This window comes from Oryctolagus cuniculus, chromosome 7, assembly GCF_964237555.1.
Source record: "Oryctolagus cuniculus chromosome 7, mOryCun1.1, whole genome shotgun sequence".
In the NCBI taxonomy this organism is placed as follows: Eukaryota; Metazoa; Chordata; class Mammalia; order Lagomorpha; family Leporidae; genus Oryctolagus; species Oryctolagus cuniculus.
This window is the reverse complement of record NC_091438.1, coordinates 27,202,052-27,273,724: the sequence shown is the minus strand read 5'-3', so window position 1 is coordinate 27,273,724 and position 71,673 is coordinate 27,202,052. Positions and strand designations below refer to the sequence as shown.

The following is a 71,673-nucleotide window of genomic DNA, read 5'->3' as shown; positions in this document are numbered from 1 at the left end:
GAAGGAGAGACAGAGAGAAAGGTCTTCCATCTGCTGGTTCACTCCTGAAATTGCCACATGGCCAGTTCTGGGCCAGGCCGAAGCCAGGAGACAGAAGCTTCTTATTCCAGGTCTCCCACATGGGTACAGGGGCCCATGCACTTGGGTCATCCTCCTCAGCTTTCCCATGTGCATTAGCAGGGAGCTGGATAGGAAGTGGAGCATCCAGGATTAGCACTGGCACCCATATGGGATGTTGGTGTCACAGGCAGCAGCTTTCCCCACTAGGCCACAATGCCAGCCCCCAAAATGTTTAATCCTTTAACTTCATAGCTTACATTTCTATCTATACCATTCTTCCTTCAAGTTAATTTTCAATGTTAAAATTATTTCTTATGACACCCATGTGATAGCCTTTGATACCTTATCATTTAATTTACTGTTTAGTTATTTCTTACAGAAATAGAACTAAGACCTGTTATGGTTTTTCCTATATATCCCTCAGAAAATCTGAATAAAGAGTTGTATTTGCCAATACATGTTTTTCTGTAAGGAAAAGGAGGTGGGCTGGGGAGGAGAATCTGTATAGAAAGTGAAAAAGGAATATTGGTGCATACTTTGGTAATTTGATTTAAAATTGAACATTTTTTCCAGTTATCTGGGTAAGACTGCATTACCTTGCTAACTCTTGAGAATTTAGAACTGCTTCATAATTTTGCTAGCAGGCCTTGGGGCCAGTGGTCAGAGTGAATACTCAGTCCTATTGTTTGGAATTCATTCTTCCATTCCTCCCTCCCTCTCTTCCTCTCTTATTCTCTTTCTCCTTTCCTCCCATTCAACCTTCTCTTCCTTCTTCCTTCATTTCTTTTCTTTATGTCTCTTAAATAAACTAAAACCTTTTATAACATAAACAGTAAACGTGCATGATGGAAATTGAAGAACTTAAGATCACATTTTCATTATCCCAAAATTATGACTGCTAGTACCAGAGAGAATGTTTTCTATATGTATTTTACATATATTTATAATTTTAAAGTATAAATTGAGGGGCTGCTGTTGTGGCATAGCATATTGGGCTGCTGCCTGCAGTGCTGGTTCGAGACCCAGCTGTTCCACTATCCAGCTCCCCACCAATGTGCCTGGGAAAGCAGTAAAAGATAGATGGCCCAAGCTCCTGGTTCCTGGCTTCGGCCTGGCCCAGCCTTGGCCGTTGTGGCCACCTGGGGGGTAAACCAGTAGATGGAAGATCTCTGTGTCTCCCTCTCTCTGTGACTCTGCCTTTCAAATATATATATATATATATGTATATAAATTAAGATCATATTGTATGTACTGTACTGCAATCTGATTATTTTCATTAATGTTCTGAATCTAATATACAACCCATTTGCATTTTTATCCCTCACTAACCTATAAATGACTTTATTTAAGCTAGTATCTAATTCAGGAACATAAAGCATTCTGACGTTTCTTAAATCTATGCTATTCTAATGAAGTTATTTGTTTATATATGAAGAAATCCTTATATTTATGTGTATAAGTACACACACATATATATGAATACCAGATTATGGGTGTATTCAATTATTTTTATGTAATTTTAATTAAGAAAGCTTAATTTGTATGACTTTGTAGATTGTGAACTGTTCCTTTGATATTTTCGTGCTTTAGGGCTATTTTTCCATTTAAAGGAAGAACTATTGTATGAACTGAGGAACAAGAGATCTATAATTTCCCTACTGGGAAGAATAAGGCAGCATATCTGCATCCTAGTTTTCTTTTTCATTTTTTTCATTCTTTATTTTTGAGATAACATGCTCTTAATTTACATTATAGTAAAAGGCTTAATGCTCCACTCAATACATGCTAGCATTCTTAACCTGGGTAACTAAAGTTTTAGAATATAGCTAGTTGCAAAGGATTTGTTATTTGGAATGTATAGTTGTTTAAAAAAGCACATTTCCAAAAAAAGACAGGACCCACAGTACATGTAAAATCCTGCATTTATTACGAAAATGTCAATTGAATTGGCAATTTCACCATACAGTAAGCTTAATTTCAAGCATTTGATCCTAGATACAACTATACTTTCTTGTAAAAGCCTGAGATTTCTCACCTGGAAATACTGTCACAATATAAATTATCAAAATACTAACTGAGAAATATGACAGTATTTCTATGTGAGAAATATCAATTTCCTTTAATTGTCTATAGACAGCTAAACATATAAGTAGCATAAAAAGTATATTCAGGTTGATACTGCATCTGATTATTCTTCTTCCTGCAGATGGCTAAGAAGGAAACGGATAGAAAAAATAGCAGAGCAACAAGCAGTCAAAGAAAGAACTAGACAGCTCCGCCTAGAAGCAAAGCGTTCTAGACAATTACAGAACCACCTGTATAGTATGTCAGAAGCCAAATCTTTTCGTTTTACTGATCATTACAACTGAAGGTATCTATCTATGAAACAGTTCATGTGGCAGCTGCTATCATCAGGATTTTGTATATCATTTCTTATGGCCTAAGTGCTTTGGTCATACTCTAAATTATGGAAATGATATTTATCTTTTGGTGTTGACAGTGAATTTATGGCTTTTAAGAAACTCTAGAACAAAAAAATAAACATGTCATTTTACAGTGTTGGAATGTGTTGTGCCATCTCTTAGTCTGTGCAACCAACTGGACAACAAATGATCTCTCTGTTCTACTTCTGAATTATTGTATTAAGATTTCTACCTAGAAAGAACATAAGAAAGGGACAGATTTCCATTGATAGTTCCTATTATCACAGCAGTTGCAGCAGAACATTTCATAAGGCAAGAGGAATGACTTCTTAAACAAGCCTGGTTCAAAGCCTTATACAAAGTCCTGTTTGTATCAACTTTGAATTCAAATAGATGTGGCAAGCTAACCAATAGAATACGCATAATTCTACCTGTTAGTATGAAAGAGAGGAGAGAAATATGAACAGGTATACAAGTTACTATTTTAGGTATGTTACAAAATTAGCCAAGTTTTATTGAGAGTTTATAATGTGCCTGGTATGATTGTAAATAGTTTGCATAAATAATATAATCATAAGACTACACTATTAATCTTGGTTTGTACTTGAGGAAACTAGTATATGATTAAAGGTGCAAGCAGTTCATTTACATAGACTCTGATCTGTATGGTTGCAGGATCCATTGTTTTAGTTATATTATAAAGCTTAACTACCTTGGTAGAAATATATGAAGGTAGTTAAGGAATCCAGTGTGTGTAAATACTCCCTTTGTTATGCCTAGCAGCATGCAGTGGGTAGAGATCAAAGATAAACAGACAGTGTGATGGAGGGTAGAGTCACTGTGAGAGTTCCGTTAAAGATTCAGAAGAGAAGGTTCTTATCAACTGAGTATTTTTGCTTTAATCACTTGACAATAAATTAGAAGGGCAGAGAAGTACTTATGCTATCTCAATTTCTTATAGCACTTTGAGCATGCACAAGGCAATTAACATCTTCTTATAAATGATCTTATGTTGTTTTAAATTATCCTTATGGAAAAGAGCCAATTTGTTAAAATACATATCACAGAACACTGAATGTAGTACTGAACATTTATCTGTAGCTATTACAATGTCAGAAAGCACTGAAAGCTGCAGAACTGAGAATAGAGGGACTACAAAATTCCAATATTTGACTAATGAGTAAGAATATATATAAAACAGTTTAAAGTCCCCATCTGTCCTTATCTGAAGTGAATTTTGTTTTACTGAATTTTCTGAGGAAATATTTTGGACTTAGAAACCAGTGGCAAGGGACCAGTGTTGTGGCCTAGTGGGTAAAGCCACCACCTGCAACACCAGCATCCCATAAGGGTGCCAGTAGCTGTTCGAGCTGTTTCACTTCTGATCCATCTTCCTTCATAGGTCTGGAAAAGCAGAAGAATATGGCCCAATATTCTGTCACCCATGTGGGAGACCTAAAAAGAGCTCCTGACTCTTGGCTCTTGGCTTTGAACTGGCCCAGCGCCCTCAGTTGTGACCATCTGTGGAGTGAACCAGCAGATGGGAGGTCTCTCTCTCTCTTTCTGTTTATTTCTCTCTATGTAAATATTACTTTCAAAATGCATAAATAACTCTCTTTTTTTAAAGGAAGAGGTAGGAAAAACCCAGTCTTAGGAAAACTTAGGAAGCCTTTTGAATCCACAAACTCTGTCAGTATTTAGACAAGCCATAAGCAAAGTGGAAGTTCTTTCCTCCCTCCAGAGAATAGTACATCCTTCTTTGATGGCCCCTTCTTTCCACTGTTCTCACCCACTGAGATCCTTCATGTAGGACAGTTTTTGCCTCAGTGTCTTGGCTTTCCATGCGTGAAATGCTTTTGTGGGCTTTTCAGCCAGACCAGAATGCCTTGAGGGCTGATTCTGAGGTCAGAGTGCTATTTAAAGTGATTGTATTTCTATGAGAGAGGGAGAGGGAGAGGTGTCTTTCATCCACTGGTTTACTCCCTAGTTGGCCGGCCACAATGGCCACAATGGCCAGAGCTGCGCTGATCGAAGCCAGGACCAGGAGCTTCCTCTGGGTCTTCCATGCAGGTGGAAGGGCCCAAGGACTTGGGCCATCTTCCACTGCTTTCCCTGGCTATTGCAGAGAGCTGGATCAGAAGTGGAGCAGCCAGGACTCGAAGCAGCACCTATGTGGGATGCCAGCACTGCAGGCGACAACTTTACCCACTACATCATAGCACCAGCCCCTCTCATTGTGATTTTGATTTGCATTTCCCTCATGGCTAGTGATCCAGAACATTTTTTTCATGTGTCTGTTGGCCATTTGGATTTCCTCTTTTGACAAATGTCTGTTTAAGTCCTTTGCCCATCTCCTAACTGGGTTGATTGTTGTTGTGGAGTTTCTTGATCTATTTATATATTCTGGTTATTGATCTTTTATATGCTGCATAATTTTCAAATAATTTCTCCTATTCTGTCAGTTGCGTTTTCACTTTCCTGTTTCTTTAGCAGTACAGAAGCTTCTCAATTTCGTGTAATCTCATTTGTGACTTTTGGTTTTGATGCCTGTGCCTCTGGGGTCTTTTCCAAGAAATCTTTACCTATGCCAATATCTTGCAGGGTTTCCCCAACGTTCTCTAATAATTTGATGGTGTTGGGTCATAAATTTAGATCTTTAACCAATTTTGAGTGGATTTTTGTGTAAAGTGTAAGGTAGGAGTCTTGCTTCATACTTCTGAATGTAGAAATCCAGTTTTCCCAGCACCATTTGTTTAAGAGACTGTCCTTGCTCCAGGGATTGATTTTAGGTCCTATGTCAAATATAAATTGAATGCACATGCTTGGATTGATTTCTGGCATTTCTATTCTGTTCCATTGGCCTATCCATCTGTTTTTGTAAAAGTACTAGGCTGTTTTGATTATAACTGCCTTGTAATATGTTTTGAAATCTGGTACTGTGATGTCTCCACCTTTGTTTTTGTTGTATAAGATTGCTTTAGCTATTCGAGGTCTCCTGTGCCTCCATATGAATTTCAGCATCATTTTTATATATCCGAGAAGATCGTCCTTGGTATTTGATTGGTTTTGTGTTGAATCTATAAATTGCTTTTGGAAATATGGACATTTTGATGACATTGATTCTTCCAATCCATGAACATGGAAGATTTTTCAAATTTTTCTATCTTCTTCTACTTCTTTTTTTAATGTTTTGTAATTCACATCATAGAGATCTTTGACATCCTTAGTTAAATTTTTTCCAAGGTATTTGATTTTTTTTGTAGCTATTATGAATGGGCTTGATCTCAGAAGTTCTTTCTTAGCTGTTACATTGTCTGTGTTTACAAAGGCTGTTGATTTTTGTGCATTGATTTTATATCCTGCTACTTTGCCAAACTCTTCTATGAGTTTCAGTAGTTTCTTAGTGGAGTATTTTGGATCCTGTACATATAGAATCATGTCATCTGCAAATAGGGATAGTTTGACTTCCTCCTTCCTAATTTGTATCCCTTTAATTTCTTTTTCTTGCCTGATGGCTCTGGATAAAACTTTCAGGACTATATTGAATAGCAATGGTGAGAGTGGGCATCTGAGTCTGGTACTGGATCTCAGTGGGGATGTTTCCAAGTTTTCCCCATTCAATATGACACTGGCCATCAGTTTGTCATAAATTGTCTTGTGTTGAGGAGTGTTCCTTCTATAATCAATTTTCTTAGGTTTTCATCATGAAAGGATGTTGTATTTTAGCAATTGCTTTCTCCGCATCTATTGAGATAATCATATGGTTTTTGTTCTTCTGTTTGTTAATGTTATGTATCACATTGATTGATTTGCAAATGTTGAATTATCCCTGAATACCAGGGATAAATCCCAATTGGTCTGGGTGAATTTTCTTTCTGATGCATTGTTGGATTCAATTGGCTAGAATTTTGTTGACAATTTTTGCATCTATGTTCATCAGGGAAAATGGTCTGTAGTTCTCTTTCTCACTGCATCTTTTTCGGATTTAGGAAGTAAGGTGATGCTGGCTTCACAGAAAGAACTTGGGAGGATTTCTTCTGTTTTAATTGTTTTGAATAACTTGAGAAGAATTGGAGTTAGTTCTTATTTAAATGTCTGGTAGAATTCAGCCATGAAGCCATCCAGTCCTGGGCTTTTCTTTATTGGGAGGGCCTTTATTACTGATTCAATTTCTATCATGGTTGTTGGTCTGTTTAGGTTTTCTATGTCTTCATGGCTCAGTTTTGGTAGTTTTTATGTGTCCAGGAATCTATCCATTTCTTCTAGGTTTCCCAGTTTGTTGGCATTCAGCTCTTTGTAGTAATTTCTGATGATTCTTTTATTTCTGTGGTGTCTTATGTTACACTTCATTTTTCATCTCTGATTTTGGTAATTTATGTCTTCTCTTCTTTTTTTGGTTAGTTGGGCCAATGGTGTATCAACTTTGCTTATTTTTTCAAAAAAAACAGCTCTTCATTTTGCTGATTTTTTGTATTTTTTTGTTTCAAATTTGTTGATTTCTTCTCTAATTTTAAGTATTTCTTTTCTCCTACCAGTTTTGGGTTTGATTTGCCATTGTTTTTCTAGATCCTTGAGATGCATTGATAGGTCGTTTATTTGATGCTTTCCTATTTCTTGATATAGGCACCAATTGTTATAAACTTTCCTCTTAACCCCACTTTTGCTATATCCCCTAAGTTTTGATATGTTGTAGTATCATCTTCATTTGTTTCCACAGATTTTTAAATTTCTTTTATGACCCACTGTTCATTCAGGAGCATGTTGTTCAGTCTCTATGTGTTTACATATGTTCTAGAGATTCCTGAGTTGCTGATTTCAAGTTTCATTCCATTGTGGTATGAGAAGATGCATGATATGATGTTCTCTACTTGATCCCTGATGACTACTCTATGACCCATTTAAATGCAATCATACAATAATTGTCCTTTTTGTGTGTATTTTGTTTATCGTAATGTTATAAAGCGTCATCTGTGATGTAACTTGCTTTAACATTTCATTCATTTTAAAGGCTGAACAATACTCCTTTGCAGGTATATACCATATTTTGCTTATCCATTCTTCCATCAGTGGACACTTGGATTATATCCACCTTTTGGCTAGTATATGTATTGTTGCTAAGAACACTGGTATAGAAATATCTATTCATTTTTGCTTCCAGTTCTTTTGGATACCTACCTATGAGTGGTATTGCTATACCATACAGTAATTGTATGTTTTATTTTTTTGAGGAACTGGCATGCTGTCTTCAGTAACTCCTTCTTCATTTTACATTCCTATTGAAAAACACACGGGGGTCCAAATGTCTCCATATCATTGCCAATACTTGTTTTCTTTTTTGATAATGGATGACTATGAAGTGGTATTGATTTGCATTTCCCTAATGATTGATGATACTGAGCAACTTCTGAAGTGCTTATTGGCAGTTGACATATCTTTTCCCAAGTTCTTTGCCCACTTTTTAGTGGGTTGTTTAGTTCTTTGGTTGTTGAGTTGTAGGAGTTCATTGTACATTCTGGACACTAGACCCTTATCAGATATATATGAGTTGCAAATATTTTATCCCATTCTACTGGTTATCTTTTTACAGTGTTCTTTGTTACAGAAAAGTTTTAAATTTTGATGAAGCTCATTGTATGTACTTCTGGTTCAAGACATCATTGCTAAATCCAGTATCATGAAGCTTTTTTCTTATAGTTTTGTCTAAGAGATTTTTTACTAAGTAAACTTAAAAGAAAAGACTGAAGAGTTAATTGCAAATAGTCTAAGCAAGATGAAAACTGGAATTAAAATAGATCATTCTGTGGGTAAAAGGGTATTATTCACTGAGGGTGAGCATTGTAGTGCAATTGTTAAGCTACTGCTTGGGATGCCCACATCCCATATTTGAGTACTGGTTTGAGTCCCAGCTATTTCACTTGTATTTCAGCTTCATGCTGATGTGCCTGGGAAGCAGCAGAAGATGGCTCAAGTTCTTGGGACACTGCTGTCCGCATTGGATAGAGTTCCTAGCTCCTGGCATTGGCTTTGCTCAGCAGTGGTTCTGAGTGAACCAGTGTCTAGCTAGTGAACCAGCAGATGCAATATCTGTTTCCCTCCCCATCTCTATTTCATTTTGACTTTCAAAATAAATAAATATATATTTTAAATAAAAGGGATATTTCCAATGGAGAAGGTAAAGAAATTTCCTGCCACTTGAAACTGTAACGCAGATGAGTAAGACAAAAAAAGAAATCCTTAAAATATACTATTTGACAAAATTTTATCTTTTGAATATTTTTCTGCTGAATATTATTTGTATAATTGGGATAAGTGGTTTTGAAGATTTATGTATTTATTTGAGAGGTGGAGTTACAGACAGAGAGAGGAAGAGAGAGACAGAGATTCTTCCATCCACTGGTTTACTCCCCAAATGACCGAACTGACCTGAGCTGAGCCGATTTGAAGCCAGGAGTTTCTTTTAGGTTTCCCATGTGGGCTCAGGGGTCCAAGGACTTGAGCCATCCTCCACTGCTTTCCAAGGCCATAAGCAGAGAGCTTGATCAGAAGAGGAGCAGCTGAGACAAGAACTGGCACCCATACGGGATGCAAGCACCACAAGCAGAGGCTTAATCTACTAAGCCTCAGCACTGGTGCCAGTGATAAATATTTTTAAAAATATGTTAAATGTCAATATAAAAGGCATTAATTATGGTTATCGTAAATGTACAATAATATGTATTTGATGCATTGCATTTTTTCTTAAAGTTTATTGTTCTAGAATGTTCCATCTTCACCATATTTTATAAATATCAAGTTTGATATTCCTTCTTATTGTATTTCCTAAAATAAATCAAAAGTTGACAGAATATGGAATTCCTTCAGATAAAACCTACATGAGAACATGTTTTGTTGAAGTACTTGTTAATTTGGCTCCAAAATATTTTTTATTTTTCCAATATAATAGCACTTAATTGTAAAAAATTATCCCTTTCACCTATAGTATTTCCCCCCAAATTATCATAAAATAAATTTCCTCCATTTCTCTCAGCACTATTACTGCTCTATAGGAGGAGTCAGTAAACTTTTTCTATAAAGGATCTGATAGTAAATATTTTAGTCTTTGCAGGCCACACAGGCTCTCCTACATCTGCTCAACTCAAAATGTAGTGCAAAAGTGCCATAGACAATAGTAAATGAATGGATGTGGCTGCATTTGACCCATGATTGTGGTTTTCCTATCCTTGCTTTAGTGCACCAAAATGAACTGTTCTCATGTAAGATGTCCAGAAGATAAATAATAATTTAAGGCCTTGGGAGAAAGCATTTGACCTAGTGGTTAATATATTAATGTTCCACATCAGAGTATATATTTCTGTATTTATATTTCTAGATTCTTTGTCTCCCTTATGTGGCTACATAATACCTTTGATTGGATATTCTCATGCTACATGGTGGCTATAGATAAGAGGTTGCACATGTGCACATAGTTGCTGATAATATTTACTAGTTTCCTTCAATACACCTAATATTTCCTCCCCACACATACAGAGCTGTATATATATATATATATATATATATATATATATATATAAATATTCCATGTGGCTATAAACCAATCCTTTAATAATAAGAATGCCAGCCATCATCGTGAAAATAATAAAGTGCTTCCAGTGAAAACTGAAAAAATAAAATCAGAAAACTAAAACTATATATGACAGAGAACATTTGGTGTGTCTTTTTATTCAATATTTCTGGATTAATTTCTAGTATTTTAACTTGAAAGTATTTGAGCCAAGGAAGTAATATAGGGTATGTAAAAAAACTGCTCTTTGCATTGTTATTGAAAAGAGCAAAACATTAAAACAAATGTCTAGTAACAGGTATTGGCATACAATGTACCCATTGCAGAACAACTACTATTAACAATGAAATTTAAATGGAATATTCTGTGATGTGGGAAGATTTTAATAACTGAAGAAGTGGGTTCTAAGACAAAATGAAAATATTCCAATAAATATGTAATTTTAAAAATATATTTATTTGAAAGCCAGAGTTACAGAGAGGGAGGGAGAGAGAGAGAGACCTTTCAATAGCTGATTCACTTCTAAAATGGTTGCAATGGTCAGAGCTGGACCAGGTCAAAGCCAGGAACCAGGAACTCCTTCTGGGTCTCCTATGTGGATGGCAGGGGCCCAAGCACTTGGGAGATCCTCAGCTGCCTGTCTAGGCACACTACTATGGAGGTGGATAGTGGAGCAACTGGGACTTGAACCAGCACTCATATGGGATACTGGAATCGCAGTTGGTAACTTAACCCACTGTGCCCAATGGCAGCCCTAATAAGTACTATTTTTGTAATTGATATTATTTATTTTAAAATATATTAAAGTAGAATTGGGGGCAAGATTTTGGCTGAATAAGATGCTCCAGTGGTTATCACAAAGAGACACAGACTTGAACAGCCTTCCCTGTACCAATTACATTTACAAGAGCTAAGGAGAGGTCAGTGTTGTGGCATAGTGGGTAAATCTGCCGTCTGCAGTGCTGGTATTCCACATGGACACTGGCTTCAAGTCCCAGCTGTGCCACTTCAGCTCTCTGCTATGGCCTGGGAAAGCAGTGGAGGATGGCCCAAGTCCTTGGGCCCCTGCACTCGTATGGGAGACCCAGAAGAAGCACCTGGCTCCTGGCTCCGGATCAGCTCAGCTCTGGCTATTGTGGTCATTTGGGGAGTGAAACAGCAGATGGAAGACCTCTCTCTCGCTCTCGCTCTACCTCTCTCTGTAATTCTGTCTTTCAAATAAAGAAAAATAAATCTTTTAAAAAAAGTGTAGATTCAACTTAAAAAAAAAAAAAGAGCTAAGGAAGCAGGTGAGAGACTACAGTGACTAGTTTTAGTGTAATAAGGAAAGACATATTGAAGGCAGGAAGGAGGAAGTTGTCTTCCCCAACTCCAAGTAGCACAACATAGAGATCCTCTAGGGGAGGGAGATGGAATTAAATCCAGATCTTAGCCTTGAAATCCAAGACCAGGCCTGCTACAGTGACATCAGTGTTGGACAGTGTCTCACATCCCCTGCCCCCAAGCACATACCTGAAAACTGAGTTGCTGGACCCTTCTTAGGTAGACGACCAAGGCTCTGCCTCCATTCCACCTCCCTAACCTTGGTCAGACAGGAATACGTCTTGGAACTCAGTGCTGGTCTGGTAGAACACTAGGCGGACCTTACCAGTCCCTGTTTCTGGTGAGTGCCTATGGATGGGGCCTCTGCACCCACCCCAATGTCAGGTGGATCTGTAGCCCCAACTAATCAGACTTAGGTCTTAGCCAGCAACACCTGTAGCCAGGTGCAGGGGGTCTTGGGCTGAGAGTACCACCCCTCTCCAGCATGGACCATGCTCTTACTCCCACATTGTAATTATCTTGCCACCCTGGGCTGTCTTAGTGTGATCAAGTATTGGTGGCCTCAGGGCTGCCCACCCCATTCCTAACTCAACCAAGGCAACACACACGGACAGGGTTGTTTCCTTAGGAGTCCAAAACATAGCTGGATGCCGACTGAATGCGTGGGGGACTGGGACTGGGCCCCTCCATGGCGAGGTCCAGAGCTGGGCAGAACCTTGCATTGCCTGATCACGAGGTAGTGACAGTGGATAACACATCTGGGCTTACTCCAGTCCTGTGTAGAAGCTTGAGAAAGGACACTGCCCTCTTCAATTCACACAAGCTATGAAGAGCAGATTTGGGACAAATACGGCTTTAGGGTGCCATCTAGTGCTGGAGCAATGGAAATGCCCACAGGTTCAGAGAAAATAAGCAGACTGCTTTGAATAAAAATGGAAGGGCAGACAAAAACAAATCCAGATTACAAAGACTGGAATAAATATCCAATCCTTCAATGCACAGAAAATGTATGAAAACAAGCATCAGGATCTTTCAGGGAAAAATAACCTCAACTAGTGAAAAACTAAGGCACCGGAAACTGACCATATAGCAACTGAAATCAACAAACTGTCAAAGAATTCAATGTAGCTGTTTTACGGTAACTCAGTAAACTTCAAAAAAACACAGAGAAATAACTCCTTACACTACCACAGAAATAGTTTTCTTTAAAGCTCTTGTATTACAAATAGAATCACTCAGGGTCAAATAGTAAATTACACAGGAAATTAGAATCAAACAATATAACAAAATACTAAAACTTATGGAAGGAAACTAACAGTAGATAGAGGGAACTTTATAGTTTATTTTATTTTATGTTATTTTTTTTTTGACAGGCAGATTGGACAGTGAGAGAGAGAGAGACAGAGAGAAAGGTCTTCCTTTTTCCCTTGGTTCACCGTTCCCCCCCCCCCCCCCATGGCCGCTGCGGCCAGCACGCTGCGGCCGGCGCACTGCGCTGATCCAAAGCCAGGAGCCAGGTACTTATCCTGGTCTCCCATGCAGGTGCAGGGCCCAAGGACTTGGGCCATCCTCCACTGCACTCCCGGGCCACAGCAGAGAGCTGGCCTGGAAGAGGGGCAACCGGGACAGAATCCGGCGCCCCGACCGGGACTAGAACCCGGTGTGCCGGCGCTGCTAGGTGGAGGATTAGCCTAGTGAGTTGCGGCACCAGCGGGAACTTTATAGTTTTAATGGGTTATTTTGGAAAAGAAAAAAGACCTCATCAGCATCATTTTTGAAAAGTTGCTCCTTTTTCTAATCTACATTCTTAGCACCTTCACTGAAGATTTATCAGTTGACTGTACACATGTAGGTTTACATCCAGGATCTCTCTCCTGTCTCATTGATCCGTGTCATTTTTGGCAGTACTGTGTATTATAATTACCACAGCTTTGTAGACTATTTTTAAATCTTTTTTTTTAAAGATTTATTTTATTTATTTGAATGAAAGAGTTAGAGAGAGAGGGAAAGACAGAGAGAGAGAGGTCTTCCATCCGCTGGTACACTCCCCAGATGGCCTCAATGGCCGGAGCTGTGCTGATCCGAAGTCAGGAGGCAGGAGCCTCCTCCTGGTCTCCCATGCAGGTGCAGGGGCCCAAGGACTTGGGCCATCCTCCACTGCTTTCCCAGGCCATAGCAGAGAGCTGGATTGGAAGAGGAGCAGCCAGGACTAGAACTGGTGCCCATATGGGATGCCAGTGCTTCAGGCCAGGGCTTTAACCTGCTGTGCCACAGCACCGGCCCCTGTAGACTATTTTGAAGGCAGGTAGTGTAATACTTTTTGCTTTACTCTTTTTGTTGGGATTGCTTTGGGGTTGTCTTGTGATTCTGAATTAATTTGGGAGATTCATTTTTTCTACTTCTTTGAGACTGTCATTGATATTTTGATAGAGATGTTGTTGCAGCTGTAGGTGGCTTTTGGTTGAATGGACAATTTAAAAACTTTGCTTTTCTTCCTAATCCATGAACATCTATCAGTTACTTTCATCAATGCCTTATAATTTTCATTGTGGAGATCTTTCACCTCTGTGATTAATTTCATTCCTAAGTGTTGTTCTGTTTTGTTTTTGTAGTTATTGAAAATAAGGTTGCTTTCTTGGATTTTCTATATTAATTCACAAATGAAATATAAGAACAGTACCTATTTTTATATCCTCCAACTTTTCCATTTATTTGTTATAATTGTTTTTGTGCACTGTTTGATGTTTGCTATGTGTAAGATCCTGTCATCTGCAAATTGAGAATCGTTTGACTTATACATTTCCAATTTGGATGTCTTTTTTCTTCTGCTTAATTGCTCTGGCTAAGATTTTCAGCACACTGTGTGAAACTATATGTCCTTGTTCCAAATATTACAAAGCTGTCAGTTTTTCCCTCTTCAGTATAATGTTCGCTGTTGGATTATTGTACATAGCATGCATTGCAATGAGGTATATTCCCTCTATGCTAAACATTTTAATCATGGAGAGTGTTAATTTTATCAAATGCCTTTTCTGCATCTACTGAGTTATCAGATGGTTTTTGTCCATCTGTTGATGCGTTGTATCACATTTATTGATTTATGTATGTCGAACTCTTCTTGCATCTGTGAGATAAATCCCACCTGATCATGGTGAATCATCTTTGTAATACATTACATTTGGTTTGCTAGTGTTTTGTTATGGGTTTTTGCATCCATGTTCATCAAAGACATTGGCCTAGACATTTCTCGTATTGTTTTTTCCTTCTTTTGTTCTGTATCAAGGAATTGCTGGCCTCATAGAACAAATTTGAAAGAACCTGTTACTGGTCGCGCAGGGGAGGGTGGTTACCAGAGTGAGTTTCCTGGCTTCTTTTCCTCCACTGAGTGTAGAAATAAAAAGCTGGGAAACAAGTTGCAAAGAAGCAGATGCTTTTCTTACCTGTGTTGCAAGACAACAGAAGAAACATCTCCTCTGATCAGAATGCCGGAATAGGAACTGACTTTTGGGAAGTGCCCTGGGTTTTTAAGGTCTCACTGGGTTTTCTATGGGGTCCGCCTATGGGGGCGCCTATTGGAGCATACATAATGTATGATCCTTGGCCTGGGACCCTTGGAGATAGTGGGGGTCCCTTGGTGACAGCCAGATTCCCCTTAGGGGCCTCAGCACTCCCTCCCCTGCTAGTCTGGGTGGCAGATTGCAGCTAGCTTGAAGCTGTGGTTCAAACCACAGGCTCCCACGTACAGAATGGGCAGCTCTAGTGGGGAAAGCTGCTAGCAGGTCTCGAAGCAAGCCTCCCAGCCACAGCCTGCAGCCTGCTAAAGACACCCAGCCTAATTGAATGGCCTCAGAACGCCTTTCCTTTTTTGGAATAATTTTAAGAAGCGATGGTATTAGCTTCTTTTTTAAAGATTTATTTAATTTATTTGGTGGGCAGAGTTACAGAGAGGGAGACAGGGATATCTTCCCTCTGCTTCTTCACTCCCCAAAGGCCACAAAGGCTATGGCTGGGCCAGGATGCATCCGAGAGCCTGAAACTCCATCCAGGACTCTCCATGGGGATGACATGGCTCTGTGCGCTTGGGCAATCTCTTGCTCCTTCCCAGGTGCCTGAGTAGGAAGCTGGATCGGAAGTGGAGCAGCTAGACTTGAACCATCGCTCATATGAGATGCCAGCCTTGCAGGCAGTGGATAAATTTGTGAAGCCACAACGCTGTCCCCATATTAGTTCCTTAAGTGCTTGGTAGAATTCAGCAGTGATGACTTCGTCCATGGCTTTTCTTTGCTGATTCATAGAACAGCATAACTTAAATAATAAATCCTTAAGTAAACTGATGAATTTAGTTAATAATAATATGTGTGTATACATACACACACACATATAGCTTCATCAGTTGTAAAAAAGGAACCACATTATTTAAACATATTAATAATAGCAGAAATTTTGTTCTGGAGACAGGGGACATACGAAAACTGCTTAATTTATCTGTAAACAGAGAACTGTCCTATGATTAAAGTGTATTAATTTTATTGTCAGAATGCAATCTGAAAAATTAAATCACTGGTGGTATTCTGTAGCAGCGTGATTAACACTACACATTGAGGTGGCCAACCCAGAGTTCTAGAAGTTGGTGATTTTGAAAGAGGGTGTGAAGGTGTTGAGTGTTCTAGTGGGTAGTTAGAGCAGTTGGAGAGCAGTTAGGTCAGTTAATTGCACTTGGTTTTCCTTAAATCTAGAATCTCTACCTTCTGATGAGCTTTTACTCTGCTCCCAACCTGATTGGTTAAAGCTAGGTTTGTTTTCACAAAGGGACCAATCGGAGAACCACTTCCTGTTTATAAAGGGCAGACACCAGCAAGCTGCTTTGGCAACTCCTCCCTTGAAGCCTCCTCTCTGACTGTTGTGGCAGGAGGCTTCTCACTTTCAATAAATCTTGCTTTGCTCACTGTCCCTGTCTGCATGGAAATTCTTCAACATGAGACAAGAACCAAGATCGCCCTTGTCCTCATCTTCCCCCAGCAGTTTCTATGGCTGTGCCCTGAGACTCGGGTCATGGGAATAATCCCGGAATCCACATGGTAGGCCAGTTAGGTCTACGTAGAAGTTGTCTGTTCTCTGGATAGTGCAGGGAGACCAGGGGCATCAGGTAAGGGCAGAGCTTAGTGTACTTGGGAGACTGTGAGACTCCACAGCCATCCAGTAGCAGCCACAGGTCAAGGAAAAGGAAGCTCCTGCGAATTGAGGGCTACAGGGTGAGCTTCCTGCCTGAAAAGGAAAAGCAGGTCCAGAGACTTCACTAAATTTTATTTTTATTTCTTTGTGAAGCAAGGAAACAGTGAGATAGACCAACAGGAATGCCACCTCCTGGTTTACTCTCCAAATGTCACCAACAGCCCTTGGCTAGGGGCCAAAGAATGGAGGCAGGAACTTAGCCTGGGTTTTCCATGTGGGTTGCAAAAACCCAGCTACTTGAGACATCACTTGCTGCCTGCCAGGGTGCACATTAGCAGGGAGCTGTATCAGGGAGCAGACCCAGGCCTGGCGCTCAGCTGTGGGGTGCAGGCATCCCAATCCTACATGTTAACCACTAGGCCAGCAGTCCAAATCTGAATTTGGTAAATTTTGAGAACCAGAAACCAGAAGAAAAAGGCGGGTGAGGGCCAGAACATCGTGCAGTGCTCTTGAACAACCAACCTTTTCCACTACCAGCCACCTGCGAACTGACGACCCCACAGAGAGGAAACGCTGTAAAGCCCTAGACTGCTCCCTGGGGTTGGAAGACGCTTCACACCCAGCTCCCACTGAACACATATTCCAAATTCCCTGGCACTGGAGGCATGACGTCTTGTTCCTTGGCAAGTTGGGGGGTTGACACCGCGACTGAGACGGGGCCACTCGGTGCCTGGCCCCCTGGGCCTGTTCTCCCCAGGGCCTCAGTGACCGCTGGCTGCAGGTGAGCGCCCCAGGCCCTCAGTCCACAGTCCTCTCCTTGACATTCTTCCTTGCACATCACACACAGAATCACGCAGGAGCCCGGGGCGGGAAACCGCGTCCTCAAGGAAGTCGCCCGCACATGGAACCCGGTGGCGACCTGGGGGTCCCCGTCCGCGGTGAGCCCGCCCAAGCCGTGCAGCTGCGCCCGTCGCTGGCGTCCGAGGTTCTGGCCCCGCAGCCGAGGGCCCCGCAACCCGGCAAGTCCTCCCACGCTGTCCTTAGGGTGACCCCTGGGGCGAAAGGTCTCCTCTGCAAGAAAGAGTGCGGTCCCCAGATCTCAGACCCGAGACTCCTCCTCCCGACGCCTCACCACCGGGACTCGCCGGAGGCCCCCGGACAGCCCCTTCCCCAGTAGGGACAGGCAGATTCCCCTCGGCTTCCAGCCTCCCCACTGCAGTCCCCCGCAGGCATATCTGAGACCACCCCCCCCCCGCCCCCTCGGTCTCTCAAGACTCCCTCCCTTCACCCGGAATCCACCCTCTGCTGCACCAGTCTTGGAGCTGGCATCCTCCTTGTTACTGACCAGCGTTGTCTTCTTTCTTGGCACAATCTCTCCTTCTTTGGACAAGGTCTTGTTGTGTCCCCTCCCTCTGCCTGCTCCAGGAGAAGTCACCCAGCCTGAGCTGGGCCAACGAGACCCAGATTCCTGCAATGTGAGAACAGAGGGAGCAGCGACCAATGGTTCAAAAATCTCTGTGGATGGGGTTTTTGCCTGGCAGGGAAGTTGCCTCTTGGTACGCCTGCATCCCAGATCACACTGCCTGGAGTCCAATTCCAGGCCACTCCTGATTCCAGCTTCCTGTTAGAGCACACCCAGGGAGGCAGCAGGTGATAGTTAGGTCTTTGGGGCCCTCCATCCGTGGGAAAGGATTGCATTCTTCGGTCTAGCCCAGCCCCGCCCACTGTGGGCGTTGAGGAAGTAATCCCACAGAAGGGGGCCCTCGTTTTCATACTCTTTCCCACTCCCTCTCCTCCTTTACCCTCTCAGATAAATAAATAAAATGTAAAATGTGTGTTTCATATTTTTCCCACTTGAGAGAGGCACCAAGGACACTAGTCTGTTTCTGCTGTGTATACCCAGTGTGGATGATCCATGAATTCACATAATTATGAATGGAGTTGTGCCAAGTTCTAACAATATGCATCATCCAGCCTTCTAAGAACTCTTATTAAATTTTGTCTCTGTCTCATCAGCAACATTCGTTTCTTCGCAAAGTTCTATAGATGGCTTCTGCTGCAGGCTGCTTCTTCAAATCCCTTCGTCCCTTCTGAACTTGAGATCTCCATGTATGTGAGGCACCATTGCCATAAACATTTTGTAATATGTCAATGACTTCACCATTCCTCTATCTAAACTTCATCATAAACATGGTCCTTGGGCATGCTCAGTTGTAACAGAATTCATGTTGTTCCATTAGGGACTCTTAGTTACATCTCTTAATGCCTCAAACTAGATCCTGGCAAGATGCAATCTTGTACAATGTATGGAAGCAATGAGTGGCCCAAGGGAACTAGGACTCTCACTTTTGAGCAGCCAGTGAGCATTCACACTCACATATTTAATTGTGTAGTCTGCAAATGAGGTGTATTTGTGTTAAAATAACACAGGTAAGTGAATAGAAAAGAAGAAATTGAATAATGTCATTGATCATCATGGTGGTCAAGGTTTGAGGTTGAAGGTATAATTTAAAATTCATTAACCCCCTTAAAAAGTAAAGATACTCTGCACAGTTTGCACATTCTGTGCCTGCACATGGGATGTGGCAGAAACCACATGGGACTAGCTATGTGGTGTTCAACATGCTGGTTGTGGCATCAACCACTTTCCTGCTGATTTTCTGTATCTGAAGCAAAGTGATGACTTTTCCTACCTCCCAGTAAGGGATGTACTTAGCATGCATCTTGCACATTCAGAAACAAACTACAAAGAAGATGACCCTTACCATCTCCCAATCTCCCAGGGAAGAGTGGGAAGGCCATGAGAAAAACCCTAGATGTGAGAGTCAGAAGACACATCAGACAGCATCCAAACTCATTTCCACCTTTTACCAAGAAGGTGATGGGGCTATTACTTACCTATGACCACATGTCCTGTTTTTTCTTAATATTTATATATTTATTTGAAAGACAGAGTTACAGAGAGGCAGAGGAGAGAGAGAGAGAGAGAGAGAGAGAGAGAGAGAGAGGTCATCCATCTACTGGTCCACTCCCCACATGGCCGCAATAGCCAGAGCTGAGCTGATTTGAGGCCAGGAGCCAAGAGCTTCCTCTGGGTCTCCCATGCAGGTGCAAGGGCCAAAGGACTTGGGCCATCTTCTACTGCTTTCCCAGACCATAGCAGAAAGCAGTTCAGCCAGGGCTCAAACCAGCATCCATGTGGGATGCTGGTACTGCAGCAGCAGCTTTACCAGCTACATTACAGTTCCAGCCCCTACATGTCCTGTTAATGACAACCCACAACTAGAACACAGGCCTCAGGTCAATTCCATAAAATTCGGAGGAAGGATCTAATCTGGAGGCCTCAAAAGTCAGTACAGGCTGTTGCAACACTTTAACTAGGGCATTAGTATTTTTTTTTTCATAATAAAGTCTTCCAAGTGTCTTCCAAAGGTGCTCAGGAATCAAAGAAAAAGGAGAAAATCAAAATGAATAAAGAGAATAGGAATTGTAACTATGGCCCAAATGAATGCCCTAAATCCTGGCTGTTGATTCCACACCAGGTTAAGCTTTGAAGCATTTCTAGGTTAGATAGGTAGACCAAGAGAGATCTGATGTGAAAAAGGTCAGTTTCTATTTTAATAGATTCACTCTACTCCATTTCTTTTTCTCCAGAGTTCTCCTTAGGGGGAGATAGCTTTTAATTATTCCAGTGTCAACAAAGGCATAAAGAAATATCCATATTCAAACACGTCCTGAGTGTGAATTCTAATTTTTGATTATATTCTCCCTAGGGCAATGCAAACTTAGAATTCTCATTGGGGAATTCACTAATGATACTAACTGACCAAATAAAGAATTGTCATACTGTGGTGTCAGACCAATTAATGAGCTGTGAAATTGCTTTTGTGGAATGTAGCCTGCAAGTTTTATTTAAAAAATTAAAAAGAAAATACAAAACTCCATTGTGTGTAATAAGTATTTTTTGGATGCTGTGTTTCTTTAAAATGGCTATTTCCTGTGTTGTCTTACATTCTAAAGTGTGCAGGTATGCATCAAATAAAAATGCTATAGTCTACTCCATCCAACTATATGCTTTTTCTGCCAATTTTTCTGTTATGCAAATAGTACTGTTGGTAGGGCAATACAAATTCCATGAATGATTGATGGATATTGGGACATTTCCACTATGCTGACCTGAAATATGGTAGATTACATGTCCTTACTACTAGCTGTGTATTAGAATCACCTGGGAGATTTGAAACAAATCTGATACCCAGAATATACCCTGAACCCTTTAGATGTGAATCTCAAATTGTGAGTTCAGGGAACTCATCTTAATTAGCATCTCAGCAGGTGTTTATGCTGAACAGTGTGGCTCAGAAAGACCAAATGCACTCTGCAATTACCCACCATTCCATTTGCTGCTCCCCATTTCTCGCATGTTGGCTTCTTTCCCACTGGCCCTGTGGAATTCAGTCTTCCTTCTCGACATTTCAGTTAAGTTATCCTCGTTATCTGAGCAGGCCTGAGGCAAAGCCTGTCTTGTACGCATGTCTACCATCTCAAGTCCTCATCTCCCAGAGTCAATTCATTAAAATGTTCTATAATCCCAGGCCTCGAGAATCATCTGATTGCATTATAAACTCTTAACTGACTTGTAGAATTGCAAATGGGAGTCAAAAGAGAGAAGTGGGAATTCCTAAGCACCTCATGATCTAAGCAGGTTTGAAGCTCTGCACTATGCAGTCACTTTTGGACTATAGTCCCTTCAGGGTGCCATGTAGTGTACTCAAGTTATTGTCAGCTAACATGCATCTGTGGGTGCAGACATGGAGTCACTGGAACCCCATGCACATTGTAACTGATGCGTATATGTGGGCATGAAGAGCAAACTCATTCTGGGCCAGTAGAGAACTCCCAGCTGGACTCAGGTTCTATTTAGCTGGTGATCTTGAGCTCTTCTCAAATCCAATACTTCTAATTCATATCTACGAGTAAAGGTTCAGTTAATTGTGTTTCCTGAAAGAAGGCCCACGGGCAGGGTCCATGTGCATGTAGTTTCTGAAGGCAATGCTCACAGAGGAAGGAGGCAATGGAGTTGAGGAAGCAGCGAAGGGAGAGAAAGGAGGGAAGTAATTGTGCGGTTTTAGGCAAGGTAATGTTTAGCAGCTACAGGATAGTAGCTTTAGATAGTAATGAGGACGGCCGGCGCCGTGGCTCAATAGGCTAATCCTCCACCTTGCGGCGCCGGCACACCGGGTTCTAGTCCCGGTCAGGGCGCCGGATTCTGTCCCGGTTGCCCCTCTTCCAGGCCAGCTCTCTGCTATGGCCAGGGAGTGCAGTGGAGGATGGCCCAGGTGCTTGGGCCCTGCACCCCATGGGAGACCAGGAAAAAGCACCTGGATCCTGGCTCCTGCCATCGGATCAGCGCGGTGCGCCGGCTGCAGCGGCGGCCATTGGAGGGTGAACCAACGGCAAAAGGAAGACCTTTCTCTCTGTCTCTCTCTCTCACTGTCCACTCTGCCTGTCAAAAAAAATAAATAAATAAATAAAAAAGATAGTAATGAGGACTACGGGCTGGGCCTGTCTGTGGGTGTGCCAGGGAACATTGGGACAGCAGCGCTGGGATTGGAGCAGAGCTCAGAGTGCAAACAGGAGATGAAGAAAGAAGGGACTGCAGAGTGGCAGCCTGTGGGACACCGAGGTCAGACCAGGCAGAGGTTACCCCAGCTGTTTGAGAGAACAGAGAGGGAGAATGAGGCGTAATCTCACTGGAGGGTACTACGGAGCCGGTGCATCTAGAAGAACAAACAGGATCACCTCTGCGTCCTCAGCTGTAAGTCCTGGGAATCTGCACACTGGTTTCCACTTGTCGGGCTGCAGGTTGTTTTTTGTTTTTTTTGTTTTTTTGTTTTTTGTTTTTTTTTTTTTTTTTTTTTTTGATAGTCTTCTGTTTGGAGCTGCTTAAGCCATCAGTGTGGCCAATGATTCTCCTGCGTGCTAGCAGCTGAGCATCCATGAGCATCACACTCCAGCATGGGAAGGCTCTTCACTACAAGGGAGCATCCAAACCCAGCTCTGAAAATAACCACAGCCATCGGGATCCACGGTTATCCATGATCTTCCTGTGACATTTTGTCCCCCACAAAATGGACATCAAATAAGGAAATAGGCCTTAGACAAGAAAGTCAAAGGGCAAGATGAAGCCTATAGGGAGAATAAGATGTTTTCATTTTGTTGATTTTTATATGTTTCCATTAGTGATAAAATTACCAGGAGGGAAATGTGTTCTTATTTTTAAAAATATTCAAGAAAAATAATATTAATAAAACAACATGATTTCTAGATATTTAAGGCAGAGAAAGGAAGTCACCCTAGACAGGTGTGCATGGGAATGTAAGAGGTATAACAATGCAGAGAAGTTAAGGATGAAGGACCTCAGGAGAAGAAATGACTGACAAAGATGACACTCAGAGAATTCAGAAAACTTACATTAATATGTGATGTATTTCACATTAACACACTCCATATAATACACTAAAAGTCATGTATAATGTATGTGACATAAGACAAATGTTCCCATCCATATATATTTATCTAGTTGAAATTATTATGGAGAGATTTGGGAGATACTAAAAATAACATTAAAATCAATATTGCAGTCAATTATATGAATACATTTGAAAGGGTTAGAGTTTGGTGTAACGGGTTAAGCTACTCTTTGCGACACCTGCATCTCATGTCAGATCACCTGGGTTCACATCCTGACACTGCTCCGATTTCAGTTTCCTGAAATTGCATAACCTGGGAGGCAAAAAGGATTACCCGGGTCCCTGTCACTCATGTTGGAGACCAGGATTAAATCTCTGGCTCCTGACGTTGTCCTGGCTCAGCCAAACTGTTACGGGCACTTGGGGAATGAACTAGTGGGTATAAGATCTCACTGTAACTTGCTCTCTCTTGGATCTTCTGCCTTTCATGTTAATTAGATAAATTTTTAAACATTTAGACACTGGAGAAGAATGAGAGAGAGAGAGAGAGAGAGAGAGAGAAAGAAAGAGAAACTGTTAGACACGGAGAACCTGTCAAACTCCAGGTATAAAAACAGGCGGCAGAGTGTGAGAATTAATAATAAAATTAAAAAAAGGCAAAAAAAGCTTTCAAAACCCCCTTGTCTGCAAAACTTTGTCTGGCATCTAGCTTGCGGCTCAGGTGTCCATGGAAAGTGGGCAGAGCTGAGTGACTGAGTCAGTCAGTGAGTCTTGGCTGAGAGTGTGGGACTGTAAGGAGAAGGAACACAGAGATCAGGTAGGGGTGGGGCAGAAAGAGAGGAGTGAATAGGACAAGTGCGTGTCAGGGACCATGTAGTCCTCATTGTCAGTGAGCACTTTCCATGAGACTCTGCAGGGTGGGAGACTGGCACTCATACCTCTGGGGGTCCTCAGCTCTCCTGAGGACATGGGTCTCCTCATTCCTCCAAGGAGGGCATCACCTGTTGTGAGCCACAAGGAGTCCCAGAGGCTCCCACAGAAGTGGAGAGGATGAACAGGACCCAGATGGAATGGATGTGAGGGGAAGGAAATGCAGTTTTAAGGAGATTGGAGCAGAAGTGGATCCTAGTGGGGAGGAGACTGAGGATGTGGCCGTGGAGATGAGTGGAGTTGATGAGGTGCTGATGAGTTGACTCAGGGGTGATGTCATGGGCAGGGCCAGCTCCACACTGCTGCGGGCTCCTCTCTCTATCTCCTCCTCTCCCCCACTCACCCTCTCTCTCTTCTGGATTGTTCACATTTCCTCAGAAATATCTTTTTGTCTGTATTTTAGTTCCTGTCCCTTAGAGCACATGCTATCAGACTCTCATCATTGATGCCTGGATTCATGCAATCCCATCCCAGGTGCTGTCTCCGATTCTGTCATGTGCACATTACCAATTACGTCACCAATGTTAGAACCCCAAGTCCTGTTCTTACGAAGTTCCCACTCTGCTGGTGAAAGCTCTCACTGCCCAGTGCACAACTCTACTCCTCATTCTGCCTCTGTAGTCCTTCCTCCTCATGTGCACGTTCAAATCCAGCATCACTTCCCACTCCCTGATACCAGTCCTCCCAGGGTCAGGCTGATCCCTTCCTCACACCAACCCTGCAGGTGCCTCCCAGAGTCCAGGTTTCTATGCAAAAGCTATTTTCTTCATCACATGTGCCCTGTACATGAGAGAATTTCACCAAGTTTGTGGAAAAGTAGATAGAAGATAAGACTGCTTTGGTGCAAGAAAATTGAAATATCTGCATAGTTTTTCATAGCACACATTTTCCTTTAACTTTTTTGAGGACTTCCCCATATTTCCTTCATGCAAAGTGTTTGCATACTGACTCATCAGTTGCATGAGACCCTCACTAAAGTTGTATAATGATTCTTAGTGGGCCAAAGAGTAAATGTCTTAAATCAACCAACCTGGTTGGTAAATGACTTATCAAACCCATGTCTCCCTCACCACACATACATGAGAGAACCTGGGCAGTCCTCAGCACCCTCGGCCTCACATGGAGACCCCAGCACCTACTTGAGAGAGTTCTGTGAGGACTGAATGGGTCAAGCCTACACAGAGTGCGCCCAGCAAAGGCATGGCTCAGCCCTGATGCAAACGCACGAACATCACTTCACCTTGTGAATTGTTGTGCTCCACGTGAAAAGCCTTTGCTTCCTTATGGCTCAGGGAGACACACAGGAGATAGAAAACAGGACTGTCCCAGGATGAAGTGGCTCTCACTGCTGTAAGGGTTGAGGACAACTTTTCTCACAGCCAAATGAGCGACACAAGAGGTTCTTCCTCTTCCTATACAATGGTATGAATAAGGACTCCTAACAAGCCAATAGAACTCTTCCCAGTAGAAAGCTGGCCTGGGAGAAGGAAGGGAATGTGTCCCTTTTCTCCACACATTTTACATAGCTGCTGTCCCACGAGCATCCAGCTCACCAGGAACATTGCTTCTGGAGATGATGAGGGGAGGGGCTGCTCTACTTGGGCATAGACTGGGCCAGAGCCCCTCACGTCCACTGCTGCTGATGGTTTACGTGAAAAGTAGCTCTGAGACTAACACGTGGTGGAAGCTGTAACCCCAGACACGGAGGGAATCACTGTGCTGTGCAGAGGATGAAATTCAAGGCCAGGTGGGAGGATGGGAGCCCAGACAGCTTCACTTGGAGGGCACCCCTCAGAGGAAGCAGAGGATCTCATGTGGGGTCCAGAAATCAAGATAGCAGACCTCCAAATAGTCAGGCAAAAGTGACAGCAGTGTGGAAGGCAGGGAAGCCTGGCCGCCACTGCTTAGGGGGTTGATCAAGGACATGCAAGAGGGTGAGGGCGTCCCACATAGGAAGCAGGTCTGCAGACATCACACACAGGTGCTGTGGGGGTGGCTGTTAGACGCCCATGAGCTCCTTTTGCTCTGCACTCTGTCCTGGCTGTGGATTCATGGCCTCCACTTGCCAATGAGGACCAGGCTGACAGCGACAACAGAGCTCCAGATGCCCCTGACCTCTGTGCCTACATCTGTCTGAGCACCTGGTATAAGCTGAGATGATCTGGGGCCTGTCTGTAGACGCATCTCAGCCTAGCAGAGCAGGTGAGCACAGAGAATGTGGATGCGCCTGGGAGCACCTCGATGCACCTGCATTGTGATCAGTGAATTCAGTGCCTACATCTGAAGGAGCCGACTTCAGGGTCATCAGGCAGGAAAGTGGTGCTCCTGAGAGGATCCAGATCTGTGGCTACTCTTGACCTCATGAACCATATTTGCAGTTACAAATGCCCACCTCTATAGATTTTCCTTTGCTCATCAGCCTCCAAACACATCTCACTACCTGGAAGCCAGTGATTCCAGTTCTCCATCTTCCTTCATCTCATGGTTTTCTGGAAAAAAAAAAAGCACCAATATCCAGACTGACATTCAATAGCTCTGTCTTGCCTGGTGCACACACAGAAGCTCCTGGGCAGGGAGACAGAGCTTGTCTGAGTGAGCTCAGAAAGCACCTGCAGAACCTCACTAAATGACCTCATCTGTTGTATTTAGGGAGTGGGCTGTGCTGGTAACACAGACCCACCACGCAGAACATCCCCGGTTTAGTAGCTCATCATCATGCCAGGTTCTAAGTTTGATTTGGCAATGTTAAAATATATTCAGGTTGGGGCCAGCGCTGTGGCACAGCGGGTAAAGCCGCTACCCGCAGTGCTGGCATCCCATATAGGCGCCAGTTTGAGAATCAGCTGCTCCACTTCTGATCCAGCTCTCTGCTATGGCCTGGGAAAGCAGTAGAAGATGGCCCAAGTCCTTGGGCCCCTGCACCCATATGGGAGACACAGAAGAAGCTCCAGGCTCCTGGCTCCAGATCGGTGCAGCTCCAGCCGTTGTGACCATCTGGGGAGTGAACTATTGGATGGAAGACCTCTCTCTCTCTCTGCCTCTCCTTCTCTCTCTGGTAACTCTGACTTTCAAGTAAATAAATAAATCTTTTTTTTTTTTTTAAATATGTTTAGGTCTCCAAATCACTGGATACTGGTCCAGTTTCTTCTGGATTTCTCACCATAATCTTCTCCTCCTACAAAGTTACTTCCCCTTCACACTCAGATCCTATTTCTGTCCCTAAGAAGAAGCTAAAACCCTATGTATCACCCCACTAGGCATCGGGACTTCAAAGTGGCCACCAACTAGGCTTCTGCATTGCAATGGGGAAATCTCCCTCCATAAAGTGTGCTAGAAAAAAACCAACATTTCTACAGTAGATGCTGCTATTTTAACTAAATCCATCCCAAAGGGTTAGGGGTTCACAAATTACAATTTAAAAACACTTTGTAAGGATCAGTTGTTTGTCACAGTGGCTAAGCTTTCACTCAGAATACCCACATCCTATTTCAGAGCACCTAGGTACAATTCCTGGTCCCATTTTCCTTTCCAGCTTCCTGCTAATGTGCATGCTAAGAGGTAGTAGATGATGCCTCAGTACTTGGTTCCCTCCCATCCATGTGGGAGACCCAGGATGAGGTCCCTGGTCCCAGCTTTGTCCTAGCCTAACCTTGGTACTTGTGTGTTTTTGGAGAATCAATAAGCAGGTGGGAGTCTCTCTCTCTCTCTCTCTTTCTCTCTCTCTCTCTGATTTTGAATAAATAAAAATTACTGTACAAGTGGGTAAGGATTTCACCATTTTTAGTTCATTCATGGACAGCACCTCACTCTGGTTTTTTTTGTTTTGTTTTGTTTTTTGCCTTTTTTAGCTCATTCATGGACAGCACCTCGCTCTGTGTTACAGCTGTGAAGCAGCATTCGGTTGACCCATTTTATAGAAGAAGAAACAGAAACCCAGGAGGGAGAAACGGATCTGTTGTCCACATTTGGTAAAGACAGCACTGAGGGCAGAGCTGGACCTTCTCCTCTCAGTCCAGGCTCTTCACCCTCTAGCAAGCTGCCCGTTGTCCATCACCACTGGGTGGATGCTGCATCCTGCTCCAACGGCCACATTACCTCAGGGAGGCTGGGGACAGTGGGGAAACTGCATCCTCCCAGCCAGGGTCTTCTCCTCGCTGTTCCCACCCAGGCTGTGCTAATCTTGTGATTGCCCCAAATGTGTGGTGGAATCCAGGGTAGCTGCTAAAACATCGTTGGTGCAGGTGCACAGCAGCTCCGGGTGTTCGGTCACCTGGGCAGAGCCTGAGGGCTCTGCCTTCTGCCAGCTTGCACACCTCTGCCAGCTTCTCTCTAAGGCCTTGGCCCTGGTGGCTGTGAGACTCGTCCTGGGAGAGGAGGCCCTTGAGATGTGCGTAGAGGACGAGGCTGGCATCACTGCCCCACACAGCTGGCGTAACTGAGTCAGCTCTCGTCCTGAACTTGAATTAGGAATTGGCTGTCCTAGGTGGGGTACAGGAAATTTCCAGAATGGGATCTGAGTAATGATGGGTGATGCAGACATTGAAAAAGGATTCTGGGATACCCACAAAGCCCTCCAAGTGTGACTCTGGCTGAGTTTTCTTGGGCTCTGCCTTTTCCATCTCTTTAGGCATTTGACAGGCAGGGGCCCAGTGAAAACACCCCTGTGCGTGGCAGACTCCCAGAGGCCCTGTGACAACCAGGCCTCCTTCTCTCCATGTGGGGAGGAGATGGAGATTTTTATTTTGCCTGGTGACTTTTCCAGCAACGAAACACCTGCCAGCCAGCTAAGCTGAACCATGTAGAAAACAGCAGTACACCTCACTCTGGCCTTCACCTTCACAGAAGAGAACAAGTACAGGGCATGCCTAGACCAGGTTAGTTCACTTGGGCTGAGACGGACGGTACAAACCCCAGAGAGCACAGATGATGCAGATTGGTGGCGTGAGTGAAGCCAGGCAGCTTCCCTGAAGGCTTTTCCCAGAAATGTGGCTGCCTTTGCCCTCTCCTGTTTCTTGCCTGCTCCCACTCATTTTTCTCCTGTCCATGGCCTCCCCTGAACTCTGTTGTTACCTGGGTATCAGAGAGTTCAGTGATCCTTGATCTTTGTCTTTCTCACACCCATGAAAACCTGCAAAAGGAAGGAGAGGGTTGGAGTTTTGTGGCCTCTATCCCAGTAGGTTCCCCCTCCTCTGACTCAGGCAGTCCTGATCTGCCTAGGCCTCAACTGCAATGGGAGAGAGGACAGAGCTGCAAATGCTGCTCGTCTAGTGCAGTCTCCTGTGTGCTGGGGACCTTGGACAGCTCTCTGCCAGGGCCTGTGACCACCTTACCTTGGCTGGGCTTGTGGACAGGGTGCTTTGCCAGCTTGTGTCCCTCTGCCAATCACTCTTGGAAGCCCTGGACCTGGCAGCTCTCAGATCCATCCAAGGTGAGAAGAGCCTGAGATGCTTATGGAGTGAGAAGAAGGCATCTCTGCCTTCCTGCAGCTGCTGCTTTAGTTGGGCCAGGTCTCATGCCTGAACTTGTGCTAGAAATTCAAGTTCCCTGAGGTGGGGTAGAAGGGAAGATTTATAGCTGGAAGTCAGTGAATGACAGGCTGTTGCACCTTTGACAGAATATAAGAATAATCCTTTAAAATATTCAAAACAAGATTCTGTTGCACTCTTGGCAACTGCACATAAAGCTATTTTCATGTAAAGTACAGGAACCAGAGTCGCTCCTGAAAAATTGTAAACTTCAAGTTCTTGTGTCATCTGGGTCTTTTTGGCCTAATTTTGTGCCATGAGTTTTTTCTGGGTCTAGTTACCTTCCCTGCTGTGAAGTCACTGCCAATGACCTCAAATGAATGCATCCTGCCTTCTAACCACACAGGAAGAGACGTGATGGGGTCTGAAGTCCAGGACATCTCCCAAGACTGGTTCAGACTGACTCTGCCAGGACTAGAAAGGGGATACAGGACCTTGTGATGAGGGCTACGTCATCCTTGGTTGGTGAATGAAATTGGACAATCAGCATTTGCACTGCAAATGGGCTCCACTGCTCTTTGGTCTCTCTAGGTCCTGTCTGGGTCTTACCAGTCCATGTTATTCATGTGGGACAGGGGTTCTCTCTCTCCTTCATCATCTTTGCCATCATCATTTTCTGTGTATGAGAAATGTGCAGTCAGATATGGAGTGATTTTGCTTCACTGTTTATAAACACAGTAGCCTTTCTGCATATGAAGTCATTTATAAATGTCGATGTATGACTTAGGACACATTGAGGGAATCATACTCAAGAATCTCACATTTCATCTTTTTTTTAATATTTATTTATTTATTTGAAAGGCAGAATTACAGAGAGGCAGAGGCAAAGAGAGAGAGGTCTTCCATCCATTGGTTCATTCCCTAGATGGTCGCAATGGCCAGAGCTGTGCCAGTCTGAAGCCAGGAGCCAAGACCTTCTTCCAGGTCTCCCATGTGGGTGCAGGGGCCCAAGAACTTGGGCCATCTTCCACTGCTGGCACTTCAAGTGGCGGCTTTACCCAATATACCACAGTGCCAGCCCCTCATTTGTCTTTAAATTAATGACCTGACCTTGTTTGACAGTCCTCAAGACAAATTGTCTTTGGGCTGGAGTGTCATCATCATGGCCATTTCTGTCTAAATGTGGGGAAAATTAAAAATGTCTATTGCTGGGGCTGGCATTGTTGGGTAGGGTTAAAGCCACCGCCTGCAGTGCCAGCATCCTTTATGGGTGCTTGTTCAACTCCTGGCTGCTCCACTTCCAATCGAGCTCTCTGCTATGGCCTGGGAAAGCAGTAGAAGATGGCCCAAGTCCTTGGGTCTCTGTACCCATGTGGGAGACCAGGAAGAAGCTCCTGGCTCCTGGCTTCCAACTGGCCCAGCTCCAGCCATTACGGCCATTTGGGGAGAGAACCAGCAGATGGAAGACCTCTTTTTTTCTCTCTGCCTCTGCCTCTCTCTCTGTAACTCTGCCTTCCAAATAAATAAAAATAAATATTAAAAAAGGTCCATTGTTCCCCACATCACCAGATATTGTCCAGCATCCCTCTTGATGACTCCATCCTATCCCTTTCCTGCTACAGAGGTTGGTACCCAAGCATAGGCTCTGTATTTCATCACAGCTTTCCTATGGAGATGATCCTCTCCTCTAAGAAAAAAATCAGCCCTACCCACAGTACACACCTCACCGTATGTACACCACAAGTCAGAGAAAGAAAGAAAGAAAGAAAGAAATTAATTTGGGCTGGCACCGCGGCTCACTTGGCTAATCCTGTGCCTGCGGTGCCGGCACCCCAGGTTCTAGTCCTAGTTGGGGCACCGGATTCTGTCCCAGTTGCTCCTCTTCCAGTCCAGCTCTCTGCTGTGGCCCAGCAGTGCAGTGGAGGATGGCCCAAATGCTTGGGCCCTGCACCCGCATGGGAGACTGGGAGGAAGCACCTGGCTCCTGGCTTCGGATCAGCGCAGTGCGCCAGCTGTAGCAGCCATTTTGGGGGAAAGGAAGACCTTTCTCTCTGTCTCTCTCTCTCTCTCTCACTGTCTAAATCTGCCTGTCAAAAAAATAAAAAATAAAAAATAAAAAAAAAGAATAAACAACAACCCTAACCCTAATTTCCTCAAAAACCTGGGGAGACTCTTAGCTTCTGTTCTGACATGTTGGAATCTTTGACGTCATTTGTCCTATTCTGGTAATAAGAAAAATTTTGAACAAGCTGAAAATCAACTACTCTTACATACATGAGAGAGAGAAAAAAGGAAAACTGTCACAAAACCTGGTTACATTCACAGGTTATAACAAAAAATTGCTACTCTGCCCGGGAACTCAGGGGTAGGAAGCTACATGGGAATTTGTACTAGAACAGGAAAACCCAAGGTGTAATTGACTAATTGATGGAAGAGTGATGTAGAGGTCTAGGGGGTTAGAGAATCAGGAGGATCAACAAAGCTTTGTCAGTTTTAATCCAGGAGTCTTTGGAGCTTTTCACACTGAAGACTGGGAGAATCCTTGCATGTTTTGCAGGGGTAAGTTTAAAACAGAGTGGAAGGCACATTTAAAACTATATCCAAAGGTGCTGACAATGTGGCACAGCAGGTTAAGCCACTGGTTGCAACGCTAACAACCCATAAAAGCATGTGCTGGCTTGAGTACTGGCTATTTTGCTTCCAATCTGGATCCCTATAATCTGCCTAGGAATGTAGCAGATGAGGCTCTAGCACTTGGAACCTCACCTCCCACATGGCAGACCCAGATGGAGTTCCTAGTTCTCGACTGGCCTGGACAGTCCCAGCCTTTGTGGCCATTTGTGGCCATTTTGGGAGTAAACCTAAATTTGTATATATGAAATGTATAAAGTTTTTATACCTTAAATAAAATGTTTCTAGGTAATAAATAAATAAATAAAATTAACTTTAAAAATAAACAATGCATTCTGTTCCTGCTAAGAGAAAATTAAAAAAAAAAAAAAACTGGAAATTTACTGGATACTTATTGAATTGTAGGAAGGGAAATACCCAAGACCATTTATCCCAAGCCTTCTTTCTTCCATTAAGATGGTAGGTGAAATACCAAAAAGTATGTGTGAAGATCAAGGCCAGGCCACAGGATAAGTAAAAAAAGATAACATAGAAACATAGGACTACAGAATGCTTCCCTTCATACTATACCCAGGCAACATATTAGTCGGGTTCTTGTGTAATATCAGGGAGGATAAAAGACAAACAACTATATACCCAGAACTTATGAAAGCAGAAGTCTCCCAACTTGACTCTCACTGGGATTAAACATGACAATAGGTCTGATCTGATTTCATCATCATTTAAAAAAAATCATCTATTATTTTTCACTTTATGTTTCTGTGTGGGAGCAAACTGTTGAAATCCTTACTTAATGTATACTAAGCTGATCTTCTGTATATTAAGATAATCGAAAATGAATCTTGATGTGAATGGAAGGGGAGAGGGAGTGGGAAAGGGGAGGGTTGTGGGTGGGAGGGACGGTATCGGGGGGAAGCCATTGTAATCCATAAGTCGTACTTTGGAAATTTATATTCATTAAATAAAAGTTAAAAAAAAAAGAAAGCAGAAGTCTCAAGAAAAACCGAGACAACTAAGGATATGAAAACAAGAACAGAATATGAAAAGTTAGCTGTTTATACATATAGCTATAACAGTCACTAAACTCAGCTTAAACTTTAACCAGATAACCAGAAAATATCACCAAAAGACATACTGATCTCAACTCATGTCACCCAGTACCCAGTATCATTCTGGCTCTTAAGTAAAATAAAACAAAACAAAGACACAAGGGATTTTTAAGAGACAGATCCAAGAATCAGAGTCACACTCAACTATGACAGATATCTCAGAGTTATCATACAGCATGGACTTTAGTAGGGAAAGTGGACAACATGAAAAACAGATGGATAGGCAAACAGAAGATGGAAATTCTTTGCATGAATTCAAGAAAGGCTAGAAATAAAAACAACATAACGGAACTGAAGAGTGCTTTCGATGGGCACATCTAGTAGCGTGACTGTGGAAGGAATCACTGACATTGGTCAGGGGCATGGCCTTCGGGAACAACTGGACAAGGGGTGCAAGCTGGAGGAACATCTTTTCAGCAACTTTACCCCAGGTAATGCAAAAACAGAACCTGATTACACAGAGATGGTCCAAAATGTCAACAGAAACTTCTGCAGTGAATTACAAAGGGGAAAAATAATGGGAAAAAAATGAAAAAGCATAATGTCCAGGAGCTATGAGATGTATATGTTTAGGTGCAACACAAGCATAGCGGAGCAATGGGGAAAAAGAGAAAGGAACAGAAGTGTAGGAAATAATGCTAACTGAGAATGCCATGAAATTGATTATATGCTAAACCACAGACCCAGGAAGCATTGAGAACAGGAGGCAGGATAATTATCAGAAATCTTCAGTCACACTATGCTGCAACTTCAGAAAATCAAAACCAAAATCTTAAAACAGGACCTGGAGTGTCTCCACCATGGCCATTTCTGCCTAACATGGAGAAAGTTAAAACTGTCTATTGTTCCCCAGGTCACCAGATATTTCCAGCATCCCTCTGGACGACTCCATCTGTCCCCCACTCCTGCTACAATAATGGTGCCCAGGCACAAGGCTCTGTATCCATCACAGCTTTCTCATGGAGCCAATCCCTTTCTCTAAGACAAAAAAACAGCCCTAACCACATCACACCCTCCTGAGGATCTTACAGGACCACATCAGCTTCTACAGCACTAAGTGGGAACATTCTCTGCAGGGAAAGTATTTCAAGGTGAACCTCTATGTCTTGTTCCTTGACCAACTCCACCTAGTGAGAGTTGCCAGCATTTTGGAGTGCATTAGTGAATATTCCTGATTTTGGTGCTGCAGCTACCATGAAAGGTATTCAAAACCCATGTCACATATCATAGGTGAATAATCAGAAGTTTAGAAAGGATAAATCTGAAACTTACCCACTCTGAGAAAAGACAGCACCAATGACAGAATGTAGGGAACTGTCACTGTTAGTCCAGGGCTTTCTGTCACCCTACAAACACCTTCTTCCCTCAATGTTGGCCTGCACTCCTGTGTGTCTCCTCTCTCCCTTCCCATCCAGACAATATTAGTCTTGCCATGGCCCCAAACACGATGTGAAAGGATAAACCTGGTAAAATCCCCTTAGTAGAGGTGTGGAGTCCTTTGGGGGCCAGGGATCGTAGAGTGTCTTTGTATAATCAGGCTCCACACTTGCTGTACTTGAGGTAACCTTGCTGGAAAGGTGTTCTTCCATCTTGCACCCTTGTCCAGTTGTTCCTGAAGGCCCTGCCTCCCAACTGATGTCAGTATCATCCTGGGTGAAGAAAACTGAGACGCTGATTGCGAACCAAAGAGGCATCTTTGCCTTCCTGTAGCTGTGGGTATATCTGGGCCAGATCTTGTGCCAGATCATAAATTAGGGCATCATATTTCCAAAGGTAGGTAGAAGAAAAAGCATCAGAGTGTAAAATATCAGTGATAAGGACATAAGAGAGATTTCTGTGAGTACATCCTCTGTGGGCCCTCAAATGTAAATCGACCTCTGCGTACATTATTTTCTTTATTTACATATAAAAGCCAGTGAAATCCTGAGCCATTGTACACCTAGATATTACACCCTCTTGGATTTTCTGTTCATCTAGATAGTTTTCTTGACAACAAGCCAGGGTCAGTAGTGCAGACAGCGAGTGTTCCTGCTTTGTTGATTTTAACTGAATGGGAGAAAAAGTAGAATGTGTGAGTGTCCAGATATATAGGCAATCAGAGTTCACCTCACTGATCTATCATACAATGTAATTTCAGAAATCAAAAACAAATGTTAACCATCATAGGAATATCAAAGACAAAAGAATATGGTTTCAAGAGAGCCTCTGTGGTTGTCTGACGGGAAGAAATGGATATAATCAGCAGATCTGTTACCCCCTGGGTCCTCAGATGAGATCCATGACTGTTGCCTCAGTTAGTATGAACAGTTGTTAAAGATCAGCTACCTGCAGGCCGGCGCCGTGGTTCACTAGGCTAATCCTTCGCCTTGCGGCGCCAGCACACCGGGTTCTAGTCCCAGTCGGGGCGCCGGATTCTGTCCCGGTTGCCCCTCTTCCAGGCCAGCTCTCTGCTGTGGCCAGGGAGTGCAGTGGAGGATGGCCCAAGTGCTTGGGCCCTGCACCCCATGGGAGACCAGGAGAAGCACCTGGCTCCTGCCATCGGATCAGCGCGGTGCCATTGGAGGGTGAACCAATGGCAAAAAGGAAGACCTTTCTCTCTGTCTCTCTCACTGTCCACTCTGCCTGTCAAAAAAAAAAAAAAAAAAAAAAAAAAAAAAAGATCAGCTACCTGGGTGACATTGGATCTTGCCCTTTCAAGCTTTTCATTTTTCTGTAAACAAAATTAGACAGAGCCAGTCACATTACAGAGTCCTTACTGTTCAATGGCAAAGGTGCAGATATACATACTCTCTGGCAAACTCAGGACATTGTGGGGGCATCACTGTCTCTTGATGTATCCTGTGAGAACTGAGTGGCCTCACTTTCCTGAGCCATCCAGTGGACACTGCCTGCTGTGATACAGCAGCACATGCCCACCTCCTAAACTGAGGCAAAGAGTTAAACTTACATTTTTCCCATGGTATCACAGGGGACTGGCCTGCTATTTTCTGGAGGTGTCATTTCAACTTGCCCCAGCAGATAACCTGCTTGCTATCAGTTGGATGAACACTGACACTGATTATTAGACTGATGGGTACCATGTATACAAACTCTCAAAAAGGACTAACCTTTAGTGCTGTTCAGAGCACCATGATTCGTAGACATTTGCCAGTCTGGCTGTGTAAGGGAAGGGCCTGCCCCACACACAAGCTGATGCTCTCCTCCATTTACCTTCCTTTTCTTTCTCTCTCTCTTTTTTTTTAATCTTTAAACATTCATTCCATACAAATTTGATGACATATATTACAAAGCTGGTAATGACACAACAGAAAGCTTACACTTTAGCTTTTCTTCGAAAGTCTCTCTAAGAAACACTGACACTGTGTTAACCAATTCTTTATCATTTGTGAAGTTAACAATTGTCTGTGTCAAATGCAAACAACAGAAATAAAAGAATAAGTGAATTGTAATTGGAGCTATTTTGGTTTTTGGAGGGAAAGAGTTATTTATCTGAAAGGCAAGGGGAAGACACACACACACACACACACACACAAACACACACACAGATCTTCTATCCACTGCTTCACTCCCCAGATGGCAGCAATGGCTGGGGCAGGGCCAGGGTGAAGCCAGAAGCCAGGAGCTTCTTTCGGGTCTCCTATGTGGGTGACAGAGGCCAACCACTTGGGCCATCTTCCACTGCTTTCCAAGGTACATTAGCAAGGAGATGGATCGGAAGTGAAGTAGCTGGGACTGAATCAGTGCCCATATAGGGTTCTGGCATATCAGGCAGCTCCTTAACCCACTGCACCACAGCACCATCCCCTGCTATGATCATGCTTATACTGATAACTCTTCATTTTTATGAGGGAAAAAGTCATAATTTATCTCTAAAACACATGAAGTGAAAGATATGATTAAAATACTACAAGCTACTTATCTTTTCAAAATACTGTAAACTTATTTAGTTCATTTTTATTTCTCAATGATATACAGGGGAGGTGGGCCTTGTGGCATGGTGGTTCAACAATTCACATCAGACTTCCTGGGTCTGAGTGCCATCTCTGCTTCCAAGGCAGCTTCTTGCTAGTGTACCTGAGAGCCAGTAGATGATGATTCAAGTACTTGAGTTCTTGCCACCCACGTGAGAAACCCTGATAAAGCTCCTGGCTTCAGCCTGGCCCAGCACTGGCCATTGCAGCCATCTAGGGAACAAACTAATAGATGTAAGCTCTAATCCTCTGCCCCTCCCTCTCTGCAAATCTTCCAAAATAAATCTTAAACAAAATTGTAATCTGGCTGTACTGGTGCAGAAGTTCAAGTGGATAGTTATGCTTAAGCCTAAGGGCCTACACTTTTGATCATGACTTAGAAATTAAGAAGGGCAAAAGCTTTGGAAAAAAGGAATACAACTCATCCCTTTGCTTTCAAACAGTATCTTCTTTATCTAAGACTACAGGAAATGCAGTTCTGATCTAGTAGTATATGTTCTTATTTACATATTATTTAAGAGAATTGCTTTCAAATAATAAATTATGGTATCAAACACATACCAGAAGTAAATATCGCTAAAAATAATTTCACTAGAAAATGGTTTATTTTTGAGATATGCAAAATTTCCTTTTGAATGCTATAAGAACTAAGCTCTGCTAAGAAAGCAGCAAATGACAGCAGGTTTTTATTTTATTTTTTTATTTATTTGACAAATAGAGTTAGACAGCGAAAGGGAGGGACAGGGAGAAAGGTCTTCCTTCCATTGGTTCACCCCCAAAATGGCTGCCATGGCCAGCGCTGCGCCGATCCGAAGCCAGGAGCCAGGTGCCTCCTCCTGGTCTCCCATGCGGGTGCAGGGGCCCAAGCACTTGGGCCATTCTCCACCGCCCTCCCGGACCATAGCAGAGAGCTGGACTGGAAGAGGAGCAACTGGGGCTAGAACTCGGTGCCCATATGGACTACCAGCGCACAGGCGGAGGATTAACCAAATGGGCCATGGCACCGGCCCCAGCAGGTCTTTCTTATAACGTGCTGCACTGGCTGAATCTGTAGGACAGATTTCAAGGGCTACATGAGAACAGGACTGGAAAACATCCCCAAATTATAGCGCCTGAGGAACTTAGCTAATTCAATACCCAGCTGGATGAAGAGAACAACAAAGGCAGTCCACGATGGGAGTTTCTAGGGCGAGAGGGGCATCTGTTATCCTGAGGTCACACAAGGAAAAATGGAGGTGCCCAACAATGTGACAGTGGCTGTCACTTCAACATCTAAAAGTACCTTCTTTGAGAATTATCAGTCAGCATACAAGACTATGTGCTAAGGTCTTTCAGGACAAGGATTCCCGCCCCACCCCCAATTTGTTAAATTCCATTGGCTCTGCCAAAGACTGACACTTGCCCCAAGTAAAGGATCACACTGCTTCTCCAACATCCACAGAGTCTTGGGTGTCTCCACCAGTCCCTTGGATCAGAACAGACATCTGCCACCATCAGTTCTGTACGAGGGGACTCAGGGAACTGGCTCCAGGAAACTGTTACCATTTGCAAACTCTGAAATTTCAACTTACCTATCATGAAATCAATCCTCAACTGGCAGAGAATACTTCAGCACCTAGGCTGTCCCTGTATGTTCAAGCTATTCTTCCCACATAGCTAAGTCCATTTTAGGACACCTGATGCATCCATAATTGTATGCCTGTTTTTCTAATTCTCCATTTATTTAAGAGGCAGAGAGACACAAGAAAGCACTCCATCTGCTGATTCACTCCCAAAAGCCTGTCAGGGTCAAGACTGGAGGCAAGAACCAAGAACAAAATCCAGGTACCCCCATGTGGGTGGTAGGGACCCAACCACTAGAGCTGTCACTCTACCTCCAAGGGTCTGCACTGGCAGGGAGCTGGAGTCACGAGCCAGAACTGGGAATCAAACCTGCATACTATTACATGGGTCACAGGTATTTTAAACACTAGGCTAAATACAATTTAGAGGTTATTTAATTTTAAAATAACTGAATTTTTAGGTACAGAGGTGGTAGGCATTGTCAGAATGGTTAAACCACTGCTAAGGATACCAGCATCCCATATTGGAGGGCCTGAGTTTGAGTCCTGCCTGCTTCTGATCAGCTTCCTGCTTATGTACACTCTAGTGATGGCCCAAGGAACTGGCCCCCTGTCACCCACATGGGAGACTTGGAGTTCTGGGCTTTGGCCTGGCCCAGCCATGGCTGTTGAAGGCATCTGAGGAGCTAACCAGTTGATGGAAGATTCTGTTGCTTTGCCATTCAACTAAACTCAATGTATTAAGGGCAATCAATGAAATAATATTATGGAATGGCAATCAATGGAATAATATTCAATGGAATAAAGAGAAAGAGGTAGACATGGGATAAACCCATTTTTCTGTCCAGAGACTCATCAATTTCTGTCAGTTATCCCAGCTCCATTATCTAAATAACAAGCCTCGTGTTTATAAAACTGGTGTAAGATTATTCAAGCAAAAGGGTAGTTTGGTGGAGGAATAGATGTTCTTAACTTGTACATTATAGTAACTTTGGAATAAACATAACGATTATTTATGTATTACCAAGTCAAATTCTTGTCATGCCTTATTAGGATACCATTAAGGATGCCAACAGAAGATCACCATCTGGAAGGAATACAATTTTCTGCCAATTCGCTATCTTCCCCAGTCTAACAAAATGAATAGCTGCTACTCCAGGGACATAATCTTCACACACGGCACCAGTCATGTAAAGCCAGACTTCTTTTTTTTTTATTTGGTAAGGCAAAAATGTTTATTCCACACACTCACAAAACTTTTGAATTTTCCCTGCGTTAGCACACAAGTGGGCATGTAGCTTATAAGGTATACAATAGCATGCTTCCAATTTACCTAGGAGGCAAAGTGATGAGTGATTATAATAAGAGCAATAAGTAATAAACATAATGTTTACTATATTGTCCTGTTTTGTGTCAGAGTTATTTCACTCAGCTTTTCCTTCCGTTACTCCATTGGTTTCCTTTCTTCTCCATAATGTGCTTTCTTTATTTGAATTCCAGGACACCCATTCTCTGTTTTCTCCTACTTCTCCTAGCTGCTCTTCCTCCTTGTTGCTAATTCTTTCTTTTTTTCCCAGCCATTTGATGCTGTGAAAGGACTTAGTTCATGGTCCTCTTTGTACTTAACCCTCACTTTCTTGGTGATCTTATCAAACTTCATGGCTGTATGTTGTGAATCTCTGACATATAAGGGTACTTCAAAAAGTATGTGGGGGCAGGCATTTGGCTACTGGTAAAGGTGCAAATTAAGATTCCTGTGTCCCACATTGAGCACTGGGGTTTAATTTCCTTCTCTAGTTCCAGCTTTCACTAATGCAACATCCAGAAGGCAATGGTGATGACTCCAGCAGTTACGTCCTTGCCACACATGTGGAAGAAGTTGATTGAGTTCCTGGCTTCAGCCTCAGACAAGTCTTGGCTGCTGTAGGCATTTGGGGAGTGAATCTCCCTCTCTCTCTCTCCATGAACTTTTTGAGGACACCTTGTCACACTACAGGAGCACAAAATCCAAGAGGGCTCATGCATAGCATTCATGAATGATAGAGAAACCACCTGAAAGTATGACTTAGAGACACATGGCTTTATTCTACCTAGGGGAGTGGCCAAATGCAGCTGGTTGGTCAGTAATCCATACCACCTGGCCAGAGTGCACAGCATTAAATAGCAAGGACAGGTTGCTAGTTAATGGTTCAAATAGCAGACATGTTCCTCAGTGTTCTACAAGGCTATCAACTCAAAGACACAAGCCAAAGCCATATCTGATTTACATTTGCCCTCCCCACCAGAATCTACTTAAGATGCTGGGGTGAAAGCCAGACTTTTACATTCACAGCAAAAATGGGCCTGGTAAATTACCTCTTACATTTTTTCAGAAGAACAATTCTGAGAAACTTTCTATGGAATATAAAGTAGCCTTCAAACACTATTGTGCATTCAAGAGCACAATAGTATAAATCACTTTAATTAGGAAAGAATATGCAGCTTTAAGCATAAAATTTAAAGGAATTTCTCAAGAAATGTCTCATTATGTACAGTTCAGCACATGCTCAATCAGACTTACCCCTAATGGTAGAGTTAGAAACGAGCCAGGGGGTTCCAACTCAATCCCATCAAGGTGGCATGTGCCAATGCCATCTCACTAGTCCAAGTGATCAGTTTCAGTTCATAACTGATCATAATGATAGGATTAAGTGTCAAAGGGATCACATAAACAAGACTAGTGTCTGCTAATACTAACTGATAGAATTAAAAAGGAGAGAACAATCCAACATGGGAAGCGAGATACACAGCAGACTCATAGAATGGCAGATGCCCTAAACAGCACTCTGGCCTCAGAAACAACCCTTAAGGTATTCGGATACGGCTAAAAAGCCCATGAGCATTTCTCAGGCATGGAAAGCCAAGACACTGTGGCAAGAAAAAATGACCTAAATGAAAGATCTCTGTGAGTGAGATCCCAGCAGAAAGAATGGGCCATCAAAGAAGGAGGTACCTTTCTCTGAAGGGAGGAGAGAACTTCCACTTTGACTATGGCCTTGTCTAAGTAAGATCAGAGTTGGTGAACTCAAGAGGCTTCCATAGCCTTGGCAGCTCATGACAAGAGCCTCAGGTGATTACTGATGTCATAAACAAGAGTGTCATTTTGTTAAGTCAACAACAGGAGTCACTGTGCACTTACTCCCCATGTAGGATCTCTGTCCTTCATGTGTTGTACTATGTGAATTAACGATATAGCTAGTACTCAAACAGTACTTTATGCTTTGTGTTTCTGTGTGGGTGCAAACTGTTGAAATCTTTACGTAGTATAGAGTTGATCTTCTGTATATAAAGATAATTGAAAATGAATCTTGATGAAGAATGGGATGGGAAAGGGAGTGGGGGATTGGATGGTTGCAGGTGGGAGGGTGGTTATGGGGAGAGAAAACTGCTAATCCAAACGTTGTACTTTGGAAATTTATATTTATTAATAAAAGTTTAAAAAAGTGTTATTTTTACAGCTGAAGACTGAGGGATATGTCTTTATCTTCCTGCTTGATAGAAAGACCTAACAGTGGTTCCTGTCTCTGGAACTTCAAGGCACCCACAGGGAGGCAAGAACACAGCTACCTGTAGGTAAAATAGCTATTTATTCAGCCTCTTGTTGTGTCCAACGGTTCTGTGCAGGTACCACTATAATCAGCACACCATTTGTAACAGGCAGGATTGCAAATCAAGTTATGTTTAATGTTACCTGATTATGTAAAAACTGTAAGGTGAAAATGACACATAATTCTTTTTAACATTCCTAATAAACAATTCAGCAGGAGATGTCAGGCACAAAATCTTAGTAAAATATGACACAGCAAGAACAATAATGTCATTCGCACTTAAGTTTAACTTGTCATAATTTGTTATCAATATACAAAGACAACAAACATTTTAAATATTATATTTACTAAGATTCTGGCAATAGCTTTATGTAACAAGACCACTGCATACCATCCTGCCACTCAACTTGTTTATGGTTAACTCTCAGCTTCAGTATGAAGCTGTTTAAAAAAAAATGAAAATCCTGCTTTGTACATGCTAAAGATCTTGGCATGCATGCCATTAAACAAAGTAATGAATCTAAGAAAGCAAGTGTAAGGAGTTAGTAAAGGCTAAACATTGCAGCCTAAATGAAATTTGTACAAAAAGTAACTATCACTGTTTAAGTAAAATTTTCCTGACTGATTAAAACTTGACGATATAAAACATGCATTTTAAAAACTTTAGCTATCAAATTCAAAAGTTCCAGTATCTACTTGAAATGCTTTCTTTCCAAAACCAAAGTGAAGTCAAAATTAATTCAAATGGCATCCATTTTGATGTTAAAAATATTCAATTCTTGTTCAAGTGGAGCTAAATCCCAGAGACTTGGGGGCTTTCTCATGCTGCAAAGGACCTGTTTCTCTGGAGAGTCCCAGGATGAGCTCAGCAAAGGGCAAGAGTGCTGTCTGCAGCTCTGACCACCCCATGAAGCACAGCTACTGTGCGCACAGAAAGAGGATATGGAACTAGTCATGGAGCTCCAATCCAATAAGAATTGGTGGTATAAATGCCATCTTCACTGTTAAAATGATCATATGAAATGTTAAAGGCAACAGATAGATAGGTCTAAGTTTAAAAGGGATGATATAAATAGCATCAAGTACCCGGTAAAAATAATATAATTAAAAAGAAAGGAAGGGCCAACATGGGAAGCAGTCCACACAGCAGACACCTAGAATGACTTTCTCAGTAAATAACACTCTTACCTCAGAATCAACCCTTCAGGCTTCCTGGTTGGGCTGAAAGGCCTGCTAGAGCATTTCAGGCATGAAAAACCAAGACTCTGACAAAAAATATCCTACACGGAGGGTCTCTGTGAGACCTCAGAGGAAAGAAAGGGTCATCAAAGAAGGAGACACTCTTCTCTGAAGGGAGACAAGAGCATCCACTTTGCTTATGGCCATGTCCAAATAACGACAGTCTATGTTCACAAAAGGCTTCCATAGCCTTGGCAACCCATGGCAAGAGCCTCAGATGATCACTGACGTCATAAAAAAGTGTTAATTGTTAAAGGAACAACAGTAGTCACTTGCTCCCCATGTAGGACCTCTGTCCCTATTGAATCATAATATGAGAATTGAATGCAAATTCTTTCCCCAAACTGTACTCGATATGTTGTGTGTGGGCATGGGTGCAAATTGTTGAAGTCTATGATTAGCAACAAGTTGGTCCTCTGTATATAAAGTCACACTAAAAATGAACCATAATGAAGAAGGAGATGGGAGAGGGAGAGGGAGGTAGGATGGGAGCTGGGGGTGGGGGCAGGTATGGGGGAAAGAACCACTATATTCCTAAAGTTGTGTCTATGTAAAAATGCATTCATTAAATGAAAATTTAAAAAAAAGAGGATGTGGAGGATGAAAGACATGCTATTCTGCTAGCTAAGGAGATTGTAATCCCTCCCCCAACCCTGACCCTGACCCTAAAAACTCCTTCTCCAGGTCAATAAAAGCATACAAGGGATAAAATTACAATATGCTTATCTACAGAGTAAGGATTCTGGAATATCAGTGGAATCCCCATTTTAAAAGTTTTAACTAGATAATATTATGCATGTTATTGTCCTTTCTTCCATTCTTACCAGTATGTGCCCATTTGCAAAACAAAAATGCTAATAATCAGTGATAGTCCTATAAAAGATGTTAACTCTGTTTAGTAATTGACTGATCTTGCTCTAACCTTAAAATTTTGTGATTATTGACCTCTGTTGCATTTATTCTAAAACCCCCCAAAATTATGTAGCCATCTCAAATATCAACATTACCCTGGTGTATTCACTGCTGTATGTTCTTTGTTGCTGTTTTATGCCTTCATATTAGCAAAATATGAAATTCTGTGAAAAAAAAACTTTAAAAAACCCTTTGATCTTAAAAAAAAAACACTCCCCCTTCTGTAGCAGGAAACAAATTGCTTGTTCTGAGAACTTTCCCATCAAGAATTTAGTAGAAGCAGGTATACTTCTATCATTTTGACGTTTTTGTTAATGTTTCCAAACAAGGTACTTTGAAATCAGAATCACTTCTTATCATTTTCATATACTTCTGATGCTCTTCATCACATTAGTGATCAGAAATGAAGTGTAATTCCCCAACCCCTGCCCGCAAGAGCTAAGTAGGATCTTACTGTAAGTTGAAGGGAGTTCTGCCCTAACTCATGGATTGTGAAGAATGAACTGCTGTTGGGTTTGATTGACTGTCGATGGACTGTGGTGTGGCGTATTGGAGGCTATTGAATGCAACTTACAATGCTTAATAAAAATCTTTATTCTTTTAGTATAAAAAAAAGTTTTAACTAGAATCATCTGGTCATTTCTGACTACATCTTATAGACGTATCCAGAGCGTTTCTGTTGCTTTTATTAGATACTTCTAGTCATTCTGTTAGCTTCATTCCCAAGTATCTTAATCACTAGGTATGACTGCAGTGTCTTATCTCCCAGAGTTATCAAGCACTAGAAGAGAGAAAACAGGTGTCAGGCAGCAGGCAACAGTCAGGGCCCTTTCACACAGTGGCATCTGAGTGGTTACTGCAGGAATAATTCCAAAACCAAGAAAGTTCATGTGTTTTAGTTGACTATGCCATAGTTTTCACAGTTGAAATTTCCTTACACATTGCACTTTATAGGGATCATGATTTTTCAAGTCAGGACTTGAAAGTCAGGACTTTCTTATGCTTCTTTTTCTTTCTTTTTTTTTTTTCTGTTGCTTTTTCTCATTCCTCACTGCTTTCTTCCTTTTTGCACGTACCTCCTCAATGTAATCTGATTCTGACAAGGATTCAGATCACAAAGGCTTATCTTCAGGTTGCATCTTTCTTTTTTAGCTGAGTCCTTTAATATTCTTTTCTTTCTCAGTTGCATCCTTTAATTTCTTTTTCTTTTTTAAACTGTCCTTACTGATTCAGTTTCTGACATGGAGCTTTCAGGAGATGAATGTGGATGCTTCTCTCTCTTTTTTCCTTGTTTCTTATCCTCATCTTCACAAACCAAAGCAATGCTAGAGGAATCAGAGCTCGATGAAGAAGATGAACACCTACCTGATTTCTCCTTTTCTTTTTTCTTTCTCTGCCTTTTTTGATGAACTTTCACTTCTATTTAATTTCTCTCTGTGGTTTTCTAGCTCTTTTTTCCACTCCTCATTCATTTTTTTCTTCAAATTCAGCCAAAGCCTTGGAGCCTTTCTTTTTTTTTCTAGTTGCTCTTTTACTTCTTCCCAGGTAGGTCTTGGCCGATTCAGATAATCCTGGATTGTTGGCTCTGAAGACTGGATTGGACCCCTTGATCTGGCCATTGTTATTGGATTTATACAGGCCACCTGATTGTCCCACTTACCCATAGCGCCCGCCTAAGCCAAACAGCCAGACGCGGAAGGAGACCAGGCCAGAGAGCCTACCCTCCTTTTCAATTTGGCCTTACGTCTCGAGTTTAGACTCTCAAGCTCAGCCCGGACCTGCCGGCCATCCTGCATCCCCAAACATTTTCAACCCAGGGAGACACGGAGGACACTGAGACAGATTCTCTCGCATCCCAGAAGCACGCTCCTCACCACAGGGTGTCCCATGACTCTGCTGGTGTCCCAAGGAGAGCCTGTGTCGCAGGAGTAGGACTTCCCTCCCACAGGTGTAATCCTGTTGTTGAGGATGTTGCCGATGGGTGCTGCGGTGTCAGAGACGAGCAGAAAGTTTCATGTTCCTCTAACAGAGGTCCTGTGGAGAGGATTGCACTTCCCTCAGCACCACCAGCTCAGTGCTTTGCCAACTGGGCTAAAAAGGAAGCTTGAATAGACTTACAGGAAACCCAGTGTCTGCATGATCTCATGCAGTACAAAGAAGATTCCACTACAAGACTATTTCACCTGTTTCTGAGACAAAGAAGGTGCTCTGTGCTTGAACCAGGAATCAAAATCGGCATTTTACCCAATCCCACCTTATGCCTCATTTCATTTCTCAGAAGAAAGAAAATCATTCATCACTTTGGTTTACAGTTTGTGTAGCCCTATGGAACTTACCATATTTCTGTAGCTGGTTGGCCAGGGCATAGGCAATAGTCTCAGATATAGGAAACCTCTCTTTGAGATCTTCAGACTCCTGTTGACTCTTTACCAGCTGGGAGCACAGGTCCTGGATTTCCACCCTTGAATCTGATAGAGCCCTGGAAGACCCTGCCATGCGGATGTTTTTGACAGAAGAGGTAGATTCAGAGGCCACGGAGAAGAAACCCAAACATGTGATAGGTTAAAACAAATGAAATCAAATAGCTTCAATAAGGACTTGGGGGTGACAATAACTGTCAGTCTTACTGTGGAGAATCACTGATCAAGTAATTGATCAAACACCCAACAGCACCTGGAAGTCCTTAATCGCACAAACAAGGATAAAAATGCCAGGGCGCAGAGCTGACAGCACTGCCTGTAGTAAGCCTCTACCAGGGTGAGGAGGTAGGGTCCAGCGTACCAGGTAACAGTCTGGAGTTTCCATAACAGAATTAGAACTTGGAGGGCATCATGGAATCTTAAGTACCCCTGCTTTTCAGTTGGCAAAGCCAGGCTGACGCCAAGGCATCCTCATCTTTTCTGAGGTACAAGTGAGGGGGAGCACCTCCTCATCCTCCAGTATCAATAGTTGTGTACCCTTGTGTGCCAATTCCATAGACAAATTTCTTTCCACAAACATCTAAGCATATTTTCCATGTTCCTTCTGAGTGTTGAGAACAACATCAAGGCAGAAAGGGTTTGCCAACAAATCTTACATTCTTCTGGGCTATTAAGAAGTTACCTCGGCTGGCGCCGCGGCTCAACAGGCTAATCCTCTGCCTTGCGGCGCCGGCACACCGGGTTCTAGTCCCGGTCGGGGCGTCAGATTCTGTCCTGGTTGCCCCTCTTCCAGGCCAGCTCTCTGCTATGGTCCGGGAGTGAAGTGGAGGATGACCCAAGTGCTTGGGCCCTGCACCTGCATGGGAGACCAGGAGAAGCACCTGGCTCTTGCCTTCGGATCAGCGTGGTGTGCTGGCCGCAGCGGCCATTGGAGGGTGAACCAACGGCAAAGGAAGACCTTTCTCTCTGTCTCTCTCTCTCACTGTCCACTCTGCCTGTCAAAAAAATAAAAAAATAAAAAAAGAAGTCACCTCACCATTTCTTTAAATTAAAATGTATCTTAAGTATTTTTCACAAATGGAAATTTTAAAGAAAAAGGAGAGGGGAGGGTGTTTGGCATAGTGGTGAAGATGCTGCTTAAGGACACCTGCATCCCACATCCAAGTGCCTGAGATGAAGTTACGGCTTTGCTCTAGGTTCCAGTTTCTTGCTAAACACACCCTGGAAAGCAGCAGGTGATAACTCAATTACTTGTACCCTTACCACCAATGTGGGAGGCCAAGACTGAGTTCCCACCTCCTGGCTTTCGCTGTGCCCAGACCCAGCTGTTTTGGGTATCCAGGGAGTGAATCAGTAGGTGGTACTTCTGTCTCTTGGCTGCCCTTCAAATAAATGAAACAAATTTTAAAAATTTTAAGATTTATTTATTTATTTATTTACTAGAATTACAGAGTTACAGATAGAGGGAGAGAGGGAAAGAGGGAGGGAGAGAGAGGGAGGAGAGGAGAGGAGAGGAGAGGAGAGGAGAGGAGAGAGAAAGAGAGCGAGAGAGAGCGAGCGCTTCCATCTACTGGTTCATTTACCAAAGAGCCACAATGGCCAGGGCTGAACTTGGAACTCCATTAGGGTCTCCCACATGGCTGGTAGGGGACCAAGTACTTAGGCCACCTTCTGCTGCTTTCCCAGGTACAGTAGCAGGAAGCTGCTTTGGAAGTTGAAGTGGAGCAGCCAGGGCTCAAACCTGCACTTCATGTGGAATGCTGACATCACAAGCTGAAGCCTTATCTGCTGTGCCACAGTGCTGACCACAGAACAAATAAAAACTTATTTTAAAAAAATAAATGTGGCTATGTAAAAGTATAAAATTTTCACGATGTTTTTCTTTGGATCCTCTCCTTTAGTTTCCAAATTCATTAAAAGTGTGGGACAAAATGCAATGTGTAATACCAAATGAATACAGAGTTTAAAATACGGCTGTCCCACCTCAATATTCTTTATGCTGTGTCCCATTTTTATATTTGCCTCTTATCTCCCTGGGGCATCTCTTGTCTTTTCATTAACATAAGTCACATTTGGGATCCATGCATCCTGCCCTCTTCTTCTGTCTGGATTGCTTTGTTTCTTTTAATATCACCAAACAGAACAAGATTTATGCTTGATGTAATACACAATAGACTGGGTGAGTTGACCTAACACCATCAATCTCTGGTCGTATTCCCCTATCAGCATATGCTGAGATGCAGGTCTCGAGTCCAGGGTGATGATGAATGTGAGTAATGGGGTCTAAGAGAAACAGACTGAACAGAAAGTAAGGGAGAGCATTCTCTTGAACCAACTCCTCACTTTCTCAGCTTCTGCCTCCAACCAGGTTTTATGAGCCTGAGACCTGGGAGAAGGCCCTGCTGTTTAGCTTAACTGCTCACCTACTGGATTTGCCTCACTTGGGGGTGCAGGGAATGTGACCATGTACAACTGAGCATTCACACCAAAGTGAAGGAAGGAGGCCTACAGAAAACATTTTTTTTTTTTTTTGGACAGGCAGAGTTAGTGAGAAAGAGAGACAAAGAGAAAGGTCTTCCTTCCATTGGTTCACTCCCCTAATGGCCGCCACAGCCGGTGCTGCACATATCCGAAGCCAGGAGCCGGGTGCTTCCTTCCGGTCTCCCATGCGGGTGCAGGGACTCAAGCACTTGGGCCATTCTTTACTGCCCTCCCAGGTCACAGCAGAGAGCTTGACTGGAAGAGGAGCAACCAGGACTAGTACCCGGTGCTCCAACTGGGACTAGAACCAGGGGTGCCGGCGCTTCAGGCGGAGGATTAGCCAAGTGTAATTAGCCAAGTGAGCCATGGCCCCGGCCCAGAAAACATTTTGAGACCTCTCCTCTCACCCTACACTACCTTCTAGTTATGCTGTATGATGATACTGGTCTCGAGATGCATCTAGGGTAGGGCTTAAGAAAATTCTTGATTTACATTAGGAAAGCTATTGTTGGCTAAGTCAACAATACTTTATACAATAAAGTATATACAGAATGATTGGAGATTGTAGGCTAACTATTTAGTGTTTATCCACTGCACCCAAATTTTGGCTGCATACATTTTCCAATGAGGCAATGTTTCTCTGAGCCTGCTCATTTGCATCTTGGGAACCTTCGAGAAAGTTTATCAATGAAATTGTGCCTTTGTATGAACTCTCTCTGCTTCTTCTTGCACCTCCCACTGTAGGATCTGTTTTATCTTCTCCCTAGAGGCATAGATACTTTTCCACTTTGTGCAAGGCTTTCAGTTTCTGAAGTGAGTGGTTCTCTGTTATTTGCTATAGAGGAGAACCATTTGGGTCACTTGGGAAGTATCTTTTCTCTGGAAACCATTAGGTGCTGCTAAATGTAGAGAATTCTCTCACCACATGATACTTAACCACAGTCATGCACTGTGCTCCCCTAGTTTTCACTTTGTGAACAGAACCTTGACATTTTTCAAACCTCCTTGCCCAATTATACATTATTTAGGATTTCCTAGTGCATCTCTGCGCAGCTTGTCTTGATTTTGCTACTATCTAATATGTTCTGTGAAGTGGACCCCGGCAAGATGACTCACATAAAGAATGTGTGGTCCTCCATGGTGACAGTTGACAGCTAGAGTACATTCTCCAGGTCCTCTTTGCTGAAATTCCCAGGAGGTAGAAAACTCAGTGCTGTCACTGGGTTCCAGATCACCATCTTCCTTTTCACCTGGTTGGGTGTATTAGTCTCTGCTGTGATGTTGTCACCTACCAAGATCCCCATCTGGATTTGGAACAGATGTGCTCAAGCTCGCCAGTAAGGATTTATTCTCCTTCTCTGATTCCCCAGTGTAACTGCCATAGTGATTTTATACACATGTTCAGTAACACATCATTGAGATCAACTCAGAATCCAAGTTGTCCAGATAAGTAAGCATGTGATGCTGGATTTATATATGAATGAAGTAAACAGAGGGACAGATCAGATGTTTTAATGCATTCAGTTTCTAACAGTACAAAAGTCACTGTGTTTATCAGCCTTTCGAGTTCCTGAAAGCTGGGATTTTATCAGTCCTCACCTGTCGTCCTACTGCAAATGTTGCAGTTGTTTTAGAATATTCTACCTTAGAAATTTCAGCTGAAACTTGAGGAAAAACATAGAGTGGTAGCATTCTAGTTCAATGATCAAGTTATTTAATTTAGATGTGGGAAGAGAACAATGAAGTCTGGAAGGCATTTAACTTGGCAAGAATAGAGAACACCACTGTAGTACTGGAAAAGATGATCTTCTAAGTAGTATCACATTTGCCCCTCTCTATCTCCAGATGGTCAGGACATAATCTGCAGTTACTGGTACCCACAGTTTCTTCTGGAGACCTGGATACTGTCATCTGCCTTGAGCCAACATGGAGCCCTGGTGTTGATCCTATCTTGAGGAGTCCAGAGTCAAAACAGTTCAAACAGCTGTTAGGACAACAAGAAGGGGGACACGGACAATCACAGGGCTCATCCACACAGTGTTATCTACTTCCTGAAGGCTGCACCATTACAGGTATCTCATGACCTGCTGCTTACCAGACTGAGAGCTTTGTGAACACTGGAGGACTTTTTATTTTGCTCATCTCTGTATTCATGGTTCCAGGTGAAACACTGGGGAAGTTCTCAGCAGAGTTCATTTAGTGAATGAGTAAAAGTGGTTGCAAACTTCCAGTCATCTCACCTGTGTTCCTGTCTGAAATGTTCTCTCAGGTACACTCTGATTTCTTCAAGTGTGTAGCAAATCCTATTTCTCAGAATGATGCCTGGCCAACACTATGCAAATCCTGTGACACACCTCTGTGGGAGCTTTGATGAAAACAGGAATGTTCTCAGGAATTCTCTTGTGGTTTACCTGTCATTACAAGAGTTGTCCCCACCTTGTCCTATTACACCTTTGATGGCCACATAACAATTGTTTAGAACTACATCATCATGTTGAAGCTATTTTCTCTCTCTAATGGCTTTCGTTTCTTCGGGGAAATTTTACTGATATCTGAAACCCAAATTCCAAATGCAAGGAAAGGGAAATTAAGCATTCAACAAACATATGAGACATATTGTGTGCAAACCTTTCTCAATGAAAGGGCAGAAGAATGGTATCTGTGTCACCGTTTGTGGCACAGGGTTCCCTTCACCAGGACCTGCCTGACCCAAGACAGCCAGTTTAAGGTAAGAGTAGATTCTGCCAACACTTCTCCAAAAATCACTTGTCCCTCTAGGCCCCCACTTACTGGTTGGACTGTAACAGTGAGGGCAGCTCTCAGGATAAGGCTCTGGGATCTGGCCAGGGCCTCCTGGCCATCCTCATCCTCTGGGAGATGCAGCTTCTCCACATACTGAATCAGCTCTGAATCCACCCCATGGACCCTATGACCAGGTGCGCCTTCACTGTGGAGTAAATTTCTCCCCAGGCATCAGTGCTCAGTCCAGGATGCTCCATGAGGAGCTGGGTGGTACCAGGCATTCTTCAGATTCCTTTGATGTTTCTGAAACCAGGGTATCCTTACTCTCACCATGTTTCCTTCCACCTGCTCCAACATGGCCTTGTTCTTCTTGGAATTATTCTTATCTTCCAAAGCTGCTGGTCCTTTCTTCCCTCTGCTGCCTCCATCCTGGGTTCTCAGGATCTGCAAGTGTCACAGAGTGGGGAGGAAGGTCAGGTCTCAGCTGCCGTCTCAGGACATGGCGAACACACCTAGGGCCCCCAGAGACTCACAGAAGGAGGACCTCAGAGAGTTACAATAAGAATTTTAACTTGCTGATGAGGAATTTGTGGTCCAGGAAGGCTAGGAACTTTCCCCCCATGTCCCACAGAACATGACAGAGCCCCCACACAAGCCTTAGCCTCCAGCTTTCCTGTTCTGAGCATCCAACTCTTTCTCAAGAATCTCATCTCAGCCGGCGCCGCAGCTCACTAGGCTAATCCTCCACCTTGCGGCGCCGGCACACCGGGTTCTAGTCCCGGTTGGGGCGCCGGATTCTGTCCCGGTTGCCCCTCTTCCAGGCCAGCTCTCTGCTGTGGCCCGGGAAGGCAGTGGAGGATGGCCCAAGTGCTTGGGCCCTGCACCCGCATGGGAGACCAGGAGAAACACCTGGCTCCTGCCATCGGATCAGCGCGGTGCGCTGGCCACAGTGCGCCAGCTGTGGCGGCCATTGGAGGATGAACGAACGGCAAAGGAAGACCTTTCTCTCTGTCTGTCTCTCTCTCACTGTCCACTCTGCCTGTCAAATAAATAAATAAATAAATAATCTCATCTCTTGGGGCTGGCGCTGTGGCTCACTAGGCTAATCCTCCACCTGCAGCACTGGCATCCCATATGGGCTCTGGGTTCTAGTCCTAGTTGCTCCTCTTCTAGTCCAGCTCTTTGCTGTGGCCCGGGAGGGCAGTGGAGGATGGCCCAAGTGCTTGGGCCCCTGCACCTGCATGGGAGACCAGGAAGAAGCACCCGGCTCCTGGCTTCGGATTGGTGCAGCTCCGGCAGTTGCAGCCATTTGGGGAGTAAACCAATGGAAGGAAGACCCCCCCCCTCTCTCTCTTTAATTATACCTGTCAAATAAATAAATAAAAATCTAAAAAAAAAAAGAATCTCACCTCCCAATTTTGGGAATCCAAGATCAAATACAGCTATTTGAGGGGGAAATATCAGAAGAATCTTTTCTGGGCCAATGTTCTATCACAATTTTATTGTTCTATTATTTGTAATTAGCTTTCAGTCATTGTCTGAAGTAATGGAACCAAAAAATTCAAAAATATGAAATCATATTCCTCATAACTCCAGTAGAACGCGTTTTGTGATTGTAAACTGACCTTCTTCTGGGCATGGATGAGTGCCCTACAGCAGGAACTCTGCTTGCCCTCTCACCCTTTATCCCCAGAGCATCCACAAGACCCTTCCAGGTAAAGGACTTACTATTGTCGATGAGTGAACTTCACTCACCAGCAACAACTCACTTTTATCAATGCGTTTTAGTCCCTACCACCTTTCTACCCAAATTCTATCCTGGGTCAATGTTGAAGCAATGGGATTTCAGCTTTAGCAAAGGCAATCTAAGATCTGAATACAAGACCCACATGTACCAAGTTTGCAGGCGGAGAGAATACATCCTTCTCAACCCTAGTCTCTTCATGTATCAAATGGACAAGGCAGCATTGGCTACTAGAATGTTGAGTGATTAACCAAAATAACATCCATCAGAGAAGGTTCCCAATTGCTTTTTAGACAGGATCTAAAAACACACTCATACATCATAGACACTGGGTGCTTGTTAAACATTTTGGGGGATAAGACCCAAGAAACTACATTTCAGGCAATTTCCCAAGAGATTCTCATGCAAGAAAAATGACTCACCGTTAAACAAACAGCCTGGGCTGGACACTCCCAAATCCCCAGTGATAAGAGTGATTCAGCTGTAGCAGAACAAGTGCCTTGTCCTTGGTTGCCTTTTTAAGGGAGCTGTCATTTTTCCACATAAGGACTTCTGCCTGATATGACACACAGAAGGAACTACTAGGGAGTGGGTGTTTGGCACAGTGGTTAGGATATCACTGGCAATGCCTGCATCTCATTATCAGAGTGCCTGGGTATGAGTCCCACCTCTGCTTCTGTCCCAGCCTCTTGCTGATGTGTGCCACAGGAGCAAGTCATGGCTCAAGTACTTGGGTCCTTGCCATCTAATGAAAAGACCCAGAGTGCATTCCAGGGTCCTGGCTTGTGCCTAGCCAAATCCCTGCTGTGTGGGTATTTGAGAATGAAACAGCAGGTTAAAGATCTTTCTCTCTCTCTCTCTCTCTCCCCCCTCTTCCTTCCTTTCCTCCCTCCTTTCCTCCCTCCTTTTCAAATGAAAAGTGTTTTAAAGCAGGAAACTACATCCCCCCAATACTGGGTCTTTACCATCCCCCCCACCACCACCACTTGCTTTTAGGGTTTCTCCTCTTCTCTACAGGTTGGAGAGCCTCAGTCTTCCTATGGGTCATCTCTCCATGGAAACCCTTTTTTCTTCTAGAGGGGAAAGTCATTGACTCCAGCTCTTCACAGTTCTAGGATTTCTTTGAAGTGAAAGAATTCTTGGTGGAAAAAGTCAGGTCACTGAAGAGTTCCCAGCAGAGCGTGAGACCACACTGGCAGCTCTGCATTAGAGGTAATCAGAATAAAGACACAGTCAGTATCACTCTAACTGAGGGAAGCAGATAGAAACCTATGAAAGAGAAGAAGCTCCCACGAGGCAGAGATGATCCTAAAGAGCGTGAGGAGAAAGAAGACACAGAACAAATAAGTTTACATAAACTAGTAGCGAGACCCAACCAGGGCACTCCAGACCTCTCACCTGAACTGCAAGGTGTTGAGTGCACATTGTTTTAAACTACTAACTTTGTATCAACTTCTTAAGTAGCAGGAGAATATCACACACAGCTGAATATATCTCTTATTTTTATATTCAGACACATATGTGCTAATCCTTGTAGGATTTTTAAAAAAAAAAAAATCAAAGAACCACAGGACAAGACCTGCTCACCTATATCTGACTGTTCCTGAACCCACGCAGAAAGTTTTCTTCAGCATCACGAACCAACCTTCTGCAAAAAGTAAGTTGGATTTTAACACCAGGTTAAAATGAATTATGATATACTCATCTATTTCTGTCTTTCTTGAACTTATTTCATTAGCTGTGAGTATGAGTAAGCTGACCAGAAAAGGATTTACTGAAGCTATCATAGACAGGAATGGACAAACTCATCCAAGAAGAGCAACAACAGAGCCATTTTTATAAAGATACCCCCATAATATCAACCCTGGAAATTAGTCTTCATTTCTGTTTAAAAATAAACAATATTTCATTTGCAAAACACTCACTTCTAATGAAAACCTAAAGCTCTCCCTTTCCCAGGTTTTATTCAGGTCAGGCCCAGCCATAGAGCATTTACTCCTCAGGGTGAGTGGCTTCTTAATTCGGTGCAGACGGGGCTCTCTGTGAGTGCTATTCAGGTTAATCCACCTCCAGCACTCTTCTGTGAGCCAGCTCCTCACCCACTGTATGAGCCCAACAGCAGGAGCCTGCCCCAGGCAGGGCTTAAGTTATCTGAGAGAACAGAGCAGTACACAAGAGAACAGAGGAAAATCAATCTGTCTGCTGCTTTTCCAGGATGGATGCCACTCAAGTTAGGCCAATGAGTTAAAACTCACTTGAGGAGCTCTCTTGAATGAGGTTAATTGATGATGATACAATACGTGATAGTCATCAATGCTATCCAGTGTTCCAGAGACACGTTGTGAAAAGAAAATTCTCATAAGATGACAGAGAATGTGAATTAATGAATTTTCTTTATAAGACAAAAGATTCAGAAAAACAGAAAAGGTCATATATTTTATCTACCAAGTCTCTTTACAGGAATGCCTTCTAGGGAAATACTTCCAAAATGCATAATAGAAATACATACAAAGATACATAGAGAGAAATAAAATATTATCTGTCAAAATAAATATAGGTACCAACCTCTCTTACATCAATTGTGTATTATGGTCCATTCATACCACAAAATGAGTTATAGGCGAAGAAGGCAAATCAGCGAAATGCTGACGGTGATGGACTGGTGAGAGCTCACGTGTATGACAGTCTCATACACTGAGTACCAGGCCCAGGACTTAGTGGTTTACTTGTGCACTGCATCAAACATTGCAGACCATGCGTGTAGGAAGCACTCGTATCCCGCTTCTTTTTGTTTGTTTGGTTGGTTGTTTTTATTTTTTTTTGTTTTGTTTTTCATGAGGAATAGAACCACACAGCATTCAAGAAATTTGGTCAAAGTCATACCGTGGCCCAGGTAGTTTCTCTACCAGAGCATTTAGATTCATATGCATCTTTTGAGACCTGAGTGCTTTGTTTTTTGTTCTTTATTTCAAAGACTTCCTATGAAGAAGAAAAAAAATACTATTTCTGATATTTTAAACTGATCAAAAACTGATAGCCAGATGTTCTGTTCTCATTCTGGAAATAAACCATCTCAGATAAAGAATATCAATATCAGACAAAAGTGCTCTGAGTCTGTGATAAAACGAGGTACCACTCATAATTTTGTTTAGGCACACACAAAATGTCGTGTGTAACCTCTAAAAGACCCAATGTCTTCCTCCTCTGGTAGAGGAATGACTGTTATTTCTTTACCCAATTGTAGAATTGGCCATGTCACAAAGTATTCAGATGTAACTAACAATCCTTCCTTAAGCATTCTCTTTAAGCCCCCAAGCAAAGCCCAAATCCTTCAACAGTTTGTGTCTCCCTCTGACTGAGAGCAAGAGATGTGGTCACTTTTCCTCTCCATGCTAGGACTTAAACCCCAAACTGTTATTAAGTGTGTTTTTCCCAGATTCATTTTACGGGCCTTTGACACCAAGTTCCTAGGTATGAGTGTCTGTAAGCCCAGTGTCAGGATGAAAAATTGATGTTGTCCATTTGAGACCCGAGCCCTGAATAACCAGAACTTCTTCTAATGCTCAAAAGAAAATAAAAGATGGCTTCTGCCAAACACTTAGCATTTTAGTAACATGGATTTCAGGGGGGCCAAGGAAGAACTTTTCCATATATGACATAACAGAAGGATTGAGGCTAAGGTTAGACAAAGGCTGGCTAAGACAGAAGGTGCCTCATACTCTCATCTCAAAAGGCCTGGAAACATTCAAAACCCAGAGTCCCTAAGTGAGTTTCAATCTCCAACCTCTCAGTCAACACATGAAACTCACCATAACCCAGTGGGAACACAGGCACCCACCCTCTGTGAGAATTCACTCTAGCTCCAAGGTGCAGCACCCTGGGCTCTTATGCCATGGCTAACTGATCCAAGAACATACTGAAGCTATCTATCTAAACCATAATGTGGTAAGATAGTACTTAAACTTAAAAAGCTATTTTTATCCCACCCAAGTGGAATGCATGATGTTGTTAAATGCATTTCTTGGCAGAGGGTGGCCACATCTGTTGCACCTGGTGTCTGGCTCCTCACACCTTTATTGTGGAGATTCAGGAAGGCTCTGATTAGCCTTCCTGAATGGTGCACCAACCTATGTCCTTCCCTTTTCTCTCAAAACTAATGGACTCCATAAATATCATCTTCCTCTGGATGAGTGTGAATTCTGAGCCTCTAATAACAGCTTGCCATGGGGCTGAGGATCAACTAAAGCACATGACCTGTTCTTGACAACCCTGGAACTGGAGCCCAGGCCTTGGGTTCTTTACGTGAAGTTTGGGGGAAGAGAGAAAGAAGGTACTAGAGGCTGTTGGGTCAACGTGGCGAGGCAGGAACAAGAATTTACAGCGACCCCTACTGGCTGCTCTGAAAAGACATTTTTGCATCTTTCCCGGGTTCGCCTCCCTGCTCGCGGCAGCTTTATCGCCAGAGTCCCTGAACTCTCACTTTCTTTTAAGTCTACTGCACCGCATCACCAGCGAGCCCCACCGTGTCAGACAATAGCTCCGAGATAACCACCAAGGACTTAAAGGAAAAGGCGAGAACGGAAGAGACGCGCAGTGGGAACGCTAATGTGGAAAGTGGGGAGCAGGAGGCGGCAATGAGGTCGACAAAGAAGTGGAAGAAGGTGGAGAGGAAGAAGAGAAGAAGGAAGAGGGCGATGGTGAGGAAGAGGATGGAGATGAGGAGGCCGAGGCAGCCACAGGCAAAGTTGAAGATGCTGAGGACAATGTTGACACCAAGAAACGGAAGACTGATAAGGATGACTGGACAGCAAAAAAGCAACGTTAAACTGAAAAACAAACAAAAAGAGCTGCCATGACCTAGTCACCCTCCACTTCCGGTCTCAGAATCTAAAAGCGGTCACCTTGGAGCAGAGAAGCCACCTACAGGTGAAACGCGCTCTCTCCACAACCCAACCAAAATCAACGTGAATTTGCAACGGGAGGAAAAAAGAATCAAAACTTCCAGACCCTGATTTTCTCCTTAAAGGTACTTTAAAAGGGAAATTTTGTGTTTTTTATTTACATCTTATATTTTTGTACATAATGTTAGGGGTCAACCATTTTTAATGATCTCCAGATGACCAAATCAGCCTTTGGAGTTCTGTGTCCTACTCCAGACTTTACTTGTGGTGTGACTGTGTTCATTATCACCTCAAAAGAGAAAACAACTTTGGGATAGAAACAAAAACGGGGAGCCACGCAGTGGCACAGCGGGTAAAGTCACTGCCTGCAGTGCCAGCAATGCCAGCAGTGCCAGTTCAAGTCTGAGCTGCACCACTTCTGATCCAGCTCTCTGCTGGGCCTGGGAAAGCAGTAGAGGAATGGCCCAAGTGCTTGGGCCCCTGCACCCATGCAGGAGACCTGGAAGAAGCTCCTGGCTCCTGGCTTTGGAATGACCCAGCTCCAGCCATTGCAGCCCTTTGGGGAGTGAACCAGCCAATAAAAGATCTCTCTCTCTCTCTCTCTCTCTCTCTCCCTCCCTCCCTCCCTCTCTCCTTCCCTCCCTTCCTCTCTCTGCCTCTGCCTCTCTGTAACTCTGCCTTTCAAATAAATAAATATTTTAAAAAAGCAAAAACGACAAAAAATAATTTATTCTGAGCATTCCAGTAACTTTTGGTGTATGTACTTAGCTGTACTATAAGCAGTTGGTTTGTATGAGATGGTTAAAAAGGCCAAAGATAAAAGGTTTCTTTTTTCCTTTTTTTGTCTATGAAGTTGCTGTTTTTTTTTTTTTTTGACCCATTTCATGCATGTGTGAAACAATGCTGTCCAACAATAAACCAGAATTTTATTTTGTTGAGTTGTTCTAACAAAAAATAAAAAGAGTTTACAGAGAAATATGTTAAACTTTTTTTTGAAAGAAGGGCAAAATGAATGACTCAATACAGAATTTGCAAAGAAAGTACGAAATTTAACAATGGCCTTGCCCTAGTCCATTTAACTCTGAATTTCCAGGTGCTATTTCATGGCATTCATTATAGTACTAAGCTCACCAAGAATTTATTATATGACAGAATAATTTAGAATTGCTCAGTAGTCCTTCCCTATTTCACATCATTCCTTTGCTTCTCTCCATCTCTCTCACCACTGGTTTTATTCCCACTGGACTTAAAGATTTTTGTCTTTTTTCTGATATTCTGAAGTAAATCATTCTTCTCAATTGAAGAAGCCTATAGCAAAGGTTTTCCTCAATTAAAATTGCGCAGGAGTGATTGGTGTTTGGCCTAGTGGTTAGGACTCTGGTTGGGATGCCCACATCCCGTAGCAGAATCAATGTTAAAGTCTCAGCCTCTCTCAGGATTACAGATTCCTGCTAATGCACTCTCCCTGGGAGGCAGCAGAGTATGGCTCAGTGGTTGGATTCCTGATACCCACATGGGAGACCTGGGCTGAATTTCCAGTACCTGACATTGCCCTGGTTGAGCCCTGAATTTGAAAGCATTAAGGGAGTGAACCAGCATATAGGAATGTATTCTCTCTCTCTTTCCCTCTCTCCCTGTCTGTCTCTATTTGCCTCTCTACCTTTCAAACATTTCTCTTTAAATTGCCTGGGGAAAGAGTTGTTTTATTCTTGTTTGTCGGTTTTGATTATCATCAATTTGGCCCAAATTAATTCACTATAATATTCTACTGAGTTATCCTGTTTCATAATCAGATGAGTCCACTTTCTAGATTTTTAACTGAACATGTGGTAGGGGTAACAGGAATAACAAAGAAGAGCAATCAGAATTCCTAGGCACTTAAATCTTAAATCCTGGTCCCTATGTCTACTCTTGAACATATGTCATTTTAGGATGCTGTCAGGGCCAGTACCCACCAGGATGGAGTTCTGATTCCTGGCTTCAGCCTGGCCCAGCTTCAGCTGTTGCAGCCATATGGGGAGTGAACCAGCAGATGGAAAACATCTCTCTGTGTGTCTCTCCCTTTCTCTCTGTCACCCTGTTTTTCAAATAAATAAATAAATAAATAAATAAAACATTTTTTAAAAGATGCCATCAAATGCCCACTGCCTGTTGCCAATGTGAGCTGCAGATACTGAGTTCTGGACACCCCATGCACCCTAGCCCAGGCCTGCACATCTGGGGCTAAAGGCAAACCTGAGTCAAAGCCAGTAGGAATCCCTCCTCCGTGGTCCATGTTCCAATCTAATACTTGTACTCAGGGCTCTTTGTCCTCTGATTCAACACATACAATGTAAGAGTGAAGATTGTAAGTGATTTATGAAGGTGGTGTTTCTAGAACAATGGAGCAATGGAGTTGGGGAAGCAAGGCGGGGGGCAAAGGCACCAATGAAATGTGACTTCAGGCACAGTTCCATGAGCTTGGTCCCTAATGATGGTCTTTGGCTGAGGTGGATAATGGGGTCAGCTTCTCTGTGGTTGTGAAAAGGAAAATTAGGAGAGAAGCAATGTGGGAATATTAGAGCACAGAGAGTAATCATGAGATGAAAATGAAAAGGCTTGGCAGGGTGGCAGTGCATGGAAGACAGGGAGAGACCAGACAAGGGTCCCACAGCTGTTGGAGAGAACAAAGGAGGGAAATATGGAGTAGTGAGCAAATGAGCTAGAAGCTCACTTACAGAGAGTAATAAAGAATAAAGGCATCAAAGTCTGTAGACATGACTGCCTCTGTTTCCCAAGCTTGAAGCCCAGGCAACTTGCACGCTAATCTCCACTTGGCAGCAGTAGTTTTCATTCAACCATCTCTTGTTTTAGGGCACCTGAGGCTCCAGTGTGGCCAGTGCCTTAACATCCATGTGTGCTAGCTGCTGAGCCTTCAGGAGACTCACCCTGCAGCTTGGCAATATTCTTCATCACAAGGGGAAAAGCCAAACTTTCTCTGGAAATAAAACAGCCAAGGAGACACATCGTTAACCAGGATCTTTCTGTGACACATTCTTCCACTCATGAGAAAAGGCAAACGTATAAACTGGCCTTGGATAAGAAAAGTCCAAGGAGTAGGGTGAAACCAATAGAGACAACTTGATATTGCCATTGTTGTTATCTTTCTTATATTACCCAGTAGTGATAAGATTACCAGGCAGCAAGGCTGTTCCCAGTTAACAAAAAAAAAAAAAAAAAAAAAACCATGAAGTATGGATTAATAAAAACAAATAGTTCCCAGATATATAAGGAAAACCCAAATAAAAAAAATTCTATGTAGGTTATGCTATTGTGAGTTGAATGAAAATTAAAGTTGAAAACTTATGAAATAGAAGAGCTGAGAGAAATAAAACTGAAGTATTTTTAAAACATGCATCAATATAGATTTTACATGAATATTTTCAAGATTTATTTATTTTTTTTCCAGGCAGAGTTAGACAGTGAGTGAGAGAGAGAGAGACAGAGAGAGAGCTATAGACAATGAGAGAGACAGAGAGAAAGGTCTTCCTTCCATTGGTTCACTCCCCAAATGGCCACTACGGCAGGCACGATGCACGGATCCAAAGCCAGGAGCCGGGTACTTCCTTCCAGTCTCCCATGCAGGTACAGGGACCCAAGCACTTGGGCCATCCTCCACTTCCCTCCCGGGCCACAGCAGAGAGCTGGACTGGAAGAGGAGCAACTGGGACTAGCACGCGGCACCCCAACCGGGACTAGAACCTGGGGTGCCGGTGCCGCAGGTGAAGGATTAGCCAAGTGAGCCATGGTGCTGGCCCAAGATATATTTATTTGATCATTCATTCAAAAGGCAAAATGACAGAGAAAGGGGGGAGAGAATGAGAATTCCATCCACCGACTCACCCTCCAAATGACTGCAATAGCTAGGACTGGACCAGGCAGAAACCAAGAGCCATGAGTCCCATCTGGTTCCCTCCACATGGGTGGTAGGAGCACAGGTACTTGGGCCATCTTCCACTGCTTTCCCAGCACAATAACAAAGAGTTGAATTGAAAGCAGAGCACCCATGGGGCCAGCGCCATGGCTCACTTGGTTAATCCTCTGCCTGCGGCACCAGCATCCCATATGGGCACTGGGTTCTAGTCCTAGTTGCTCCTCTTCCTGTCCAGCTCTCTGCTGTGGCCCGAGAAGGCAGTGGAGGATGGCCCAAGTGCTTGTCCCCTGCACCTACATGGGAGACCAGGAAGAAGCACCTGGCTCCTGGCTTCAGATTGCCGCAGCGCCGGCTGTAGTGGCCATTTGGGGAGTGAACCAACGGAAGGAAGACCTTTCTCTCTGTCTCTCTCTCTCACTGTCTATAACTCTACCTATCAAATAAAAGAAAGAAAGAAGGAAGGAAGGAAGGAAAGAAGGAAAGAAGGAAAGAAGGAAAGAAGGAAAGAAGGAAAGAAGGAAAGAAAGAAAGAAAGAAAGAAAGAAAGAAAGAGCAAGAAAGCAGAGCACCCAGTACTTGAGCCAGCACTCCAATACAGGATGTCAGTGTTGCAAGCAACAGCTTAACCCATTGCACCCAAACACCAGTCCCTCATCTAAATATTCTGTATATCATACTCATACTGAAAATAAGTAATGTGTATAGCATTATAAAAATGTACATAGATTACATTGAGTTCACATGTATATACATATATATATATTTAAACAAATAATACTGTTTGAAGATAATGACTTAAGTGTTCTAATTAATATGATAATGTTTTGATATTGAAAAAATTTAAAAACAGAAAAATAAGAAGATTTAGTGGGTAATACAACCTGTTAAACCCAAGCTTAAGAAATCATAGGAGTCGGCGCCGCGGCTCACTAGGCTAATCCTCCGCCTTGTGGTGCCGGCACACCAGGTTCTAGTCCCTGTCGGGGCACCGGATTCTGTCCCAGTTGCCCTTCTTCCAGGCCAGCTCTCTGCTGTGGCCCGGGAGTGCAGTGGAGGATGGCCCAAGTGCTTGGGCCCTGCACCCCATGGGAGACCAGGATAAGCACCTGGCTCCTGCCATCGGATCAGCGCGGTGCGCCAGCCGCAGCACGCCGGCCGCAGCGGCCATTGGAGGGTGAACCAACGGCAAAGGAAGACCTTTCTCTCTGTCTCTCTCTCTCACTGTCCACTCTCCCTGTTAAAAAAAAAAAAAAAATCATAGGGTGGAGTTTAAGAAGAAATAAAGAGCTTTGAAAGTATCCTTGTCTGCAAAACACTACCCGGAACCTGGCTTCATGCTCAGGCATCCATGGAAAGTGAGTAGGAAAAAATGACTCACCCAGGGGATAGATAAGTCCTTTTTTTTTTTTTTTTTTTTGACAGGCAGAGTTGGGGGTAAGTCTTGATTGGGATTGTGGCAATCCAAAAAGTGAGACATTGGGAAAGAGAAAGAGGTTGAATAGGACAAGATTTCACAGCATGGGTCAAGGACTATATACCCTCACCCACCACTGAGCACCCTCCATGAGACCTTTCCAAGGAGGTCATTATCTCATGGGACCCTCACCTCCTGCTGACAGTATGGACCTCCTCACTCCTTGAAAGGGGGTGGATCAGCTGCCATGAGCCCCAGAGAGCCCCAGAGGCTCCAAGAGGAGGAATGGAGAGTGGTGGAGAGAAGGATGAACAAGATCCAGATGGAATGGATGCAAGGGGGCAAAAGCACAATTTTAGGGAAATCTGAACAGACATCAGTCCTACTGGGGAGATGTGGCCATGGGGGTGAGTGGAGCTGATGAGTTACTTGGAAAATCATGAAAGAGATTGATATGTTCACTTTCCGTGTGAAGGTGGAACTTAATTTAAAAAATAAGGGATAGCAGGACTCTGAGATGTCAATCCAGGATTTACATAGTAAACTTGTAATATCTGGTTATCAAAGATACCAAATTGGGGGAAATTTCCATACTGTGTGATGCTGAGAAAGAAAAGAAAACTGGCAAATGCTTTTAATCTATGAACGCAAGGGAAGATGTGTCCCTAATAAAGTTAAGAACATAAAAATTGTTTTTGCTTAGGTGAAACACTGCATGTGAAATCACTTTATAATCATTAAACTATACAAAAAAATACAAGAAAATAATATCCATGTATATAGGTATTATTGAGAATTCCTGGTGAGTCAGGCAATCTGGAAATTCCCAAATGCAATAATCCAACAATCATGGGATACAGATAAAACTTTTCAGATCTCTCAGACCTGAATTGAGATGTAAACAACTTAGAAAATAAATAATGTATCCAGGTACAATGACCAGCAATTGGGAATGCTAAGACATGGGAGAAAATGTGATTCTAAATCCAAGGTTCTTGTTTATTTCACTATGTTGGAGCATGGTGAATTTCAACTTGACCTGGGTAACAGGGGAGAGACCTCATTGGATCCTGCATCCACATCACCATGACAGCAAGCACACAGGTTGGAGTTTCCCATCTCCCTTTCCTTTCCTGCCTTTGTTTCCATAATCAATCTACTTAAAGTACCAGATGCAAGAAAAGCCCATCCTAGGAACTACTGCTCCTGTGGGACTTGGTCCCAGCTATGTCTGCAGGTATGTCTGCAGTTCCTAATCTGTTATTTGGTGACAGGCCTCCCAGATGAGAGCTGAAAGGGGAAGAGAGTGAGTTATTTCGGAATAATGCCACTTCTCCCTGTGCTAAGCACTCCAAAAGCACCCATCCCTAACACCCCTGCATATCAGTGAATCACTTAGTGATGCAGGCAAAGGACAGGTACCATGTATAGGGCAGAGATGTCATCTTTCACATGTGTGTCTGGGGATGCTGACATGGCAGGTGTCCAGGTTGGGGAGATCCTAAAGTTAACAAATATTTATTGGCATCCAGAGGACTTTGGATGGACAGACAAGGTCACACCTATAATCTATTTATCTAAGTTCTTTATCACATTGAGTAGGTTCGAAAGAGACTTTAGGCCAGGGAGGAAAACGGTCTGTGGGTCTCTATGTACAGTAATGAATAACAGAGGAAAAGCAGGGCCTCAAGGCTTTGGGAACTATGGAAAATGATCTTGAACAATTATAGACAAAGTAGTAAGTCTGAATTTTTCAGCATTCTGGAAATTGTTTAATTTCCTGGGATCTATAATTTTTTCCACCTCCTAGTACATAGAATATATACCTTTGTCATATAGTGAGTGCTAGCAGCCTTAAACAATGTTGTACAGGTATCACAACCTTAAAGGAAATTTAGAGACCAGAAGTCCTACAAAATTAGAATTTACATTTCTTTAGAGAGGAAACACCATGTAAACTTCTTCTCTCTCATAATACTCCAGAGGGATATTTACATTTCTTCAAGAAAATTAATGCACATTCTTAGAAAATGGAGTAGCCAAATGCATTCAATAGCCTCTGCTAGTCCAGGTCATGCTCTGGGGTGACATGGCCAGCAGGGCCTCCTCTACACTGCTGTGGACCCCTCACTCCTCCACTCCATACATCCTCTTCTCAATAAAGTTGCTCACATCTGCAGGAGTCACTGTGCACTAGCTCCACATGTAGGACCTCTGTACTTAGTAAGTTGTACTATGGGAATAAATGGTAAAACTAGTCTTCAAACAATACTTTATACTTTGTGTTTCTGTGTGGGTGCAAACTGTTGAAATCTTTATTTAGTATAAAGTTGGTTTTTTGTATATAAAGATAATTAAAAATGAACTTTTTTAAGTTGAAATTTTTTTGTTTTCTTTTTTTAACTTTTATTTAATAAATATATATTTTGAAAAACTTTTGGATTATAGTGATTTTTCCCCCCATAACCTCCCTCCTACCCATAACCATCCTATCTCCTCTCTCACCACATTCTTCATCAAGATTCATTTTAAATTATCTTTATATACAGAAAATCAACTCTATACTACGTAAAGATTTCAACAGTTTGCACCCACACAGACACATAAAGTATAAAGTACTGTTTGAGTACTAGTTTTACTGTTAATTCGCATAGTACAACACATGAAGGACAGAGATCCTACATGGGGAGTAAGTGCACAGTGACTCCCATTGTTGATTTAACAATTGACACTCTTATTTTTGACATCAGTAATCACCTGATGCTCTTGTCATGAGCTGCCAAGGCTATGGAAGCCTTTTGAGTTCACAAACTCTGATCTTATTTAGACAAGGCCATAGTCAAAGTGGAAGTTCTCTCCTCCCTTCAGAGAAAGGTACCTCCTTCTTTGATGGCATGTTCTTTCCACTGGGATCTCACTTACAGAGATCTTTCATTTAGGTTTTATTTATTTATTTATTTATTTATTTATTTTTGGCACGGTGTCTTGGCTTACCATGCCTGAGAAACTCTCATGGCTTTTTAGCTGGATCTGAATGCCTTAGGGCTGATTCTGAGGCCAGAGTGCTATTTAGGACATTTGCCATTCTATGAGTCTGCAGTGTATCCCACTTCCCATGTTGGATCATTCTTCTTTTTAATTCTATCAATTATTACTAGCAGACACTAGTCTTGTTTATGTGATCCCTTTGACACTTAATCCTATCATTATGATCAATTATGAACTGAAACTGATCACTTTGACTAGTGAGATGGCATTGGCACATGCCACCTTGATGGGATTGAGTTGGAATCCCCTGGCATGTTACTAGCTCTACCATTAGGGGTAAGTCCGAGTGAGCGTGTGCCAAACTGTGCATCTCCTCCCTCTCTTATTCCCACTCTTATATTTAACAGAAATCACTTTTCAGTTAAATTTATTCCTTTATTTTTTTTTTTTAACAGGCAGAGTGGACAGTGAGAGAGAGAGACAGAGAGAAAGGTCTTCCTTTGCTGTTGGTTCACCCTCCAATGGCCACCGCGACTGGTGCACTGTGACCGGTGCACTGCGGCCAGCGCACTGCGCTGATCCGATGGCAGGATCCAGGTGCTTCTCCTGGTCTCCCATGGGGTGCAGGGCCCAAGGACTTGAGCCATCCTCCACTGCACTCCCTGGCCACAGCAGAGAGCTGGCCTGGAAGAGGGGCAACCGGGACAGAATCCGGCACCCCGACCAGGACTAGACCTGGTGTGCCGGTGCCGCAAGGCAGAGGATTAGCCTAGTGAGTCGCAGCGCCGGCCACTTTTTAGTTAAATTTAAACACCTAAGAATAATTCTGTGTTAATTAAAGAGTTCAACCAATGGTATTAAGTAGAACAAAAAATACTAAAGGGAGTAAAATAGTAAGTTGTTCCTCGACAGTCAGGACAAGGGCTGATCAAGTCATTGTTTCTCAGAGTATCTATTTAACTTCACCAGGTTTCCTTTTAGGTGCTCAGTTAGTTGTTACCAATCAGGGAGAACATATGATATTTGTCCCTTTGGGACTGGCTTATTTCACTCAGCATGATGTTTTCCAGATTCCTCCATTTTGCTGCAAATGACCAGATTTCATTTTTTTTTTACTGCTGTACAGTATGCTATAGAGTACATATCCCATAATTTCTTTATCCAGTCTACTGTTGATGGGCATTTAGGTTGATTCCATGTCTTAGCTATTGTGAATTGAGCTGCAATAAACATTAATGTGCAGACAGCTTTTTTGTTTGCCAATTTAATTTCCTTTAGATAAATTGCAAGAAGTGGGGTGGCTCAGTCATGTGGTAGGGCTATATTCAGATTTCTGAGGAATCTCCAAACTGACTTCCATAGTGGCTTTACCAGTATGCATTCCCACCAACAGTGGGTTAGTGTCCCTTTTTCCCCACATCCTTGCCAGCATCTGTTGTTGGTAGATTTCTGTATGTGAGCCACTCTAACCTGGTAAGGTGAAACCTCATTGTGGTTTTGATTTGCATTTCCCTGAAGGCTAGTGATCCTGAACATTTTTTTATGTGTCTGTTGGCTGTCTGGATTTCCTCTTTTGAAAAATGTCTATTTAGGCCCTTGGCCCATCTCTTAAGTGGGTTGTTTGTTCTGTTGTTGTGGAGTTTCTTGATCTCTTTGTATTCTGGTTATTAATCCTTTATCAGTTGCATAGTTTGCAAATATTTTTTCCCAATCTGCCTCTTCACTTTCCTGACTATCTTTTGAAGTACAGAAACTTCTCAATTTGATGTAATCCCAAATGTTAATTTTGGCTTTGACTGCCTGTGCCTCTGGGGTCTTTTCCAAGAAATTGATTTCTGGTGCTTCTATTCTGTTCCGTTGGTCTATCCATCTGTTTCTGTACCAGTACCATGCTGTTTTGATTAAAACTGCCCTGTAATATGTCTTATAATCTGGTATTGTGATGTATCCGGCTTTGTTTTTGTTGTATAAGATTGCTTTAACTATTCGAGTAAAAATGAATCTTAATGAAGAATGGAATGGTAGAGGGAGTAGGAGGTGGGACGGGAGTGGAGGTGGGAGGGTGGATATGGGGGGAAAAAACACTATATTCCAGAAACTGTACCTATTAAATTTATATTTATTAAATAAAAGCTTTTTAAAAAGCTGTTCACATTTCTTACAGATGTCTCTGGTGTATCTGTTCTCCACGTTCCTGAGAGCACACTCTATCAGACTCTCACCACCAATGTCCGGATTCAAACAATCTCTTCTGTTTTCTCTGATTCTGTCATGTGCACATTATCAATTGTGTCACCAGTTTTATGACCTCAGACTCCTGTTCTTATCAAGTTCCTAGTCTGCAGGTGAGCACTTTCTCTCCACGGCCCTGTCACATCTCCACTCCTCACCCTGTCACAGCTCCACTCCTCACACTGCCTCTGTAGTTCTTCTTCCCCACATTCTTATGCAGCTTCACTCACAACCACTCGGATACCAATCCTCCCTTCAAGTCAGGTCGGACTCTCCCCGACACCCACCCTGCATCAGCTGTCTACCAGCTTCCATGTCTTACACCCACCCTGTATCAGCTGTCTACCAGCTTCCATGTCTTTGTCCACAGGCACTTCTCTGGGTCTGCTGGGCTCCCATGTTTCTGCTCAAAGATTCTATGAAAGTGCCTATTGGACTAACATAAAAAACACCTTAAAATGACAAATCTGGCAAGTGAAAGTCTCCCATTATGCACATTCAGCAGAGGATAATAGACAAGCTAAGTGACCTGTCTGAGCCTCGGATTTCTCAGCCTCACGTGGATACCCCAGAACCTACTTGAGAGGTCCCATGAGAACTGGACGGATCACCGTGAACACAGAACGCACTAGGCAAAGGCATCACACAACACAGATGCAAGTAAGTGCTTATTTCAACTCTGTGAATTGCTGTGTGCAGTGACTCTTCCCCGTCACCGTCACTGCCGGAGAATTAGGCAGGCTGCCCGCAGCTTGCCTTGGCGGAGGAGGGGAAGTACGCCACCTGCCACTCTGCCTTCCCCAAACCCCGGGGGGACAATCAGAGGCAGTGGGGAGCCCAGTCGAAGCCAGACCTCAGTTTATTGTAAGAGGGAGGTGTTTATATAGCTGTACAGAGCAGGTGGTACAGAGTGGATGCCAGCAAGGGGTGGGGTGATGTGATTAAAAGGGTTTTAGTCACTCCTATTATAACACCTTAATGATCCTTAGGCAAAAGTGCCCTGGGGTTGGGTCATTTACCGCCGGGGATTTGCAACTTAAAGACAGGTTTTCAAATTTGAGGCAGTCTTAGGAAATTCCTCTAGGCCTCTCCAGATTCAGCCTCCCCCACAGCTGTGATCCTGGGAAATTTTTTAAGTCTTTGCAGCCCAGGGATAAATAGGAAACAGTAAAGAGAATGGTACCTGTATGACAATAAGAGCAGTGGACAGTATTTGTGATAGTCAATTTTACTATAAAATATTCACGTACCGTGGAGAACACCAGAGTTTCTCACTCTTTTTAAACAAGATGATTACATAAAGAAAACACTCCTCTGATTCTGTTATTGCTTTCACAAAAACATCTGCTATGGCTATTCTTTCTCAACATAATGAAATAAAAATACCTTAGAATAGCAATGGAGATCTTCCACACTGTAACCCAAATCGACTTCCATTCATACAATTGGATTAATAAACAAATTTCTATTCTTGAATCACACTGAGTACTTCTCTACTGTCATGGGTTTGCTCACACTGCTGTTCTGAACACTGCCTTCCCAATCCCACGGGTCCAAAGGCTCCCCTCCCGGTGAGAAGAACATGAGGAGTATGTCTGCTTCCTTCTTTGCCTGGTCTGCCGTGGGCAATGGTTATTTATTTGCCCAGATGACCAAGACTGGACTAGGTAAGATTGGACAATTTGTGCCCCATGGAAATATTTATTAACACATATTTGTTGCAGAGTGGACTATTAATAGGCAGATGTATAAAATGATTTCAGTCTCTCCTCCAGCTACCTGGATACTTGCTCAAAGGTTTCATGTGGAACCTGGCCACATGGCCACATGGCAGAGATGAAAGCTAGCAACAACTTCCTTTCCCTCAGCAAACCAATGTCCAGCTTGCCAAAATGGAGACTGACCGTTTATTTCCAACTGACATGATTACCTGGGAGATGCAGCCACTACATCAGAACAAATCAATTACCTTGGATGTCTTCCATCAATGGCAGAGCAGAGATTTGTCCTCCCGGGAACAGAAAAATAAGAACACTGTGCTTATTCTGCAGGGAGTGCTTCTACTTGCACTCTTACTTTAGTTTTTCTTTAGTGACTCCAGTCATGTATATATTGTATCTCTTCTTTGCTTATCTTTTGTATTAATCACCTTTTTCAATACCTTTTTATTTCTTTTTGATTTTTAGAGTTCTCTTTCACTGTATCTTCTTTTTCTTCTAAGGCATTTACATTTATCGATTTTCACTCTTTCTTAAAGATTTATTTATTTATTTGAAAGTCAGAGTTACACAGATAGAGGAGAGACAGAGAGAGAGAGGTCTTCCATCCGCTGGTTCACTCCCCAATTGGCCGCAGTGGCCGGAGCTGCACCAATCTGAAGCCAGGAGCTAGGAGCTTCTTCCAGATCTCCCACGCAGGTG

The 71,673-nt window shown here is 43.0% G+C and overlaps 2 protein-coding genes, 1 long non-coding RNA gene and 1 pseudogene across 13 annotated transcripts in view; 1 reads left to right on the top strand and 3 right to left on the bottom strand.

The window, feature by feature from the left end:
• The window catches only part of CCDC181 (coiled-coil domain containing 181), a 19,925-nt gene extending 17,300 nt beyond the window's left edge, over positions 1-2,625 (top strand). For all 8 annotated transcript variants that reach the window (XM_008264076.4, XM_002715234.5, XM_070076860.1 and 5 more), the window contains one exon: positions 2,267-2,625. In XM_008264076.4, the coding sequence (XP_008262298.2) occupies positions 2,267-2,429 (163 nt within the window). In that variant the 3' untranslated portion in view covers positions 2,430-2,625. The remainder of the gene's footprint in view (positions 1-2,266) is intronic.
• An 11,081-nt stretch (positions 2,626-13,706) lies between these two features.
• LOC138850386 (uncharacterized) lies at positions 13,707-22,413 on the bottom strand. Of its 2 annotated transcripts, XR_011390098.1 has the most exons (3): positions 22,342-22,413; positions 17,885-18,007; positions 13,707-17,610 (listed from the first exon to the last, which is right to left on the bottom strand). It is a non-coding gene; the product is annotated as an uncharacterized lncRNA (long non-coding RNA). The 2 variants fall into 2 exon arrangements; XR_011390097.1 differs by lacking the exon at positions 22,342-22,413 and having other exon boundaries at positions 17,885-22,042.
• Positions 22,414-22,459: 46 nt separating this feature from the next.
• LOC100344999 (putative neuroblastoma breakpoint family member 5) lies at positions 22,460-47,207 on the bottom strand. 3 transcript variants are annotated; one of them, XR_011390096.1, is made up of 5 exons: positions 46,755-47,207; positions 29,273-30,083; positions 29,013-29,070; positions 26,335-26,431; positions 22,460-22,599 (listed from the first exon to the last, which is right to left on the bottom strand). XR_011390096.1 is itself a non-coding variant. In XM_070076855.1 (4 exons), the coding sequence occupies exons 1-3, from the start codon at positions 46,912-46,914 to the stop codon at positions 29,055-29,057; spliced, it is 243 nt and encodes an 80-aa protein (XP_069932956.1). In that variant the 5' UTR covers positions 46,915-47,207; the 3' UTR covers positions 23,669-26,431; positions 29,013-29,054. The 3 variants fall into 3 exon arrangements, 1 of the variants encoding a protein (XP_069932956.1); XR_007924177.2 differs by having other exon boundaries at positions 30,017-30,083; XM_070076855.1 differs by lacking the exon at positions 22,460-22,599 and having other exon boundaries at positions 23,669-26,431; positions 30,017-30,083.
• Positions 45,391-46,719, bottom strand: LOC127482651 (protein FAM133B pseudogene; annotated as a pseudogene).
• Positions 47,208-71,673: the final 24,466 nt, after the last annotated feature.

What these genes read in the sequence shown, in the direction of transcription:
- LOC100344999 (XM_070076855.1), bottom strand. Translation starts at nt 46,914, where the DNA reads ATGGCAGGGTCTTCCAGGGCTCTATCAGATTCAAGGGTGGAAATCCAG. An exon ending in CAACCAGCTACAGAAATATG is followed by an intron (nt 30,084 to 46,754) that starts GTAAGTTCCATA and finishes TCTCATACACAG; the next exon opens with AAAATGATGATGGCAAAGAT.